Raw genomic sequence first — 72,089 nt, forward strand, 5'->3', positions numbered from 1 at the left:
CTTCAAGAGAGTTTTAGTCAGTGCTCATGAGAAATATTTGAGATAAGTACTTAAGCTTCTATTCAGAAGTCATTTGACAATCTATTTTTAGTTTATACTAAGAAAACATTAAAGAAATTATCTTATGTAACAGTATTAAAATGTAACCTGATTTTATCTCTTATAGGATTTAGTAAATAAACAATCAAATTCAGTTCAGTTCAGTTGCTCAGTTGTGTCTGACTCTGTGGCCCTATGGACTGCAGCACACCAGGCTTCCCTGTCCATCACCAACTCCCGGAGTTTACTCAAACTCATGTCCATCATGTCGGTGATGCCATCCAACCATCTCATCCTCTGTCGTCCTTTCTCCTCATGCCTTCACTCTTTCCCAGCATGAGGGTCTTTTCAAACGAGTCAGCTCTCTGCATCAGGTGGCCAAAGTATTGGAGTTTCAGCTTCAACATCAGTCCTTCCAATGAATATTCAGGACTGATCTCCTTTAGGATGGACTTGTTGGATCGCCTTGCAGTCCGAGGGCCCCTCAAGAGTCTTCTCCAACACCACTGTTCAAAAGCACCAATTCTTCAGCACTCAACTTCCTTTATAATTCGACTCTCACATCCATACATGACTACTGGAAAAACCATAGCCTTGACTAGACAGACCTTTGTTGGCAAAGCAATGTCTCTGCTTTTTAATATGTTGTCTAGGTTGGTCATAACTTGCCTTCCAAGAAGTAAGCATCTTTTAATTTCATGGCTGCAGTCACCATCTGCAGTGAAAACAATCAAACCCAACAACTTAAAGTTTGGTCTCCAGCAAAAAATATCTGTATAATTACACTATAACATGATGTCTTTAGCTTATCAAATTTTGCTTCTAAGTTTTTATGATTAAAGAAAATAATAATTGCTCATGTTACTGAATGTGATATCCAAGCAGATGATTTGATTTATAAATGGTGTTTATTCCAAGGTCAACATAGAGGGATAGGGTGAGTTCATCTTTATCACAACTCTGTGAAACAAAAGTACTCTCTCCACATACACAATTCTAGCCTGTTTGCTGCTAAGTCGGTTCAGTCGTGTCTGACTCTGTGCGACCCCATAGACAGCAGCGCACAAGGCTCCCCCGTCCCTGGGATTCTCCAGGCAAGAACACTGGAGTGGGTTGCCACTGCCTTCTCCAATGCATGAAAGTGAAAAGTGAAAGTGAAGTCACTCAGTCGTGTCCGACTCTTAGCGACCCCATGGACTGCAGCCCACCAGGCTCCTCCGTCCATGGGATCTTCCAGGCAAGAATACTGGAGTGGGGTGCCATTGCCTTCTCTTCTGCCTAGCCTATATAGACATCAAAATTATGGAATAGTTTCCAAAGTCTCTTATAGTATACTTTATATAATATAAAGCATAAAATGATAAGACAATAAACTAGAGAACCTCAGCATTTCTGTCAGGCAAAACCCTTTTCTTAAATAAAACACTTCACCCACTCTTCTCAGAAGACTATGCTGACCTTGATCCTAATGACCAACACTTCTTGAATCAGAATTGAATATTTGACCCAAATAAGGCAAATCAAATTTTCTCTATGAAGGATATTAAAATGTGGTATTGTACATGTAATCTTCAAATAGTGCTGGGCATTGGGACTTGATGAAATACAGATAATGGGCCTCGGTCAGCACCTGGCAACACAGATTGGCAAAGAGACTTACAGAGAAAACTGATGGACAGCAAGCAGAATGAGGCAGCAGTGGAGGTCTATCTGCCAACCCCCAACCCATCGATAGGATTGCATATGTGTGTGCCCTTCCTGTGGTCTCTTATGGATGGAATATATTCTTAGGAAACACGTGGCCATGCAGGTATGTCCTTCCATTGCCACAAGCAGGCATTCTCCTCACCTTGGCAAAAGGTTCTCATTCACCAGTCTAGCTGATTATCAGTTTTCATTTTTCTTCCTTCAGTATTTGTATTTCCAGATGACTCCCAAGTATCCAGAGTACTGATTAGAGGGATTTTTCATCTTCTTATTGACTTTTTTTTTTTTTTTTCACAAGCAATCCCCAGGTTTTACTGGTAAGGCTTGAGGGTAAGTAGCCAGTTCTTTATTAGTTCTCATTTAGGTTGTAGACTATGCTAATATATAACCTTGGCCGGGCTCGACTCCTCTCTGCCTACAGAGTAGAAAGGATTCCCAGCTGTAAGAATGAGTAAGACATTGAGAAGGGCATGAAGAAAAAGAAGGAAAAAAAAGACCTGGGATAAAGACTGAATCTAGAAGTTAGGATCTAGAAATCTAGTTGTAATCTAGAAATCTGGAATAAAGTTGAAACCTAGAATTCCAAACTCCAGCTTCCACTAGAACAAGGCCTGTGGTTCAAAAGCACCTGGAAGCCACAGACTGGTAGCCTTCGTTGAAAGAACAATGTGGATGGCCTTCATTTGTTGTTGTTCAGTTGCTCAGTCACGTCTGACCCTTTGTGACCCTGTGGACCACAGCCTGCCAGGCTTCCCTGTCCTTCACCATCTCTCAGAGCTTGCTCAGACTCGCGTTTATTGAGTTGATGATGCTATCCAACCATCTCATCCTCTGTCATCCCCTTCTCCTCCTGCCCTCAGTCTTTCCCAGAAACGGGGTCTTTTCCAATGAGTTAGCTGTTCACATCAGGTGGCCAAAGTATTGGAGCTTCAACTTCAGCATCAGTCCTTCCAATGAATATTCAAGTTTATTTCCTTTAGGATGGACTGGTTTGATCTCCGTGCTGAAGATCTTTATTGGTGTGTTCTTAATTATTCCTACTTTGGTCTTCATTGGTGTGTTCTTAATTATTCCTACGACCTAGTCTGTTCTCACCATAGCAACCCCTGCAATCCTTTCAGTTCATATCATTTTCCTTTCTAAACCATGCTGCAGCTTCCCATCACACACACTCTCCCTCATTGAGCTACACTTGTTGGCTCCTTGCTCTAGGCACACTGTCATCAGGTCTTTGCTTAAGTTGCCCCTTTGCCTGAAAGACTTTCCTACTATATATTAATATGGTTCATTTCTTCAATATCCTTAGGTCATTATTCAAATGTCACATTTTCATTGAGGACTTCTGGTCATCCCATCTAAACTTTCAGACTCCATCCCGCATCCTCATACACGCACATATTTTCTTCTTCCATTCCACGTCTTACTTTCCTCCTTAAGATATATCTCTTAGCTGCTTATTTCATGATTTGGTTGTTATTTTTTGTTTCCTCCCATTATAATGTATGTTTCATCAGAGCAAGAATTTTTGTCTACTTTATTTGCTATGTATACCCAGCTCTTAGAAGCAGGACCAGGTACATGATTTATGGGGCCCAGTATAAAAGGAAAATGTAGGGTCCCATGAAAGAAACATTAATATTAAGACTCTCACGACACTTATAGTAGAGCATGAAAATGAGTGCAGGGCTTTGAGTGTGCCTGCAGAAGTTGCAAAATCATGAAACTGGTGCTGATAGAACTTTCCTTACAAAGCAGCCAATTTGTTGCACATTAATCTAGCAGGCAAGATTTGGCCCATCTCCTTTTAACATAGCCTGTGAGGACAGTCCTCAAGTGTCAGCATCTCAAGACACTTCTAAATCCCCACGAGAGAAGCTGGACCACTGAACATCTGGAAACATGGCGGTAAAACAGAGACCTTCCTCCAAAATCTCCTCCCATCTTTAGAATTAAGAAGAATCACTTTGTAATATCTTCCACATGTAAAATTGTAATAGGTGCAGAAAAATAAGTCTCCCTTACCTTATGCAAGGCAACAAAGATGGCCTCAGATAAAACATTTGCTGCAAGAAATCTAAACTGATATGTGTGTGTGTGCTCAGACGCTCAGTCGTGTCCGACTCTTTGTGACCCGTGTACTATAGGTAGTCCGCCAGGCTCATCTGCCCAGGAGATTTCACAGGCTGGAGTGGGTTGCCCTTTCTTACTCCAGGGGATCTTCCTGACCCAGAAATTAAATCTGTATCTCTCGCATCTCCTGCAATGGCAGACGGATTCTTTACCACTGTGCCACCTGGGAAGTCTTCTTTTTAAAGTTATATAACTGAACAAAAGCAACTTTCCAGAAATTAAATTAGTTTTTTCAAATTAAGAACAAAAAGAATTAAAATATCTATATAAGATAAATAATTTATTGTACATTTTTGTAATATGTTGACATAAAAACACCTTTCCTTTGTATGAGAACAGTGTTTTGTGTTTTTTTTTCTTTTCATGTAGCTATTAAATAGCAGGAATAATATTTCTGAGTCAAGTCTTCATGTTAGGCACAGCATCAAATATTCCAATATTTTTCTTTAATTCCAAGATAATATAAAGTTGTAGCAAAGAGAATAATACAGATTTGCTGTTGAACTCATATATGGAAATTCCCAAAATACTTGCTTCTTAATCTTGAACAGTTTACCTTATAGTTGTGCCTGTAAATTTACATTTTTCATTAATCACATTCACTTTGAATCATTCCAATTTTCTTTGTTGTTTAATTTGAGAACTATGAAAGTCTGTTTTTTCTTAAAAATTTCCCTCATCAGCTACAAAACCATGTGTAGTATGAACCTCTACTGCCAACAAAAATGGAATAACATCGCCCCAAGGAGTTAGAAGCACAAACTCTAATTCCCAAACAAAAACTATAGATCAACATATTGTGTAGATTGACAATGTCACTTGGGCACAGTTGCCTAATTTTTAAACATCCTTTATGCTGTGGGTGATCTCTCATCAGATTCCTTGAACCATTTCTATAAGACATGTAAAAGAAGATCAACACATAATTATGTTTAGTATTTTTCTTACATATTGAGTTTCTTATACTTAGAGTTTATTCTTTATATAACATTTATTACTATTTCACTGAACACTAGTGTTCCCTGAAACCATAGTATAGGAAATGCCAGCCTAGAGTAAACCTCAAACTGATAACACAATGAGATGTAAAATGAATAGGATTTAAATTCAGACAGACCTTTGTGCTGAGATGGATACTCTCATTTAGTTTCCTGGAATATTGTGAACTTTATTTAAAAACAAGGAAACAGCAGTGCCTAGCTGCTTCTTCTTCTTCTTTTTTTTTTTTTTTTTTGGTGGGGACAAAATAGTTGCTTAATAAATATAAGCTTGTTCTCTTTCATCTTTCATCTATCTCCATCCCAAAGCTTCTTCTTCTTTGGGACAAGGATCACTTAGGAGTCTTAGTGGCAAGTGAAAAAAAATATTAGCAGCTCATTTAGGCAAAAAGGGAATTTACTGGCTCACATAAAACGACAAGACTGGATTCAGGACCCAGAAAATGTAATTTGGAGTTGGTTTCTCCCCATCTCTTTAGTTTGCCTCTGTCATATTGGCTTTGGCTTCAACATCATATGATAGCAAGAGGTTGCCTAGAGCTCCATGGAGCCCCAACATTCCCTCAGGTTTCAGGCCGAACAGAAAAGAGTCAATAACTCTTCCTTGGAATCGCCAAGCAAGTTTTACATTAGTTATGATTGGGTCACATGATTGAGTCGTGATCAATTAGTGTGGCTAAAGAAATGGATATGTGTGGTGGGTCCAAGATCCAGTGTTCCACCTGAAGATTGCTCTGTGGGTGTGTGTACATGGGGTTATGTCAGGGGAATAACTAATACCCAAATGGAATTCAGTTTATTATTTCCAGAAAAAAAAAAGTTGAATGTATGCTGGACAACAGAAATAGCAGATATCCACTGTAGATTGCCTCTTATTAATCCAGAGTCAGTCATGCTTCAGGTAGAAATCTTATCCTACTCATTAAAAACAATGATATCCCTAAAATATTCTTTTTTTTTTCTTGCCCCAGAATCTTTGAGAGATATCACTGTGTCGATTGATTAGTTATTTGAAATCGCTTGGCTTTTTCTACTTAACAGTTCCCATCCTTTAGATTCAGTTCAAGTTTGCTTTTTTGATACACCCCAACAGTCTCCTCTACCCAGTCTTCACCCCAGTCTCAAATGTGTGTCTTTCAGAGCTCACAAAGCATCTGGGACATCCTAGCATAGATCACATCATAATTACCTGGTTATTTGGGCTTTCCAGGTGGTGCAAGTGGTAAAGAACTTGCCTGCCAATTCAGGAGACCTAAGAGTTAGGGGTTCGATGCCTGGGTCTGGAAGATCCCTTGAAGGGGGGCACAACAACCTGCTCCGGTATTGCCTGGAGAATCCCATGGACAGAGGAGCCTGACCGGCTACATAGAAGCCATAGGGTGGCAAAGAGTCGAACGTGCCTGAAGCAACTTAGCACACATGCACACCTGCTTAGTTATGTGTCTCTTCCCTACACTGTGTTTGACGCATTCTTTGTCTTTATTATCTAGCATGAGAGCTGCCACAGAAGAATCTCCATTTACTAGAGATTTGTTAAAGAAAGAAATGAATGAATCGAATAGTGAGTGAGTGAAAACATATAAGTATCACAGAAGAGAACTCCAAAGTATAACCCTCTTGGATTATATTACAGCTAATTTCAGTTAGAGTGTTAGAAGAGTATTAACAGATTCAAATTTCAGTTTTATGGTCCATATCATCTCTTGGAGTATAAATATCTATTTTGGCCTTACAAAGTTGAAGTAAGTCCCTCTCTCTCTCTTTCTCTTTGTCTCACTGTCTCTGTTTTTCTATCTTTATCACTAATACACACACACACACACACACACACACACACATGCACCCACACATTGCTACGCATATGTAAAACTACATTTCCATAAGAGCATGGTTAATTCAAAAGTGATATAATACAGCTTTTATTTTTGATGGATTTTTAAAATATAATCCCAAATGATGAGCTACTCTGAGGAGGCTGTGGCCACATTTTTACTACAGCAAAATCTCTAGATACAGCAAATTTTCTGACAATTTATTTGACTACAAAGTATCTGGCTGGCTTCAGAGAGAGAAAAAAATCATCCAGAGTTTTCAACAGAAGGAACTTCTAAAGGTAGATGAAGCCAACGCATTTCAAGGAAAAAAAAAAAAAAGTAGATTAGCCAACGGTGAAATCTTTGCAGTCCCAGGGAGATTTCTCCTCCCTTGAATTTTGCTGAGGCAGAGTTTTCATCAATTATTCCCATGAAAGTTTAAAAGTGCTGTGAGTATATAATTCTCACTCTTAAAGGCGAAAGTTCTTTTTTAACTGTAATTTTAAAAAAATACTTAAGCCATGCATGAATGCAATTTCATCGTTAAAATATTGCAAAACTGTAAAAAAGATACAGAATTTTCAAAACGCTGTTTAGTCTGTTTCTTTCCTTCCACTTTGGTAATTGCTTCTAATTGTATCATTCCAGACATTTAAGAATTCTCATGTATTATTCTTCATAAAGTCTCCCCAGTTTCTGTGACTTCCCTTTCCTCCGCTAGGGATCATTTTGGCCAGAGACCACTCCCTAGGGTCTGTGTCCGCCATGGAATCCAAACCTTCCTACAAGCCTCTCCTAACAGCTGCGGATAGAGACACAAGCTCGGTCAGCCTGATGTGTGTTCCTTCCTGGGACTCTGAACAGCGAGTGAAACGAGGAATTAAGGAATTTTGAGGGTCAGAATGCTCAGAGTCGCAGCAGCAGCGACACCCTAGCCAGGCTCTTCCTGCAGCAGTGCCTTGCGGTTTCCTGCTTCCCGGTTTCCTTCGGAGCTTCCTTGTTTCCTGGAATCTCCGGCGTCTTCCTCCTGCTCCCGTTGGTTCTGATATCCTTCCAATAGCATGTGGACTACAATTCTGTAAATTCTCCTGTTCCTATTTTTAAAATTGTAGACCAACTCTTTTGGTTATTTTCCTAATACATATTTTTCCATCTTTTTAACTTATAGTATTAATTATTTCCAGATGTGTCCTTTATAATTGTAACTATTCAGAGTTATATGCTACTGAATTTTTAAAAATCAGAGCTGTTTAATAGAACAATAGAATCAAATCAGTTTAATAGAAATGCTTTTATTCTTGTTTTTAAAATACCCAAATTATCTCTTATTTTTATTGAATTTTAATTTCTATCAGTGATATAATTTATATATAATTATAATATACATAAAATATTATATTAGTTTCAAGTATAGAACATAGTGATTTAGTATTTTTATACATTATGAAAAAATCACCACAATAACTCTACTTCCCATCTGTCACCATACAAATTTATTGCAATACTATTAACTATATTCTCTGTGCTACACATTACTTACCTATGAGTTATTTATTTTATAACTGGAAGTTTGTACTTCTTAATTCTTAATTACTTCTTAATTCCTTTTCCCTGTTCACCTGTACCTTTAACCCCCTTCTCTTCTGATAACTACCAGTTTGTTCTCTGTATCTACAGTCCTGTTTGTTTTATCATGTTTATGCATATTTTTTTAGATTCTATGTATAGCTGAAATCAGATTATATTTGTCTTTCTCTGACATTTCACTTAGCTTAATGCCCTTTAGATCCATCCATGTTCCATGTTTTTGCAAATGGTGAGATTTCATTCTTTTTTTAATGACTGGGTAATATTCCATTTTGTGTGTGTGTGTACATATATATATACAAATATGTATTCAAAATATAAAGTCAAATTGGTGTTTCTGTTTTCTTTTATTGAATACCCAGAAGTAGAATTGCTGGATCATACGGTAGTTTTATTTTTAATTTGCTGTGGGAACTTCATGCTGTTTTTCACAGTGGCGGCTGCACCAATCTACAGTCCTAGTAGTGCACAAGGTCGGTTTCCCTTTTCTCCATATCCTTGCCAACACTTGTTATTTCTTGTCTTTTCAATAATAGCCATTCTGACAGACAGGAGGCAGTATCTCATTGTGGTTTTGATTTGCATTTCCTCCTAATGATAGAGATGTTGAACATCTTTTCATTGCTTGTTAGCCATCTGTTTGTCTTCTTTGGAAAAAATATCTATTCAGGTCCTCTGTCCAATTTTTAATTGTGTTGTTTGTTTCTTTTTTCTTTGATACTAAGTTGTATGAATTCCTTATATATTTTGGGTATCCATATTTCTTTGATACTAAATTGTATGAATTCCTTATATATTTTGGGTATCCATACCTTATTGGATATACTGTTTGCAAATACCTTCTCTCATTCAGTAGGTTGACTTTTTGTTTTATTGGTGGCTTCCACCTCTGTACAAAAGGTTTCTAGTTTGATGTAGTCCCATTTGTTTATTTTTGTTTTTGTTGCCCTTGCCTAAGAAGATATATTCCCCCAAATACTGCTGAGAACAAGGTCAAAGAGCATACAGCTTATGTTTTCTTCTGAGAATTTTATGGTTCCAAGTATTACATAGAAGTCTTTAATCTATTTGGAATTTGATTTTATATATAGTGGAAAAAAGTGATACAGTTGCATTGCTTTTATATAGCTGTCTTGTTTTCCTGGCACCATTTATTGAAGAGAATGTCATTTGCCATTGTATATTCTTTCCTCTTTTGTAGTAGATTAATTGATTGTGTAAACATGGTTTATTTCTGGGCTAGTAGTTTCTTACTTTTAAAAGTCAATGCATCAACGTGACAAAGGGCATTTACAAAAAACCTGTAGCTAACATTATACTCAATGGTGAAAAACTGAAAATTTTCCCCGTAAGATCAAGACCAAGACAAAGATGGCTGCTTTCACCATTGTTGTTCAACATTGCACTGGAAGTTTTAGCTAAAGCATTTAGACACGAAAAAGAAACAAAAGACATTCAAGCTGTTATAAAGTAAAGCCATAGCTACAGATATACAGATGACATGATCATATATGTAGAAAATCCAAAGTATTCACATGTAGCTGTTGATTTGAACTCTGCTGTTGGTGTAATTATTTTTTTCTTATAAGCTAGGTAATTTCTCTCTTTTTTTCCATGACTTTGATGTTCTGTAGGTTGATCATTGATGTAGATTTCTTAAAAGGATAATCCCTTATCAGAGCCTTTAGCTCACTGAAGAAATTTGGAAAAGTCATTAAAGCTCAGAAGCATTTTTTAAAAAGACTAATGAGTTAAGAATTAAGAATTCTCTCTTAATGATTCTCAGAATGTGATAAATCCAACTAGGTAGTGATTATGTGATACATCAGTGTACTATTTGGAGCTGTTTTGTTGTCATGAGTGCACATGTACTGGTTTCCTTCAAGGTTGGGAAAGACAGGAAAAGGGTACAGCCATCAGAATAAGATCACTGGATTACCTGAGAGACACAACTGTCCTCGGCTACATGGAGTGTCTGCCTTGGGTACTATACCTCATCTGCCCTGAGAGAAATAGAGACTCAAGGAAAGAAATTTGTTGTTTTTAAATTATCCACCAACACTGTTTTGGACTATAAAAGATAGAAGGTAATAAAAAGCATTCATATTTGAAAAAATAAAGTTAAATCCATCAAGTTCTTTTGAAGAGTGCCTGAAATGTATTAAAAGTTCTCAATATATTGAGAACCAATTCAGTGGAATTTCATTGCAAGGACTGCACTCCTTTCGGAATCTTTCACATCCTTACTTATATTCTTACAGTATTAGGTTTTTCAGTAAGCATTTTACTTAAAAAGAGAGAGAGAGAATGATGTACTAGACATTTTCTGTTTTATGTTTAACAAAAATATTTCTTCCTTTTCTATTCTCACGATCAAGGAATCTTGATTAGATACATGTTGTATATTTTTCCATCTTTTCCACCATTTCACTTAACTGCTTTTTTGTGTGGTCAGACTCTTTCTTTCTCTGGGTTGCATTTTTGAGTTTTTTTCCCCCCTGAGACCTGTCTCCTCATTCTCTCATTCTCACTTCAGGTGTGTCTAGCTTTTATTTCAGCAGTCTATTGAGTTTTCTATTTCAATAATATATTTTTATTTCCAATGTTCTACTTCATTCTTTTCTAAATCTGTCCAGTTTCTTTTGTAAAGTCCTATTCTTTTATTGAGTTTTTTATTCCTTCGCTCTCTTTAATTATTAAAAACTTAGCAATCTTTTTGACATTGTTTAGTTTTTTCTCTTCTTGATGTGATAAATCAAATTTTTGCTATATGTGCTTATTATTCTCATCATGATGGTTTCCATAATTGATTAAGGCAAGGGTTCCTGGAACTAAGACTGCCAGTGTTGTTAACCTGGCCATAGACTTCGATAAAATTATTATAGTTCAGTGGAAATTTTGTCCCTCAATTTTATTTTCCTTTTCCTCCAAAAAGAAAAGAGATACAGTTGGTTATATGGTTAACTGGGCTTCCCAGGTGGCCCTAGTGGTGAAGAACATGACTGCCAATGCAGAAGATTTAAGAGGCACAGGTTCGATCCTTAGACTGGGAAGATCCCCTGAAGGAGGGCATGGCCACCTAGTGCGGTATTCTTGCCTGGAGAATCCCATGGACGGAGGAGCCTGGCGGGCTACTGTTCATAGCATTGCAAAGAGTCAGACACGACTGAAGTGACTGAGCACGCAAGCACAAACCTGAAAATATTTTCAGGTTTTCAGATCTTGCCTTTCGCACTTAATATAGATGACTAACAGATTTGATCTCCAAGATCTTGCCGTAGACTTCAAAAATTTGTTTCTGTCCGCACCTGGACAGGCAGAAAGCTCAGTGGAAGGACAATGAATAGAGTTTTTGTGATCCTTTTTTTCACAAAGCTCTTTTTCATCAGAAAATTGTATATCAGATTCTTGATCTCAGCTCTTCATCTCACTTAGACACAGATTGTCCGTCTGTATCAGAGAGCATGAAGACATGAGTGTTTGGGGTCAAAATACGCATGCGTTATTACTATTACTTTTCATGCTGGATTTTTCGGTTCCCTAGTTCTGGAAACTAAGGATTTTCTTACTTCACATGTGTGTATGTCTTTATTTTTCAACTTGACTATTATGTATTCGTTGTTTGGTATCAGCATGTTTTTTATTTCATGCTTTTTTGAGGAGGGTAGAGGAGTTAAGGGGGACAGCTGCACCTGTTCACCATTTGGCTAAGAATCATCCTAGGTTAGATTTCTAAAAGTGAAATTTTAGGGTCAAAAATCACACATTTGAGTTCTTGAGCTGCTGTTAAATTTTCTTCTCCCAAGAGACGTGTCATTACCCCCTCCCTCTGCTGTGCCTGAGAGTACTATTGCCCTACACTTCTGACTGTACCATCAATTACAATTTCAGAAAAAAGCCCCCTGTGCTGTGCTATCCAATTTTACTTTTTCTTGCTACTAATGATTTTTGAGAGTGTCGTCACCTTTATTTGCATTTATGTTTAGTCTGTAACTGCCTGTTTATTTTTTTTTTTTCTGAAAGACAAATATCTTTTGAACTCTTTTACTTCCTTTACCTCAGTGGATAAACAATAAATAAATCATGCTGTTACCTCTTTCAACAACTAGGGAGAGGTAAGCAACACGGTTTCCATTTCAGAAGGATGACTTTATACCCTAAAAATAGAAGTTAAGTGATTTGACAATTCTGTCCAAGGTCACATAAGCTATTAAATGCAGAAATCAAACCCAAGAATGTGGTGCTAATGTTGATGTTCAGAAAACATAGCCTTGTATGATGAAGCCAGCCTTAAAGCTTATATCAAACTATATTTTGAAAAACACACACACACAATATGACTTTTAAAAAATAAATGGAAATTCTGTTAGGGCTAAATGGTAATGGAATTTCAAGATCCTCCCTCTCCAGTAGAGAATTTTATTGGCTTAGAAGGTGAAAACAATGGACTTCAGACTTTTTTCTAGCTGCAACAGAACACAGTAAAGAAGTTTGATGATTTAACGAAAGATTTAGATTGAAAGGGCTTCCCTTGTGGCTCAGCTGGTAAAGAATCTTCCTGCAATGCAGGAGACCTGGGTTCGATCCCTGGGTTGGGAAGATCCCTTGGAGAAGGGAAAGGCTACCCTTTCCAGTATTCTGGTCTAGAGAATTCCATGAACTGTACAGTCTGTTAGATTGAAAGATTCAGTGTTATTTAATGAAAGATTTAGATTGATTGGCTACTACAAAAGACTAGTCCCAAATGAAAAGTTTATTGCTTGCCCATAGATTTCCCGGCAATAGTGATTACCAACCATACTTTATGTATTTTGTGGCTCTGAAGTCTCTGGTTTGACTATAAAAGGACTTTGGCAGAATAAGATACTAAGCTATCTTAACAGCCAACAAAAAAAAATGATGGTTTATACTGGCAGCTAAGAAGAGCCTGTTTGCTCACCATCTCCTTGTCCAAAATATAATTCATTATTTTTTTTCAGTAAATTTTTACTGAAGCTAGAGTGGATATGTAAGAAGAACATGCCAGGTGGCAGGTTACAGTAGTTTAAAAGGACAGATGAAAGGGGGTCCTTTGGTCCGGAAACAGCATCCGTTGTCATAATTAACAAAATATGAGTTTGAGAGCTGAAAATTTAAATAGAACATGCTCATTCTTAGAATGACCCCTGCCCCGTCCTTTGAAGGTACTCTTTGAGGCTGTCCACTGCTGGGCAATAGTTAGATCAGCTGTCTCAACCTTTTCAACCAAATAATCTCTTCACTGCAAAGGATTTACAGTATACCTTTCATGTGTGAAAAGAAAATTTGTGCTCAACCTGTAAAAAACTAGCAGATGGTACTGTAATTTGTGTATACATACATGCATACAGGATACATTCTTGGAGAATGAATCAGCTTCATGTTATACCTATTTAAACATTTCATAATATTTAATTTTAATTCATTTATTCATGGTTTTAAACTCTGTAAGAACATCCATTATTTAAATTATTAGACAGGTAAACTGCATCAACAAAACTGCAGCATTTAATGTTGAAGATAACTGACATGCATGAAGTCATTGTATTAAAATATTGGTTTTCCTATTGTTTTGCACAGATGGTGCTAGTAATTAATATTATGCTATTTTTTCATCAAGGGATTCCCTGTTGACTAAATTCACATAGTATGCAATAAATTGCTGCATTATACCATCTGAATAGATGCTGTGTGGTTTGTAGATTTATTAATGGTAACATATTGTCTCAGATGACAATTATATAATGCTCCTAATGGTAAATGTATTATTCAATTTAATAAATTGGGCATTGTGATCTCTTCAAGAAAAATCTTAACTGTATATTTGATCATAGATGTGTAACAATTGTGTTCCTGGCCATCTGGTCTGAAAGCTTCAAGATACCAAGGGATTTAAATGAGGTAAAATGAGGCACCTTATTTACCTTAAAGGCAATAACAAAGAACTGCTACCACTTTAAAAAGGACTTTCTGAAAAAAAATTTAAAAATAAAATGTCTTTAGGAAGGAAGGTATCTTTTCTGAGTGGCTATTAGATGTATTTTTTGCCATACCTTCAGAAAAAAGTTTAAAAACCATTCTCTTTAAAAGCAAGACTATTTAGCAAAAATCCTCAATAAGCTTGTTTATCACATGATGAGGAAGAACAGTCCTATTGCTTCCATCTGGATAAGTCTTTCAGCAAGACCCACAGATCGAGGCTTGAAAACATATCTGAATTTTGCTAGCACCTCCTACAGAGGGCATCAAAAGTGGAAAATGGATGTTAATAAATCTCTCCTTATGCCTCTTTTAGAGGGATCAAAATACAACAAGATTGTTTCATTTCTGAAGGATTTTTAAATTATCATTCCTTATTTCTAAAGTGTCATGAGAATGCTGTTTAAATTACACTCAACTCTGAAAACAGTAAACTGCTGGGCAGAGAACTGTCCATTAGGAAATATGATTTTTAAAGTGAGAAAATACAAAAGTAAATAAAAAGGCCCCACTTATTCCTGGACTTTATTCTCTAAAGTTTGGACTGGGTTAGAGTACCAAAGATTGCCAGGAGAAATATCAATAAGCTCAGATATGCAGATGACACCACCCTTATGGCAGAAAGTAAAGAACTAAAGAGCCTCTTGATGAAAGTGAAAGAGGAGAGTGAAAAAGTTGGCTTAAAACTCAACATTCAGAAAACTAAGATCAGGCATCTGGTCCCATCACTTCATGGCAAATGGTGGGGAAACAATGGAAACAGTGAGAGAATTTAATTTTTTGGGCTCCAAAATCACTGCAGATGGTAACTGCAGCCATGAAGTTAAAAGACACTTGCTCCTTGGAAGAAAAGCTATGACCAACCTAGACAGCATATTAAAAAGCAGAGACATTACTTTGCCAACAAAAGTCTGTCTAGTCAAGCCTATGGTTTTTCCAGTGGTCATTATGGATGTGAGAGTTGGACTATAAAGAAAGCTGAGCACTGAAGAATTGATGCTTTTGAACTTTGGTATTAGAGAAGACTTTTGAGAGTCCTTTGAGCAGCAAGGAGATCCAACCAGTCTGTCCTAAAGGAAATCAGTCCTGTGTGTTCATTGGAAGGACTGATGTTGAAGCTGAAACTCCAATACTTTGGCCACCTGATGCGAATAATTAACTCATTTGAAAAGACCCTGATGCTGGGAAAGATTGTAGGTGGGAGGAGAAGGGGATGACAGAGAATGAGATGGTTGGATGGCATCACTGATTCAATGGACATGAGTTTGAGTAAGCTCTGAGAGTTGGTGATGGGCAGGGAAGCCTGGAGTACTGCAATCCATGGGGTCTCAAAGAGTCGGACACAACTGAGCAACTGAACTGAACTGAACTGAGAGTCCCTGAGTGAAACCCTTCCATCTTGCAATGAGTTGTTTCTCTGGTTCTTCTCTGCCAACCGTCCTGGTTCTTAATACAGTAACATCTTAACTTGACATACTAGAATGCAAGGACAGCCTCTAAATCATCTTTTTGTAGGGGAGCTTGAAGGTTAATAATTTTTCACTTTATTGAGTGTCAACTTTCTAGGTTCATTGTTACCCCCCTTTTGTTTTATGAGAGAGCAGAACATGTAACATATGATTATCTCTCTTGTCTGAGAATCAACCCCACCAATTATCATAGACTGGAAGGGGTCTGGATACAGAAGCATAGGTCTCCGCGCCAGCAAAGACACAGAGTAGGTAACGCAAAATGAGTTGGGCAAAGCAGAATAACATTCTTTTCTTTCAAATCAAAGGGCCCAACCGTACTTGTTCCCAGGCTCTTGAGTACTTTGAAGGTTGGTATTTAATTCTATAACTTGTTGGCAAAAAGGCAGCTCAATTATTACCTCAGACAGAAAAGTGACTCTTCTTAGATAGATCCAGAACCTAGCTGGGCCTTCAACCTTGCAGGGGCTCTCTTTTCTCCTTTAAAGTGTTCTTTCTATACTCACTGTGAAAAGAATCTAAAATTCACTTTCACTTTAAAACAAAATACATGTTATACCATATAACATGATTTTTTAAAAAGTTGTTAGACTTACGATTATAAATATTCATGTCCTTGGCATTGTTTGCTTTGGCAAAAAAAAGCAAATGCAACTGATCCCTTAAAGTCCCCTGATTTTGAGACTCAGCTAACTATGTATGAAGTTACAGGTGAGGACATTAAAATTCAATTTGTGTATAAACCCTAGAACACTTTGTGGAGATATAATCTATATCAAAATTAATAGTGATACCACATGCAATATGAATGTTTACTTGAACAGTAAAAAATATCTTTTAAAAAGATTATTTATCATGAAATAATTAAAACATCTTCTTAACTTTTTAATATTATGTGTATATAGAATACCAGACTTTTCTTTTAATACAGTTGATGAAGTTCTCACAGCAAGTATACTGGGGTTGTTTGCCATTCCCTCCCCCAGTTGCATCAATGATGCAATCGACATGAACTTGGGCAGACTTCAGGAAGTGGTGAGGGGTAGGGAGACCTGGCGTGATGCAGTCCTTGGGGTCGCAAAGAGTCGGACATGATTGGGTGACTGAATAACAACAGAATACCAGTCCCCCTTATAAATGAATACGTAGACTACCCCTGCCACTTATGATAAAGCTTGCATTTGTCCATCAGATTTGGTAGTACAAAGACAAATGTCCGTGTTTTAGGTAATATACTTCATGAAAATAAAGTAGCAATAAATTCTAGAGTCAATGTAAATCTTGAACTATTTTTCTAAATTAATTTCTATTTAGAAAAATATTTCCAATAGTAGTTTAGGGTAATTCAAGGATATTTGGAAAAATGGCTAGAGAGATATATCATTATGAATAATGTATAAATATCTGTCACTTTTTATGTTAGAATGATATGATAAAAGAACAAACTAAGAATAGGGCTGACTTACATGTGAAACCAGACTTGTCAAAAATCGGAACAGGGTTTCTAATAGTCCAGTAATGCAGCTCAAAAAATATTTCAGGCAAATCTCCATTCTTCATATGTCTACCTTTACAGATTCACCACAGTTCTTCACTCAGACTTCCTGATAGCACCTATTGTCCTTGGCTTAATCATTTGCATTGATAAGAAAAGTATTTTATTAAGAATTTTATTAATCATGCAGTACACTTAAATTTAACATTGCAGATGTTTCTTGTTGTCTATTCTGACTTAGACTATGAAGATAGAAATCATTTACAAGTTGTTTTTGTTTTCAGAATTTAAAGTGACTATGGAAACCATTAAACTCCCTCAGTTTCCATAAGGGAAACATAAATAAATTATAGCTGGGAAGACTTTGAGGTCCAAATGCCTACACTCCTCTAGTTGCTAGACTATATATTCATTAAAGGCCCAGAACATAGCTCATATACCTTAGCCTTATATGTGTTTATAAAGTACATGTAAATTCAGTGGTGAAGAAGGAAGGAAAAAAGAGAGGGAAGGTGGGAGGGGACAGGAGAAGGAAGAAAGAGAAGAATTGAGATGATATAGTTCATAAAAGATAATACCAAAGGATACCTGATAAATTATAGATAGTGAGGTCAGGATGGGGTAAGTTTACCATGTTTCACCTCAGTCCATATTAAATATTTCACCAAGCCTTAATTAGTTCCTTGTATTACATACATATGTTTAATCATATGTGTATGTACAGATATATTATTTATGAAAGAGTAGATGAAGGACCTTGAAATATTTGGCAAAAATGGAAAAGAATAAGGATATATTTTATTAAAAATTAATACTCTGACAAATCTTTATAAACTATATACAAGGATGTAGCCAATTATAAAAACAAGAGTACAAAGCAAAGTATTTTGAATTATGTAACATCTTGGATTTAATATACATACTTAAGGAAATGACTTATTTTTATCTGTATACCTTGTCCAGTTATTCTCCAATTGACCCTCTAAGTTCTTGTTGTTGTCAACTATTTTCTTGAATTTTTAATTTGTATATTTCACAAAAATTAACACCCAAACTTATGGATGTTAAAAGCCTATATTCAGATATTCTTCATACTTACACTATGGCTTGAAACCGGAATGTCTGAGATCAAATATTGACTCTTCAACTCACCAGTATCTGACTTAGGGAAAGTTATTGAACTACTCTGGCCTTAGTTTCTTCATCTGTAGATGAGGAATGACAATTGTACCTATCTTCTATGAATGTTGTAAAGATCAAATAAATTAGACAATTATAGCACTTATAATATTAGCTAGCATATGACCTGCTATCAGTAGCTGTTATAAATTACTATTACTGTGATATAATTATACTACAATAGTTGCTTGAATGAAGTAATTTGGAATGATCAAAATTATGTTTATTTAACATGAATTCAAACTGAAATAAGACACTTGCTTAGATGGCTTATATAAATGTGAGTATCTTAAGGTTGATCATATCAACTTGTTCTTAGTCTGGTAAGAATACGCAACAATAATGTCTCAGTTGTGTGTTCATAATGTGTTTTAAAGCTAAGCATAATAAAGTATCATTCACACACACCATGTAAGTTCTCCCTATTGGACCAAAATTGCCTTTTTATTAAAGGCATTGCCTTGAGTCACATGCCAACTTGCCTTAGCTTCGTATTTCTCTTTGCCTAAGTTAGGAGAGAAAGGCATAATAGTGTGTGTTTTCCTTCAGCAAATATATTCATTATAATCTACTTGATTTGCGTTTCCAAAAGCCTTTCTAGGAAATAACAGAATTTAATGATCAGTTTATCTATACTAGCAGGTACAGCTAAAGTAGATGTCTTTATCTACTTTATATAGAAATATAACAGTATTTCTATTTCTCTTGACTTCTTATATTTTATTCTAAGACCTTTAGCCTGGTCTCATGTTAGTTGTCTCCTGTATCTCCATTAACTACTAACGTGGTTCAAGGTGATGTGGTACTATTATAGGTGACCAACTTTCTGCCCTGGTAAAATCTGGTTCAGAGGGCCATTCTTGCATTCCTGTAGGTGTCACCGCTGCAAGGTTTGCTGAAGTCTTCTCAGGGGGACTACGCTTGGGCAGTTAGAGCCCCCTTACCATGAAGTACTGAAGTTCTCTCCCTGTAGTGCAACCCATAAGCAATGACTGAGTGGTGGAGGATATGAAAACCCAGATTCTTGCATCAAGGAGGAGCAAAGTCTATGCTGCTGCTTACATGCTTATGCTCACCTTTGGGGCCAGGCTGAGGCTAGACTTCTCCTGAAACCATTTCCTCATTTAGTTTCTTCCCCTTGATTATTTTGCTTCCTTCACTCCAGTACACATTTCTCCTGAGAGTAAAAATGAATAAACCCACTTGCACATGACTCCAAGTCTCACGTTCTGCTCCTAGGAAACCCTCCTAGGTACATAGAGATGGAGCCAGGATTCCAGTGCTTCACCTGAAGAGCAAGACTTGAGAAAAAAAATCACATACCACTCTAAGCCTCAGTGTTCAACTTAGAAAATGATGATGATGAAACCTTATTTCCATCTCAGCACCGTTGTGATTCACAGATGTACATAAAGATGCTTAAAAGGGCATGTTCAAATGTAAGCACTTTGAGCTAGCCCTCCTCAGTGATTTTTAAATTTTCTTTAAAATAGAAAATATTTATTAAGGAAAGTAGTAGTGCCCAGTTAAGACAGTAACCATTTTAAATTACAGTTTCTATATGTTAATACAATATTGAATATGATTTTTTTTTTCTATTCTGAAGGAATTGTAGTTAAAGCCCCAAAGCCAAATAAAAGAATTTGACTCACACGTATTTTTTTAAATTGCCATTAAGTTACTGAGAAATGGAGCCAGAAGCTTCCTCTATAGCTCACAGAAGATGCAGAATAACCAGCCTACTAGTGCAATCATACTTCACATCCCACCCTAACATCCTCCCTCCAGTGCTCAGGCAGGAGACAGTCTCAGGATAGAGAGCCAGAGGAGTGAGTTCAGCTGATAACCCTTCCTGTCCCCTCCCTCCCCTCTGCAAATGAGCCTCTACCTCCCATAGAGGCTAACTGAGGTAGAGGGTTCTAGAAGGTGATACTGTGGCTTAGTCTTTGTCTGGATGTTTTCATTTCTGGGTATTCATTCCACTGAAGTGTGCCCAGCGTGTAGAGAGATTCCAGGGAAAGTGGCATCTGCCTTGATCTGAATGGTTCTAAAACTGAGAGATTTGATAATGCAGCCTTGCCACAAGGGGAGAGGGACTGTAATACAGTGTAGAATGGTAGAAGAAGTCTTTGATCCAGGAGGAGAGAAAGGGTGTGGAAGTTCAACAGGAGCTATTGATTCCCTTAGACATGGATAGGGTTGGATGGAACTGTTGGCAGGGACCAACAGAAGAAAATGCTGCCTTTTTCTAAAGAAGTTTTCACTGAAGACGGGCTGGACAGAAGCTAAACAGGATCTTGAAAAATTATACATCACATCAGCTGTAAGCTGAATCTGAAGGAAGCAGAGCAAGTAAGACAAAGGAAACTTACATAAAAGTGATTTAGGGTCAGTGACACAAGAGAATCCCAGATCGTTCCCCTTTCCTTCTTTCTAGCCCCCAGCTCTGTAGGAGCTAGACCCAGAAAAAGAGTGATAGATTTGCAAGGAGAAAGAAGGAGTAAAACAGAACCGTCCTCCCTTGAAAATCCTATCCTCTAATGACAAATTGAATCAGCACAGAGGAGAGGGACATTCTGATTGGATAGGAAATATACAAAATTTGCCCAAGGTTTCATTGATGACAGGACAATTCTACAGGATATGATAATGATTAAAAAATAAATAATGAAATCAAAATAGAAAGTTCTTGGAGGTCAGTGGTTAGGACTCAGTGCTTTTACTGCCAAGGGTGAGGGTTCAATCCCTGGTTGGGAAAGCAAAATCCCACAAGCCATAAGCACAGCCAAATAAATAAGATCACTTTATACTCTACTGAGTTCAAACTCTTCAAAATATAGCTTCATGTCAGTAGATAATTAGACCTGCAAACTATCCAAACTAAGACTGCAAAATATTATAGCCAAGGTATCTAGATTAGTATTAAAGGATTATAGAGTAAGGGAGTTTATTTAGGGACAAGAGAATGGGCTTTATTGCCAGACCAAACTTAATTGTCATCCTTATTCTTCACTTCCTAGCTCAGTGACTAAGGGCAAGTCTTTTAGACTCCCTAAGTCTAGGTTTACTCATCTAAAATGTTCTCCAAATGGGCAGATTGACCATCCAAACTTCACTAAGTTCTGACACTCAGAGACTGCAATCTGGTTCCCTCCTTTCTGTTGCTATCAGGTCTTTTTCCCCCCATAATAAACTATTAGTTCAAAAATCTCTTCAGCTGATAATTTTGCAGATTGTGCTGACTCAGGGTTTAAAAAGAAAGAAATGAGTTCTCAAAATGCATTCTTCAGGACAGAAGCTGCAGTCATCATTGCCTACAGGCTGAATCTGGCACATTTCACAGCTTTTAATTGCTCCTGGGATTGTACAAAAGTAGGACTGTCCAGAATAGACAAGGCTATTGCCTTTGACTGGGTGGCCAGGGCTAGCAGAGGCCAAAGAGGTAGTCTGCCTGAATTTCTCTAAATGTTTACCCCTTGCAAGGCTCTGTCTGTCCAGAGGAGTAGCTTTAAAGTGCTGAACGGACTGGTGGTAACCCTTATTATCATCCTAAATTATGTGTAAAATTATAGACTGCTGAGGAAGAAGCTGGATTCAGCAACCTTCCTATGAATTTTGTGCCCCTCCAAGGGAGAAGTGGGAGCAGAGAAGTCAGCAGGATTTTGAGGGTGCAGTGTAACAGGTGGGAGAAAAACCTGGCAAAGAGGCTTTAAAAAAAGCTGCATATGGTTCACTCTATGCCATCAAATGAACCAAATAGTTAAAAAGTGCTCTGTCACAGTGTCTATTAAAAATCTGCTGTTTCTGCTATTATCAGGGTGTTATATTCCCCTTAGGTAAACCACAGCATCCGCCATAGAGTGATAATCATTATTTCTGAGTCAAGATCATTGGTCACTCAGTCCTCTGCTGTCTCAATATGGAGTGAACAGAGAGATCTGAATTCTTCATCAATAATACTTTCTGGTTAGTTACAATATGAATAAGGTATGTGGAAAAACACAGATGTGTTGTTTCCTGTGGGAGATATATTTATAGAAGAGATGAATTTTTAGAGCAAAAATATAAATATTTATAGATGGAGAAACTAAGAAAAAGTTAATGACTTATTATTTAGAATATGTTCAACTAAAAGAGTTGAATAAAAGTTAAATAAAAATATAAATTCTTATGCCTAAGATAACAAGTGTGATAGAGAAAAAAGATAGAAAAGAAATATTTCTCTAAATAAAATATTAGAAAAAATTCAGAACAAGTCATTTGTATTTAAGAATTTGCACTTCAATGCACAGAGAAGAGTTAATAAGTACATAAAACTGCTATATTTTTAATCAGGCAAAAATATGATCTTCACTCTAATGATGATATCATATTTGAAAGAATTATTTATTCAAAAGCTCTTCTTCTGGTGTAAGAGGTCAAGCATAAGTAAACTGTCTGAAGTGAGTTATTCAGTCTTTCTCTCCTTTGTATCTCTGCTTGTATCTTACAGTAGTAAATATATATTTCATATTTATTGGAGAAAATTAGATCCATGATGCAAAGGGTAGTTGCAGAGATCAATAGACAGCCTTTATAAGATGTTAACAAAGGACAAAGAAGCAAGAAAGTTGTGTCAGCATTCCTAGGTGTTCATTATAGCAGACAGTGTTTTCTGAAACAGACGTCCAGTCTTACACGATCTTTCTCACATACTCTTCTATTTCAAAGAATAGTCACACAATACTATGTGACTTCTAAGACTAAGTCATAAAAGATAACAAGGCCTTCAGCTGGCTCATCACTCAGGCTGTTCGCTAGAGCCCAGCCACTGTGTTATGAGGAAGCCCAAGCCACACAGAGAGGCTACTTGTTAATGTTCCAGGCAATAGGCCCAGGTAAGGTCCCAGCAACAGTCAGCGTCAAGACGTGAGTGAGGAATAAACCTTTAGATGATTCCAGTACCAGCTCCAGCTGATGACAAGTAAAGCAGAGATGAGGTTGCCCTCACAGACCTTTACAGAAATTGGGACTAGTGAACAAAATAAGTATCATTGTTTAAAGCCACTATGTTTCAAGATGGTTTGTTACACAGCAAAAAATAACTAAGATAATCATAAAAACTATTTGGCCAGACAAGAGTATAATATTTTTTTTTTTTACACAGATCAAAATACCAGAACAGTTTAGAAGTAACGTGAAGGGGACTTGCCTTTTTAGCACCATGCTTTTTTAAACACACTTGCATTATTTTAGCACAGTGCTTACCACATAATAGATACATAATAAAAATTAATTTAATTTACTTGAAAATCACATTCTTATAAAGCAACCTAAACTTGTCACACTATACTCTTGGCCAGAATAATAAAGTGTTAGTAAGAAAGAAGAAAGGAGATATCTGTTAGCATGTACAACCGTCTTTCTCCTGTTTCTGATGGTAGCCCTCTACTTATCTTATTGTACAATCGACAAATTTCTATATCATGTACATGGGTGAAGTGATGATTCAGTCTGGCTAGTAAGAATATTGCACCCCCTACAGTACAATGATTGATTAACTAATAGGCAAGTTGTCAAAGAAGAGCCAATTAGTATCGTCCCTGTCTGGGAGAAAGAGGGTCTCTCTCTCTCCCATTTTAAGTTGTAAGGATGTGAGCAACCATCCTCCTGCTCCTGGAGAAAACCTAATTCAGAATGAAGCTTGAGTAGGAAAAGATGGAGCCAAAGCATGCAAACAGAGAATAAGCTCTTGATGACATCATGTCAGACTCCAGAACCAGTAATGCCTGATGCTAATCTCACTCTTCTTTTCAGTTATGGAACTCAAAACTCTCTTTCTTTGCTAAGATTTTGGTTCAGTTCATTTCAGTTCAGTCTCTCTGTTGTGTCCGACTCTTTGCGACCCCATGGACTGCAGCACGCTAGCCTCCCTGTCCATCACCAACTCCCAAAGCTTGCTCAAGCTCATGTCCATTGAGTCGGTGATGCCATCCAACCACTCATCCTCTGTCGTCTCCTTCTCCTCCCACTTTCAATCTTTCCCAGCATCAGGGTCTTTTCAAATGAGTCAGTTCTTCACATCAGGTGGACAAAGTACTGGAGTTTCAGCTTCAGCATCAATCTTTCCAATGAACACCCAGGACTCATCTCCTTTAGGATGGACTGGTTGGATCTCCTTGCAGTCCAAGGGACTCTCAAGAGTCTTCTCAACACCACAGTTCAAAAGCATCAATTCTTTGGCACTCAGCTTTCTTAACAGTCCAACTCTCACATCCATACATGATTACTGGAAAAACCATAGCTTTTAATAGATAGATCTTTGTCATCAAAGTAATGTCTCTGCTTTTTAAAATGCTGTCTAGGTTGGTCATAGCTTTACTTCCAAGGAGCAAGTGTCTTTTAATTTCATGGCTGCAGTCACCATCTGCAGGTTTTGAAGTCCCAGAAAATTTTTTTAAAAAAGTGATTTTGGAGGCCCCCAAAATCAAATAACCAAATTGTAAAAAAAAAAAAAAAATTATAAAGTAACCAAAAACTTAAGATTTTGGTACTTATCAAAACTTGGTATCAAGTTGGTATCCTAATTGGTATTCGTGGAAGCTGTTCAACCAGTATGAGTCATTTGGAAAAGCAGAAGTGATAGAAACATTGGGAGATTAACATGATGTTCTCTTAAAGGTCATAATACTCAGAAGAATACTGGAGAAAGTCAGTCCAGATGAAAATATAGCTACTGTTTCATAGCCAGCATCTAAAAAGGAAGATAACTCAATAATACTAGAACATTCTAAATTAAAGAAAATTTATGTAATAACAAACCATCTCAATATCAGAAAAATGCAGATGTTTCAAAAAAAAAGAAACTGACTCAGTTTCCTGATACTAAATTAATTACCATATGTCTTGCTGTAATAGAATGGCTTAGTTTTCCCTGAAACCTTAGATACTAAAAGTTGTTTTGCAAAAAGCAAATTGTTTTAGAGGAAATAAAAGAGGGTAGAGCCTAGACATTGACAACCTCATCAAAACAAACTTTTTTTTAAAATAAATTTCAATGATATATGGATTCTTTAGGTAGAAGTGTATTCTTCAGTAAAACCAAAAATAATAAACTGGATGACAAACAAACCCAAACGCCACTGAGACAATTCTGAAGAACCTTGACCAACATGAAAACATTTTTAGGTCATGAAGATACATCTCAAAAAAATTCTCAGCTATCAATAATATAATGAAGCATCATCTGAGAAGTCAGCCATTCGAAATAGCTAGGTGTTTACAGGAGCAAACAATGGGTTTTTCTCTTATGTGAATACTGTATCCTCTACAAAGGCTGGCATAACACAAATAATTTTTCCTAATTAATCAGTGTATGATGTACTTGGGAGCTGTAAAGCAAAGGAGTAAAAGAGAGACATCTGTTTGCAGTTTCAGCCTTATTTGTTAAGGTTATCTTTGAACAAACTTGAACTGTAAATGGTAACTATAAAAGATGGAAAAATCCATTCCCAAAAGCTGTATAAACAGTTAAATTGTCTCAGGAAATTATAGTCGAAAAGAAAGTGAGACTTTTAAAAATGCTATTACTGCTGCTGCTACTAATAGTAATACTAATAACACAGTAGTAATAATACTGGGAGGAATGGCCTTTTTAAATTATGTGGGACAAGGGGAACGAAAAAGGATCGGGCCACCTCACAGAACGGACAATTCAAGGTTACCAAATGATGAGAGATGAATGTGCCTCAATTTCACTCCCATCTTCTATGGAAGAAAGTTGCTTTTAAACTGAGAAAGGGGAATAAACATGGTTGAGGAAATTGAAACCTAAGATGGATGAGGAGACAGCGTAGTGCTAAGATGCTGTAAGACAAATTCAAGTCTCTTAGCTCACAAAAATGCAACTCCTAGCACAAAAGAAACTTCCAGCTGTGAGCCTGGAACCACCCTGGCAATCTCTGTACAATCCTCAAATGAACTATGCCAGAAAACTTAAATTAATGTGACAATTAAATGTTTAAGCATTCAAAAAGGAATGCAGTCGGACACCAGGAAGCTTTACTTTAAAATTTTAAAATGTCTAGTGTTATTATAAAATTAGTGGGGAAAAAAATTAGAAAGAAAGCAGTAATCACGAGGAGCTAGCAGAGGTTCACCAAGGATAAACTGTGTACCACGAGTACAATTTTTATTTGCACAGAAATATTGTAGAAAGGGTGAATAACTTGAAAATAGTTCCTTCACTAAGTGTAATTGTATTCATAAACACAACTGGACAAATAGCACATGCCACAGAAGGTAAAACCTTTTATACAAACATATAAAACACTTAGGTCTACAGATGATTAAGGTAATAGAACCTGGCAATTAAAAGCATAGATTCTTGAGCTAGACTGCCAGGTTTTGCCACATAATCTATGACTTTGGACAAGTCATGTGATTTTTCTGCATCTTTTCATCTTAACACATGAGTAGTGATAATACCTACTTTGTAGCTTTGTTGGGAAGGTTAATGAATAAATACTGGTAAGGCAGTGAGAACAGTGTCTGACACAAGTTTAGGACTAAATAATGTTAATCTTTGTTGTCACTGTAATATTGGCTCAAATTAGGATGAAGTGGAGAAACACAAACTACAATATGTATGTTAGTTCTGATGGACTGAACAAAATTAAACGATACCTAGTATATGCAAGGTACCTGGGAAGGTGATGGGAGCACAGAGATAGAAGAAAATCATAGAGGAAGGACTCTAGGGTCATGACAGACTCTCCTCTCCTCTGTTCAAGGTCTGCAGCATTGATTCACATTTTTTTGGTTATTTGCTAGAGACACTAGTATATATACCAATATACGATGGGTATACCACTATTTCTCATTTGCTACTAATAGATAAGTTTTTAAACTTCTTCAACTTTAAATTGACAAAATACTATCTAGTTGTTATTTTAGTTTTAATTCCTTTGATTATGAGAGAGGATGACATAGTGTGATTAGGATGTCGTGGATGGTGAACAATTTCAACAGGATAAAAGACTGAAGGGATTTAGCTGATTAATAGTAGAACGTAAATCAAAAATTTGATCAACATACAAGTGGCATGGGGGATTGATTGATGCTTATAAAAAGGGAGGAAATAGTGTCATGAAATTGTCCAGCACTCAGAACAAACCTGCACTTCAGAAATGGGCACACTCTTTAGAGGGGACACTCGTGAATCAGGAAGATCCCCTGGAGAAGGAAATAGCAATCCACTCCAACATTCTTGCCTGGAGAATCCCATGGGCAGAATGTAGCCTGGTGGGCTACAGTCCATGGAGGTCACAAAGAGTTAAACATGACTTAGTGACTAAACCACCACCAACACATACAAGCACCAACACAAACACACACACACATCACACCTTCTATTAGCGTGTTTATTAAGCTCTTAGTTTGTGCCAGACCCCATTCCAAGTGCTTTCTCTGTATGAACTGATTTACAAAAATTCACAGCAGTTCTCTGAGATAAATTCTATTATTATCTCTCTAGAATAGGTGAGAAAACTGAAGCCTAGAGAGAGAAACCATGCTTGCTGTCACACAGCTTGTAAGAGGGATAGCTGGGATTTTAACCATGTAGTTTGACACTAGGGCAAGTATAGCTAAGGCATAACTTTAAGGGTAAAATAATTAAAACCACAAAAGCAAACTAACCACTGTGGTGATACATTTGATGGGGATAATTGGAAAAAATTTTTGAAGAAATCCCCAAATTTTTTGAAGTGGATTTTCATAATAAGGCATTTCAGTATGTTCATTGACTTATTTGTAGGAATAAAAATTTTTAAATAAAATCTTGTCATAAAAATACGTCCTCATATTTATTCTTAATGAAAGCAATACACTGTAATTCTAGCACCTGGGATACTAGTGATAAAAAACCTGCCTGTCAGTGCAGAAGACACAAGAGATGCAGGTTTGATCCCTGGATTGGGAAGATCCCCTGGAGGAGGTCATAGCAATTTGCTCCAGTATTCTTGTCTAGATAATCTCATGGATGGAGGAGCCTGGCAGGGTACAGTCCATAGGGTCACAAAGAACCAGACACGACTGGAGCAACTTAGCACAAACAACATGCACAATATGCTGTAATTGTAGCACCGGAATATTTTCCTAATACCTGGGCTTATTCTTTCAACTTTACAACATGCAAATTAACAATAACAAGACTACCTCTTTCCATCTGTAAAATGGGGTTATGTGTACTCACTTTCCTCTAATAATGTTATAAAATTATATACTTAAAATGATATTTTTAGCTTTCAAATTGAATCCACTGAAGTCTGCCATTTAAGTAAAATACAATTCTGTGTCCACATGTTCCTGATATGACATGACATCTTTCATCAAATTATCTACCTCAGAAGCATCTTCTTGTGGTTGCAGTAAAGAATTACCTTGAATCTCAACCCTTGTACACAGTCTGACATTAGTTCTGCCCTCAATCTTTTGTCTATAATTCATTCTGTATCCAAATGTGAAAACAATTTCCTTCAATATCCTTTTCTGTTTCTTTGTTCTCTAAACATTAATTGGTATACATATTCTATTTTCTCTTTACCCTAGTTTCCAACATGGCTTTCAAATTCTAGCTAAAATCTGAATTCTTACACTCTTTCTCCCTCTGTGCACTTTTCCTTAGTCTCCTAGGTATCTGTGATATGGCTTTTCTTTTCTTTATAATAATTAAAATCACAACTTACCTTTCTGAAAACCCTTACATGTATCTTCATTAGCTATGATTCTGTCTTTACTCTGAATACCTCAGCATAGATTAGATATGTCCATTTCTCTGTGCTGATCAAGTTTCATTATTATAATATATTTGTGATGATGGTCTTGGATGGGCCAAATCTTCCAAAAGTTGATGAATGATCCATTTGTTTCAGATAGAATTTGATAAAACTCAGAAGCATACAAAGAGTGAAACGATAGAGGAATGCAAATTCCACAACAGTTCATAGCAATAGACCTTATCCAAGTTGTACTTAATTTTTGTTTCCATGGGACTTGGACTTTATCACATTCCTCTTTGTGCTATAAATAGATTATAAATAACTTTTTCTGCACAGAGCTCTACACATAGTAGGTGATCATTTAATTAGTTTGTTAATATATTGCAATTGTGTTATTATAATAAATATTTAAAATTAGGAATCTATCACATGTTATATATTTTTAAGAAAAAGCAGTACTTTTAGATATAGATCATTATACCAGGATGTATCTATGAAAGTAATCTATGTTTATAATAATCTAGACCAGTTAAGAACCTTATAATATAAGGTTCTTATAATATATATATATATACGTATATATTATATATATAATATAAGGTTATAATATAAGAACCTTATAATAATCTAGACCAGTTAAGAACCTTATAATAATATTAAATATAACCTGTTATAAAAATAATAATACAATCCAAGAACTAAGAAATCTTACTGATCATTTCTTTAGTAAGACCCTCATTGCATGTGAATTTACATTTACAAATAAAAACATACATTTAAAAGTATGTTTTTGTTTCTAATTCAATAGGGAAAATAGTTATTAAATATATGCTTTTCTGAAGTATATATAAATTAATATTTTAGGAAATAAAAATGATTTAATTTATAGTTAAAATTTTTAATTTCTCAAAGTGAGACATCACTTAGAAAAACTTACTATATTGATTTTTCTTTAATAATTCCTTCTCCTATTTCTCAAAATTATATTCATAAAATAGGTATGGTTCCAATGAACTATTTACACATGTTCCAAAATCACAGTTTTCATATCTGATTCCAGCCTGCTGCTATGCAGCTTACAAATTGAAGCCCCCATAGAAAAGATAACCAGAAAGCTAAGACTTATGAAGACTGTCTTATATGAAAGCAGCAATATCAACAAATTCTTATTTCTTCTCTAATCTTTTTCATCTCATAAGATTTACATAAAATATAGAAATTATTTTAAAAGCTTGCAATGACTATTTTTAAAATTTTCAGAAAAAATGTAAATTTTCATTTCTACCCAATGTTTAAATAAAAATACCTGATACAAGCTGACACCTGTTATAAATAGAATATACACATTCATAAACACACATTAATCTTTTCTTTATGTATGCTTGCCTCTTCTAGTATTTGACTCATAGAATAATGACTAAATAACTGGAAAAAAAGAGGATACTTTACTGTGTGACACTGCCTCTGTTTCAGGAAAAGTGCTGAGTGTTTTCATATTTTTATTGTCATAACAAATTTTTGATGTAGGTATTATTTTTCTAATTATTACAAATGAGGAAATTAAGGTCTTATTATTGATGTCATAAAGATAAGTGATCAATCAGAATTAGAAACAACAGCTGTCTTTTCTTCTGTTTTTTTAATAGTTTTAAAGAAAAGACCTAAAGTTCTTTTGTTTAGTGAAGACTGTTGTTAGTATGTAGAACACCATGGAAAATATTCTGGGGAGATTTAAGTAGGAAGTCATATCTGATTAGGGGATCATTTCCCACTCAGGTAGCTAGAAGGGGCTTTTCAGTTCCATTTGCCTCTTTAAGACACAACTACTTGTTCCCTGAGAGACTGCCATTCAACTATTTAAAAATAGACATTTCTATAATATGTTTGTAAAATTATGAGTATGTGATATTAATAAAAGATAGACATAAACTATCTACACTTGAAAATCACCAATTTGAAAAATGTCTTTAGGTATCTTTAAAGAAAGGAGCTCTAGGCTAAATATGAAAGAATGATTGGAGTGTTTTGTTAGAATTAAAAAAAGAAGTATGGTGATTTTACCATAAACTGTTGCTGAGGAAAGGCCACTTAACAGATTTAGGTGAAGTCACAGAATTTCAGTCCCTCTCCAGGGCACAGAGCGGTGCAGGAATACACGGGAGGTTCTCAATGGCTGCCTCTTAATTGACCCACGGTGACATCATTGATGAATGCCAATATTCAGTGACCCACAGTGGTTCCTATGAGAAACTGGGAAGACGAACAATTATATTGGAGAGTTTGGGTACAAAACATGAGAGATTAAAGACTCTTTGAACCTTGTTCCTTATCACAAGAACCACCTGACCTGAGAGGATTGAACAGAACAGGAAAAGTGTTTAGGTATATTAAGTTTCTTTCCAGGACTGAGTGATTTTTAAAACCTTTAGATGTAGGGCAAGAAAAGGCAAAAGATCAAGAAAGGAATCATTAAATATTTTATTTTGGAAGATGTGCATCCATGAAGAAGATATAGTTGATATGTTTGGGTCTTTGGAATAAGCATAAGAGAGGTTTAAGTTTTAGAAGATGATGGTATCTGATGAGCAAAAAGCCAGTGTAGAGGTGGTAAATAGTTCAATTCCATCCACTTACAAAGGAAAGAGGAGGGGGAAGGGAGGCGATGAAGGGATCCATCCATCACGCACAGTACAAATAAAGGGCTGTCACTCATTTTCCTAATGTCAAAAAAAGAAACTATTTAGCAAATTTTTGACACCAAGGAAATCATTTGTAATAGCCTTCTTCACTTTTCAATTCATCCTTAAATTTAAAAGAAAGAAAAAAATCCGTTCAATTGTTTCTATTATAAGTCAGTTCATCATTTATGAATCCATGTCAGTGTCTTAGTTTTTCAGTGAAATAGCTAATTCATATCATATTCGCAGTCATCACTTCATAGTGAATCACCGCTGTTTGATTTAGCCTGTCATCTGACACTGAGCATCTCGAAACCGTTTGCATCACTCTTCTTGTTCTGATCTGCACATATGGTAATAACTAGAAATGTGATACCTTAAATTCATTTAAAATACCTGGTGATTTTAGGGTATAATAATAAAACCAACAGAACTCATATTTCACAGTGAAGATATGTTAAACTCTATGAACTAAATTAAAATTATTATAGATAGAAAGTCATAATGATTTCAAAGTATAAAATATAATTTTTACAAAAACATAAATTCCCATCAGTATGTTTCTAACTCTCTTATACAGAGTGCTGAAAATATGAATAAATGCATACTATAGAAAATATTTGAGTTTTAAGTCATGATTTTTATTCCAAAATAGAAAGTCTAGAAGTTTCCTCTCCCCAAATACACCTGCAATTTTCAAGTCCTTTAATTCATGCCTTTAAATGAAAGGGTTGTGTATACAAGGTCACTGAAATTGTTATTTATGGTTGAAATGTTTTTGCTACATCTATTTTAAGGAGTGTCATTTTTCATTTCATTTTAAAAATTGCTTTAAAGTGTTTAGCTGACTATACAAAATTACTCAATGTGTACCTAACAGTTCTTCTATTTCCAGGCTCTAGGTAGCCTAAAGATTATAGAAGATTTTATAATTAAGATGATTTTATTAAAACTGTATCATTTACCTGTTCTTATGTTTATGGCAATCATCACCATATTCTTTTACTATGACTATAAAACCATTTTCATTCCTAATGTGTCCCTCATCCTTGTATTCATTTTGGTTTACTTCTGAGGAAGAAAATACCAACTCAATATTTAAATCGTTCAAATTAATAATACAAACTTTTCTACCCTAATGCCAGTATTTCATGTTAAGATGGCTTGAATTATAAAGGTCCTTGTTTCATAACTGAAACAAATATCACTGCTCACTGTCTCATTTTCCTTAGGAAATGTACCTTTCAACTCACTTGTTGTTTTAAAAAATTATGTTACAATTGTTTTTCCCTTTTGAATTTTGATACATTCAAAATTCATAAGACCCACTTACTGGTGAATATTTTTAAATAGTTAAATTCCCTTTTTTTTTTTTTTCTTGGCTGATTGATATTAGCAACCCCTCTCTCTAAGCTAAAAGAGTACATCAGCCTTGCCACACACACCAGCAGAAGCTGTAGCTATGTGCATCTCCAAACGCAGGAAGAAAGCCCTGCTGGGCGACACTAGAGGATTAAGGAGAACTTCAGCCCTGGCAGTGCTCGATTCCAGGAGTCCGGGAATTAACATCCTGCAGATTTAAAGATCAGAAAAACAAAACATCAACAACTAAGCAAGGTTTAGTCATTTCATTTGGAAATTGCAAGAATCCTGAAACTAGAAGTTTATGTATTGTGCTTCTTAGGCTGTACATTTTGTGGTATGACTTAGCTACCAACCCTTTCAAAACCCAAGCAGATTTTGAAGTATAAGTTAAAATGACAAGGAGTCAAGTCTCTCCAAAAATGAGTTTCCTGTAAGAATGAGGACAATTGTCAAAACAATAACTACTGAGAAATTATTATGATTATTTTTATATTCTTATTATTACCACCTAAGATCTTTAGGTATCTGAAGAAGAAAAATTGAACAAAAACAAACATTTCATTTGTAGGTAGACAAAAAGTAAATGACTAACCTTGACTTCCATCAGCATACAAGATCCCACAGAACCAATGACAGACTTCATTGTTTAAAGACTACTTGAAGATGATTTAGAAAAAGATGATGTAATCTATATGTGATAAAGAGAGATATAATATTCTCTACTGGAAGGCATTCCTATCGTGTCATATCAAAGTCTAGCAAAACGTTGAAAGTTAGAAATGTTATCAAGCATTAGCAGGCATTTAAAGAACGTCTTTTGAATATTTCTAGCATAAAAAAGTATTTCATGTGATGTAAATGAATGGTAATTTTCTGACTTTAAAAGAGAGCTGTGCCAGTACATTTCAGCGGTCTGGACCCAATTCTACAAACATGGAGACGCTTTCAATTTGCTCTGCCTGCCTTCCCGCCTTAGATGGCTGCGATTGCAGCGAAATTAATCCATTTAAAAATCTGCGGCTTAAACTTAAGGATTTTCAGTTTTTTCCCCCCCTTCTCTCTCCCCCCCACCTTTTTTTTTTCTTAGAATATCAATAAGTTCCAATTGAAGAGCGGATTCTTTTGCAATTCAGGCATGTGCCGGCGATAACGGGCGAGTTGGCATGAAGAGAGGCAGAGATGGATTAATTATGCAGAGAACATGGAAATTCTGCTTATCATCGGCTAGCAAAGGAGCCCGGCTCACATAATCAGCAAACGAAGGGAGAGGAAAAAATAACAATGCAATGGCACCTTCCAGCCCATCATCAGGATTTTTTCTACCCCCCCTTGTAATTAAAAAATAACATACACTTATAGCCCTATCTCCTGTGCAGGCAAGGAGTGGTTGTCCACAAAATAATTGCACTGGGATATTAGAGCTGGCAACATGGGCTGTCCATTCCTGCTTGCTTTCCCTCTCACCCTCTCTTTCTCTTTTGGCCTCTCAAGGCACTTTGCTTCTGAACTCAGTCCAAATCAGACTGATGTCTCAGGTGACATTCTAGCTCACTTTCCAAAAATCCCAAATAGGTACCTTATCATGATCCAAGCAAACATATATACATATATGATAAATATTTGAAAGTCTGACTCTGGAGGGAAGGCTTGGAAATGATCACCTGTGGACTATCTGGTCAATTTTATTTTTATTTTTTATGAAATCCGTCCAAATAGCCTTCATTTTGCAAAGTGACTGGATTAAAACGGTAGGCTGTGCAATGGCTATGTTAATCTTCTCAAACGATTTTACTTACAACTTTTTGTTTCTTTTTTTTTTCCTCTTTGCCAGTTTATTTTATAAATTCAAGTATATATAGTTAATAACTGCAATGTTTGTGCCTTCAAATCAGAATTCACAATTCTGTATCTTTAAATCTGACAGCTTAATGCTTTGTATTTCTCTAAATGCCAAGAGATGACAATGACCCTAGTTTATTGCCTTAAAGAAAATAAAATTTAACCTCACAGTGGTATCCATGTGTTTTCCAATTCTGAAAATTAGCATGCAAGCACGAACATTGAATAATGATACTCCTGACTGAACGCCATCGAAGTAGGTTTTTCTGCTTTGATCGTCACCCAAATAATTTGACCTAATTACAGATAAGTCCCAAGAATCTCTGGCCATGAGAGAAGCCATCTTTCCCTGCAAAAGTCATTGGTGGGCTAGAGAAACAGAAAGGTCAAAATAAAACCGGAAGGACAAAAATTATGGAACATATGAAGGAAAGATGTTGTTCCAAACTGCAGTAAGCTGGAGTTAGAAAGCTGGCAGACTCTGGAAATATAATTTATTCATAGAGTTCCACCAAAGCAGGGGACCAGTGTGGGGCGCAGTTTACACGCTCGTGGGAATGCTTTAAGTGACAATGAGGGTAATAGACTGATTTTTTAAGCTAATTATCTCCATGTCTATGCATATAGATGCACACACACTCTAGGATGTATGAGTATTATGGAAAACCAAGATTGAGTAAAGGGATCAAGTTAATGTTTGGAGACATTTATGATTATTGATTTTGTTAGTTCCTGAGAGAGCAAAAAGAAAGTAAAATAAGAATAAAAACCATGTTCAAGTGGAGGAGCAGGGTTTAGGATGAAGAAAAGTAGAGAAGAGAAAGAATCCTAATAAAGAGAGAATATAGACTATGGTATAAAGAAAATGAATTGTAATAGTAGAAATTATGAATATTTTATGTCTAGATATTTTGTAAATGTAGGAATACAAGACACAATTCCTATGAATTGAATATATAAATAGAAGTTCATTCTAGTGTGTAGCCTTAAACCAAGAAATGTCCAAATGCATAAATTAGAGACCACAGATTATGTGGAGCAGGATACAAGTTACCACAGATTTTGGAGCACAGCTACGTGGAATGGGGGAGTACAGCTGGGATAATTCGTCTGTCCATTACCACTGAATGCCTACCTTCCTACAGCTCAGTCCCCTCAAACTCATTTAGTATCTCTCTGACTCAGCTTCTTAAACTTTTCCTGGTGTAACCAAACCTACCTCTTAGAAATTCCTGGATAAAAGACTGAGTAAATAAATGAGCAGCAGTGAGCAAATCTTGCCGGGACCAATCATCAGACCAAATCTGATTATTCTGGATATTAGAAGGGGAGACGAAGTCATAGCTAGCAAAGGTGATTAATAACGTATTATGGATATGAACTTACACATCTCTGCAAAATATACTAGACTTTGGGGCTAGTTTAACTCAGTCAGAGTTTAAAAAACGATTTTCTCGAAGCTTACCAGATGGGCACAGAGTCATCTCAAATAATATCCAGAGTGGTGGTCTTTCAGATGTTGTTTTTGGTGGTTAGTGTTTCCTAGACCGACTTGATGGACATAGTTTGAGCAAGCCCTGAGAGTTGGTGATGGACAGGGAAACCTGGCGTGCTGCAGTCCATGGGTCGCAAAGAGTCAGACACGACTGAGTGACTGAACTGAACTGAATGTTTCCTAACCCTTGCTGCTAGTTAGAATCCCTTGGGGAGCTTTGAAAAAATACTGATGCCTGAGCCCCACCTCATACCCAAATGCTGGAGATGGGACCTGAATATAGATATCTATCCGTGTATTATATTGTATTATTATATACACATGTAAATACACATGTTTTTTAACTTCCCAGGTGATGCTAATGCACAGGCAGAGCTGAGGACCAGTTGTTGCCTTGCCTCATTCACTGCCCTCCATTAAAATCCATTTAAAATCCAAAACACCACCAAGGCCATGTGCTGTATGCTTAATTGCCCAGTCGTGTCCGACTCTTTGCAACCGCATGGACTGTAGCCCACCAGGCTCCCCTGTCCAAGGGGATTCTCCAGGCAAGAATACTGGAGTGGGTTCCATGGCCAAGGCTGCCATTAAAGCGAACTAGGCTGTGAACTCCATGAGGTGAGTGACTACACCGCTTATTATCTGATTCACCCCCAGCACCCAGCCCAATGCCTGTTACAGAGTAGATTCTCAAAAATAATTTCGACAGAAGAATAAAGCAAACAGGAGCAAAAAAGACAGAGGGCTCTCTGTCTCCCTTTAATCCCAGCCACTCCCCTGCTCCTCATTCCACCCCACAAATCTTGACAGTTTGGAAGCTTTCTTGAGGTTTTCTGAAAGCCTGCGCTTGGAACTTCATAGAAGCAGCATATTTCTATAATCTTTTCTACTTCCTGAAAACATGTCTTAACATCTTTTACAAGAGAAGGTAGATAATAGAATTCTCAGTAACCGTAACTGTAAATGGATTTGCAATCTACCCATGATTAAAATTATTTTCATCATGAAGTAGAATTCTCATTATTGTTGCAATTTTAATATTATCAACTCCAAAGTGTCTTGGTGATTGATAATATAGACAGCGAAACCCTATATTATAGTAATTAAATTTAAAATGAATCAGCCATCCTTATATGTCTCAGTACAGTACCTGATTATTTGAAAACAATTATCTTCGCATGTCACCTAATGCCACACAGTACTTGGAGCTGCTTCGAGAAATTGTTCGCAGTCAAAAACTTGCTGCAGAGTAGAAAACCACAGAGACTGTGTCATAAGTGCTCCGAAGAGTATTTTTTTCATTAAAATACATGACTATTGCAAAAGTGGGCTATAACCCAGGAGGAATGCAGGCCTGAATTAGGAAACCTTTGAACAAAACCTTCAGGCTGAAATATGCATTCATCACGGGTTAAGTCTCACTGACTTTAAAGGAAATCCTTTCTCCAGGAAACCCCAGAAATCATGGGCCCAAGAGCAGCAGTCTGATTTTGAGGATGAGGTTTTTCTTTTCTGATCAGAGCCAGGCTGTAATGCATAATGCTTTCTTCACTGTATAGACTGTCCTTCAAACGAAATGTCTCTCTTTATGAATTAAATTAAATATTACTACATCTCCCAGTGTTTTCTCTTATTTCGAGTTGAGATTTGTACAGGACCATACATTGCTCCACTGCAGGATGAGGCACACTACTCTGCCTCTCTTAATCTTACACTTTTTGAAATTCTTTTCAATAACAAGCCTCCCCTTGCCAGATGCTCTGTCTCGACACCCTCCTCATACACATTTTGGGGGAAGAAAACTAAATACAGAAAAATTCTTCCATACTTGGTTCATTTGCAGATTTCACCAGGCTTGCAAAAAGCACACCTGTTGTGCTGTCTGGATTTCCTTTTCTGATCATAGGCTTCTGACAAAGAGGAGGGGGGGAAAGAAAGATTTTTATCAAACGCTCTTCACCGGACAATGAATTTTCTTCACCATTTGAATGTATCTGTGGAATGCCTGAGTGATTCATTACAGCAGATTCTGAAGTATGACAATGGGCCGCAGAAATGACTGATGGTATCTTTTTCCTGATTTCATTTCCCTGATCCTCTTCATCCCTTGGCCTGTGTACCTCGATTAATTAGAAACCAGGGATTTTCACTCATCAGCTGATGGGTTTCATGCTCCACTCTGTCACAAATCTGCTGCCTGCACTATCTCTCTCACAGCCGGTGGATGCTTTAAAAACTTTCCCTTCTTCTTCTTTTTTTTTTTTCCCTTTTTTGAAGCAGTGCTTTGTGACTACAGGGTTAGTTCTTTTAAAGATTCAGACATATTTTTTAAAAAGAGATTAAAAATTAAAGTAAAGAAGATTCAAAATCTCTGATGAAGTTAATCCCTATCCAAATGATACTTGTCCAAAAATGAACTTTTTGAAGAGATAATAATATAAATGTTTCATAGTGTTCAGCCTTCTAAATTCTTTTTTCAAGATACAATAATTGAAGTATTATGTAAAGACTGAAAATAGTTATAAATATGATTTTTGTGTGTGAGCACAAAAGCACATGTGTTCATTTCTCATGCATTTTATACTATATTTTTAAACTCTAATGCATTCAAATTCCAGTTGAATAAGCCATTTTATAATAGCATCCTGAAATAAATCATTGAACCATTATTGTTTCTGGAGGAAATATTTTATAATTGAAATATGCTCCCCCTTAGGGTATATACCAAATTAAATCACATGATGATATAATCCCCAAGGAAGTAAATCATAATTAAATAGTGTTTAAAATGCAGGATAGTTGAGAGTAAAATTCTCCCTTGGAAATCTAAAATAATTCTTGATTCAAAGGTAAAAATCACACAAATTATTTTCACCAAAGTAAAGTAACAGCTACCTACTACTGAAAGATTAGTTGCAAGAGTGTTCTTCTCCATATTAATTTATCTAACATCAACTTTGAACCGGTCCTAGAATTAAAAGCACAACCATCCATTTTTAAATGCCAGAACTATCAGACTTGGAGAGACAAAGTGATGAGGAGGAGTAGTGTCTATTTTCATAGTTTTGCTTATAGTAGAAGATGGAGAGACTTTAAAGAGTTCATCCTATAAGTCATGTTTTTCCAATTTTGAAAGTCATAAGAAAAGGAAAACATAAGGAGTTTGGGGAGGGCTAGTCACTTCCTGCCATCTGAGGGTTCTTGTTCTTGTTTCCATTGTTGTTCAGTCACTAAGTTGTCTTTGACTCTGTGACCCCATGAACTGCAGCACGCCAGGCTTCCCTGTCCTTCACTATCTCCCTCAGCTTGCTCAAACTTATGTCCTTTGAGCCAGAGATACCACCCAGCCATCTCATCCTCTGTTGCCCCCTTTTCCTCTTGCCCTCAACCTTCTTTCCATACTTGTCAAGAAAGAGTTGTATACCTGAAAAAACTCCTCAGAATGACCAACCAAAGTCCTGATCAGAACTGAGGCTCATATCTTCTCTCTCATGACTGTTTTAAAGAAAACCAATATATACTCTATGTAGCAATTTTTTAAAATGTTCAACTGAGCAAAAAGCAAATAGGGCAGCAGGAAAAGCTACTGTGCTTCTGTTCCAGAAATATAAGAAGGGATACACCCAACTATGCTATTGAATCTCTGTGGCACATTTACTTTTATGTACTGAAACCCAAATTACAAAAGATATTGGTTACATATTCTGTAACCACAGTATTGAATTTTGTTCCAGATGTAAAGCTAAACTTTTCTTGTTATTGAACTGGTCTACCTCAGACTTAAGATTTGAAGCAAAGTGGATTTCATAGGATTCGTATCAATTTCTCTTGCTGTTGTATTTTTTAAAGCTTTAGTAACGTTGAAAATGGACACAAGAGATAGGTCAGGAAAATACACCTTGAGCTTACACAGACGTGAAGGGAAATCCATTACTTTTTGAAGTTATTGAAACTTCTTGTTAAATCATACTTGGCTTTGAGGGGAAAAAAAGAACCATAACAAATTTCAATTACCTGCCCCCCCCAACAAATTAGGAAATGGGTCAAGAAAAAATATTGTTTTATGTTACATAGTTTCTGTTTTTGAAAATTCATATTTTCCATATAGAGTTTTACCTGTTACTTTTACCTCTCCTTTGAAATGGGCCAAATCATTATCATTACACTAGCTGGGCTTAAAATGCTGCCTACGTAGTAACTTTTCTTTAGCAGTAATGCAAAAGAGCCATGAACAGTTGGAGAGTATTTTATTTTAACAACAACACAAGTGTGCTGATAATCTGGAGTATCAGGCCCATCTGTAAATTTCCCTAATTTGCTATGTCTTTCCCTGCAACTACCAATATTGTGATAATGCCACATGCTCGCGAGTACCTGCGAGTGCCAGGCACAGGGAATAACACTCAAGAACAGACACAGTTTCAAACATAGGCCTGTAAGTCTGTGGACTGGGGCACTGCCTCCGAGTGACCCTGGGCTTTAGCTACGTTATAGAAGTTACTTGGGACTGGCCAGGAAGGTCATCCATTTAGATCGAGGGTATCTAATCAGATTAATTGTAATCTATTTATTTCTTTTCCTGAAATATTGTTTCTAAATATAGTTTTTCAAAAGAACTTAATAGACTAAAATTTGCTATCTGATTGGCTAACTCCAAGATTCCAAGCCTAGAAGATTTTCTTTTCTTTTAACATAGCAATTTGTGTGTGTGTTAGTTGCTCAGTCTTGTCTAACTCTTTGTGACCACATGAACCATAGCCCACCAGGCTCCTCTGTCCTCTTGCCTCTAGGCAAGAATACTGGAGTGGATAGCCATTTTAGAGATAAAGAAATGGAAGCATTGTTTAAATAACTGTAGTAAATGATTTTACCAAAATTTGTTGACTAATGTGCAACATGCGTGCATGCTCAGTGATATCCAACCCTTCGTGACCCTGTGGATTGTAGCTCACCAGACTTCTCTGTCCATGAAGTTTTTCAGTTAAGAATACTAGAGTGTGTTGCCGTTTCCTCCTCCAGGGGATCTTCCCGTCTCAGTGACCGAACCCCCATCTTTCACATTGCCTGCCTTGGCAGGTGGGTTTTTTACCACTGAGCCACCAGGAAAGCCCAGTTGACTAATAAGCAAGTGTAAATTAAAACCAGAGCTTGCATCTAATGATAATTTCTGATCAAAAATATGAAGGCTTTGCAATCGAGTATTCCAGTGCACCATCAACCTGAAGCATTTTAATAACTATTTGCGTTATTCTTTCAAGACCTCTTAAGGTGACTGAATGGCAATGTAGGGTGTAGATACAGTGTTAAAAACACTCAGATATTAGCACATATGGAGCAGTGGGCCAGTGGAAGAGAGTCTACATCTTTGTTACTTTCCTGGACTGTGCAGTTCACACAGGAAGCAAGTCCTAAATGCAAAAATGAACAAATACAGTGAGTGCATTCAGTATTGCAGTTTTGTGATAAGAACCATCAAAATTTGTGTTAAAATTTAGGTACACTATACAAGAAGTCTTAGCTATATATCTAAGGTAGGGATGGCAATAGTAATTCTCTACCTACGTTATCATTCTAATATTTTAGAAATTATTTTCATTATCATTCACATTGTCTTCATCACAGTGAAAAATGCTTCTACGACTAAATAAATCAGATTATATGAAACATAAGTTCTTGGTCCAGATTCTGAAGTTTCTCTCATTTAGATTTACGATGTCTTTGCACTCTTAGTCTCAAAGGTCCCCACTAGGTATCACTGGACCAAGGTATCTTGAAAATCTAAGCTAAGCTTTCATTGGTTATTCCTATATTATTAGCCCCTAATGCAATGTCTGATCTATAGTATTATGTTTTACTTGATCAAAATAAATTTTCTTCGAATATGGCTGGCCTTTCTGCCATCTGTGAATGCATGTCTGTTCATTTTCAATCATTTACTGGGAATGTGTTTCTGTCTTCATCTTGCTAACTTATTCATTCTTTTTATAAAGATTCACTTTCAATAACAATTCCCCATTATTTTTCTACTTTTTAATCATTCACCCACCCAAACACATATTTGTCAACTATTTATCCTCTGCCAGTCCAAGTTCAATATTAGATATTAGTTCCACACTTGAGCTTATGTTTATTTGACCCAATTTAATACTTTGATCATAGTTTATCGTCTTGACCACTATTATTCAGTATATATTGGTTTTCATCCAATGAATAGATTATAAAGAACCTCAGGTTAGGGAACAGGGCTCTGGTTTTATTTGCCCAGCAACTCTGCCAACTTAACTCACTACTGAAAAAAGGAAGTGTTCAATAAGCTTGTTTATTGATTGAATTATCTTTTACATTCTAGGGACATAGTTAGAAGTTTATCGCATTTCAAAAGCAACTTCAAAATTGGACACTTATTTGACCCTGCTGTTAATTTCCATATTTACTTTCATGTTTCTCTGCTAGTTTCACTAACTTGGTGATTCGAAATCCCGCCAGCATCTGGATTTCCTACCTTTGGTAACCCTCATTAATCTTTGTGATCATGGTCCCCGTTTACTAAAAACACCCAAATTACACCACAATTATTAGGAACATTAATTGGAAACTGGAGTTTCTAACTTTGTCTCCCTTCATTTGCAAGTCCTTAGCAGCTTAAACATGCAATTACTTTCAGGTAGCAGCAGCAAAAGATCAAATAATAAAAGAAGGAAAATGTGCAGGTGATCAGGGAGGAATATATGTATTTCTAGACTCAGATTCAGACCTTAGATAAAGGTCTATGGGAAAGATGCTGCTACCATCCCAGAATGTGCTGCCCATTCTCCCCAAAGTTGACGCCTCTTTGGAGACCACCTTTGTCCTGACATTGACAGTCAAGGATACCAGAGAGATGTAAGAAGGTGGCCACCGTAGGAGAGCGCCCAGCTGTGATGGAAGGACTGGTGCACACTTGCGTTCCTTTTCCTTCATTCTAGCCGGTGGCTAGTGACTGCTGCAGCTCTTCTTTCGTAATGTTTTCAAAGGTGACAATGGGTTAGGGGCAGACTTTCAGAAAGAGGACCCTAGTATTTAAGTCTGGTGCTCCTAATTCCAGTCAGGATTCGTTCTGGGATTAGACAGAAGCTAAAATCTAGCCTAAGTTTGCACTGAATTTTTTTTTTCTGCCAAGTTAGGACATTATTTTTTTCTTAAGTTTGTTCAGCAATTTCTTTTATCTTAAGAAAGGTTCAATTGTGGAAAAATTACAGCCAAGTAAGGGAGAAGGTGACTTTTAGAGGTAAGAGAAATGTTTGGGGGAGTTATAAGAGGCACTCAATATTGAAGAATTTGAGCACAACAGACGTAATGTCTGTTAGGTAATATCTCCACATTCACATTTATTTTAAGTGAATTAAATTAGCTTGCTTGACAAAATGTATGATCTTCCAGTGTTTACCAGAGTGCCATGAAATGTGAAGATTTCTCTTCCAATGTAAGAACTATAGTATGTTGTTTATTGAAGATAGTGTTAGGATTATTATGCTTTTATTCAATCAATTTTTATTATGAGATTTTATGACTCATGATAAATTATTTAAATGGTAGAAATAAAAATAAACATGGTCTTCCCCATTTGGTCAGTACCATTTACAAGAATGTAAAATGGTCAACCACTTGTAAAAGAATGAAACTAGAACACTTTCTAACACCATACACAAAAATAAACTCAAAATGGATTAAAGATCTAAATGTAAGACCAGAAACTATAAAACTCCTAGAGGAGAACATAGGCAAAACACTCTCCGACATAAATCACAGCAAGATCCTCTATGACCCACCTCCCAGAATATTGGAAATAAAAGCAAAACTAAACAAATGGGACCTAATGAAACTTAAAAGCTTTTGCACTACAAAGGAAACTATAAGCAAGGTGAAAAGACAGCCCTCAGATTGGGAGAAAATAATAGCAAATGAAGAAACAGACAAAGGATTAATCTCAAAAATATACAAGCAACTCCTGCAGCTCAATTCCAGAAAAATAAATGACCCAATCAAAAAATGGGCCAAAGAACTAAACAGACATTTCTCCAAAGAAGACATACAGATGGCTAACAAACACATGAAAAGATGCTCAACATCACTCATTATCAGAGAAATGCAAATCAAAACCACAATGAGGTACCATTACACGCCAGTCAGGATGGCTGCTATCCAAAAGTCTACAAGCAATAAATGCTGGAGAGGGTGTGGAGAAAAGGGAACCCTCTTACACTGTTGGTGGGAATGCAAACTAGTACAGCCGCTATGGAAAACAGTGTGGAGATTTCTTAAAAAACTGGAAATAGAACTGCCATATGACCCAGCAATCCCACTTCTGGGCATACACACTGAGGAAACCAGATCTGAAAGAGACACGTGCACCCCAATGTTCATCGCAGCACTGTTTATAATAGCCAGGACATGGAAGCAACCTAGATGCCCATCAGCAGATGAATGGATAAGGAAGCTGTGGTACATATACCCCATGGAATATTACTCAGCCATTAAAAAGAATTCATTTGAACCAGTCCTAATGAGATGGATGAAGCTGGAGCCCATTATACAGAGTGAAGTAAGCCAGAAAGATAAAGAACATTACAGCATACTAACACATATATATGGAATTTAGAAAGGTGATAACGATAACCCTATATGCAAAACAGAAAAAGAGACACAGAAATACAGAACAGACTTTTGAACTTTGTGGGAGAATGTGAGGGTGGGATATTTCAAAAGAACAGCATGTATACTATCTATGGTGAAACAGATCACCAGCCCAGGTGGGATGCATGAGACAAGTGCTCGGGCCTGGTGCACTGGGAAGACCCAGAGGAATCGGGGTGGAGAGGGAGGTGGGAGGGGGGATCGGGATTGGGAATACATGTAAATCCATGGCTGATTCATATCAATGTATGACAAAACCCACTGAAAAAAAAATAAAATAAAAATTTAAAAAAAAAAAAAAAAGAAAAAAAAAAAACAAGAATGTAAAAAAGCATCTTTTTATATGTAGTTTTAGAAATATCCTTTGCATATGCAAGTGTATATATGTTGCTATTTTTCTTATGCAAATGAAATCATGACATCCTCAAAGTTTTGCAATTTGGCTTCTGAGAAAATATGTCTTAAATTTCTTCCTTTGTAAATAGATATAGGTCTATAGATCTACATTAAATTACCTATTAGGCTGCATAATATTCCATTTTTAAGTATACTACATAACAAAGAACATGCTTTAACATATTATCTATCCAGTTATGTGAGTATGCCTGTAGGATAAATTTCTAAAAGTGAAATTTCTAGGCCAAAAGGACACAGACTGTTATTCAAGGGTGCTTAACAATAAATGACATATGGGGGGGGTTGTATCTATTTCTTTTTATATAATAATATGACAAAATATATTATTTTGTAATACATATAAATATGTTAATTCTTTTAAAGGTATCCATTTTATCTATATTATTAAACCAGGAAGTACCATAGTAAAGTAACCACTATAATATCCCACCTAAGGTAGCATTCAAAATATATGTTTTGAATTCCATCTCATAACTGTAGAGAACAATGAAGGGGAAAAATAGAACCACTAGTAAAATAACCATCTCCTCTTGAGAACACAAACTATTTGCAGTGAAAAGTGATATTCAGCTTTGAAGGTTAATGCTCTTTGTCTGTCAGAGGAAGACAACTGTCTTTGCTATTTTAAAGTCTATAAAAGCTTCTCTTTCTAGCTCTCTCTCTTAAGGGATGGATATGAGGTCAAATCCAAGATATAACAAGGAAGACGTCTTACTCCAGAAAAACAAAGTTAGAAGCTAGTCCTGAGTAGAGAAAGGCAGTGGGAGTCAAGTTACCTTGGGTGACTAAGCTGAATCCCTTGTCAAGAGTGGGGCTTACAAGTTCCTAGATTTGGCTTCAGTCAACAGGAGGAAGTAGTCCCAGCTCTGTTGCAAGGAAAAGGTTCTGTCCTTGATTGAGTCATAGAAGCAGTGTGAATAAAGGTAGTCACTCAGTTGTGTCTGACTCTTTGTGATCCCATGGACTATAGTCTGTCAGGCTTCTCTATCCGTGGGATTTTGCAGGCAAGAATACTGGACTGGGTAGCCATTCCCTTTTTCAGAGGACCTTCCTGACCCAGGGATCGAACCTCGATCTCCTGCATTGCAGGCAGATTCTTTACCATCTGAGCCACCAGGGAAGCCCTTATGAATGTGGCCCTGGTTAAAGAAGGCTTCCCTTTTTCCCCTTAGCATGGAAAAGATGGTGCTATCATCCTGGGAGGGCAGGGAGACGGGTATAAGAAAACTTGCCTTGATATTGTACACTAGAAGGGACCTTGGCAGTGGTGACAATGACCTGAATTAGAAGCAACGGAAACCAGGAAGAAGGGACTCTTCATATGAACTTGCACGCCTGTGGTCCTCAGCTGGGCTAGGGGCTGCACACTGCAGGACAGGAAGGTGAGTGCTCGGGCTTCAGTGACTTTCTTGACTTCCTAGGATGCTGGGAGCCAGCCTTGTGTATAGAGGGAATCAAGTAGTCATCTTGCTTGAAGTTTACCTTAGAAGGTATGCTACTGTGAGGCTTCCCCAGGTAGCTCAGTGGTAAACAGCCCGCCTGCCAGTGCAAGAGACTCGAGTTCGATCCCTGAGTTGGGAAGACCCCCTGGAGAAGGAAATGCAGCCTACTCCAGTATTCTTGCCTGCAAAAATCCATGGACAGAGGAGCCTGTTGGGCTACGGTCCATGGGGTCACAGAAGAGTCGGACATGACTTAGCAACTAAACAACAAATTGCTACTATGAGTGCCTCATCTAGCATTTGCACTGCTGGGGTGACGCTATTGGTTTCATTGTCATTGGTGAAAAGTTACATATAGATTTCTCTGTCTAGACTGGTGGGTTGGAAATATTTTATATGTACTACGTACATATATTTATTACACTACCCTGAAGCATCTTTGTCAACCGTGGTTTTAAAAAGTTCACATATGAAAAATCCAAACTCTTTATATGCAGTGGTTCAAGTGTTTGTTCTTAACAAGAGAACACAAACAATACTGTCAGCCTTTTCTCTTCTCAGTACACTATATGGTTAAAGAGAATTCTTTTTAGGTAAAAGAAGACCTGTTGCTATGGCCAGAAGCCTAGGTCCAGGAAAATTTGTCTTTCTGTGTACATTCATTTATAAAGGATGGATTGAGGCTTGTGAAAATAAAAGAAGAGCAAATAAGTTGTCAAAAAAGTGTTTAATATTATGTAAAATTAAGTCCATCATTAAGGGACAAAACTTGCCACTAGCAAAAATGGGCAGTCTGGTTCAGAATGATTGATTACTACTAATAAAACTATATCTCTACAATGAATTTTCACAATTTTTCCCCTCTCTCAGCAGAATTCGTTTTGTTTGTTTTTTTTTTCATTTTGGGTGTTTTACTATTCTACTTCTTGGGATTTACTTTTTATGATCATAGACTTTTAGAAACTAGCACCTTAGTGAGTTTGGGGTCTTTGACTTTTTGCTTCACCTTGCTTCTTTTTTCTGTTTTAAATTTCTTAATCTAAGTAGGTTCACACAGCCCTCCAATCAACCAGCAACAGGTTCAAATATAATTATGACAAATGCAGGGGCTGGAAGCCCTGCCTAGCAATTGACTTTGAAAGAGACATAAAGCTTCTTACAGAATCAAGCCCACTGTAATGGAGCATGTACTGTAATACCAACTCCATAATTGTCCACTTCAATGCAGAATTGCGAGAACTTGCTTTTATTAAAAATGTGTTTTTTTTTCATTATACCAAAACTTCCTTGATAATCCGTCCTCCACCTTACCCAGTATTGTGGAGAAATTCCAGTCATTACTCTGTAGAGTTTTCATCTCACCCAGGTAAATCATAGCTTTCTGCATTTCAGCATTTAACTCTCCATAAAGGCAAAGACTACTGGATCTCCAGTGGGATAGCTATACAAACATTTCCCTGCCAGAAGGAGGCCTCATCATCATCAGCTGTGAATAGACAAGGCTCCCTCCCACTCCCACTTTTGAAAGCATGTAAACTCTGTCTTCATTTAAACATGTTGTCATTTGAATGGCATGCCAAATCTAAAGTGATAGAAAAAAATTCCAAATTATTCCAGTGGTTCTTTGTTTTGTTACCTCCTTCGTGTTCAGAGGCTGCAAAGCACCTTTCTTATACAAACAGATTTTTCTTTTTGTCTATTTAATAGTCCATAGTTTACTCTTTTTTTTCCTTCCAAATTAGTCATTAATGGAACACTTCCAGAATCTCCAAAATTTTAGAATCTCTATCTATACATTGTCTTTTTCCCTTTGAGTATAGAGATGTTAAAGGAGGCTTTCATAATGGGATGGGACAAGGTTTGGGGGGAGGTCCCTCGGGGGTCTTGTTTTGTATCTTTCTATGTATAGTGGAAATGAATGAGAAAGGAGATTTGTACTCACAAGATGACAAATTTTACCTTTTATTTTTTTTAAACCTGTTCTCTAGGTGCTTGCTCACAGGAAGTGAAACACCTAGAATTCGTGTAATAAAGTATCTGTCTTTCTCAAAGGCCATCTTAGAAGGTAAGCCACTACAAGTGCCTCAAGGACCTTGTTATAATACAATTGCAGAGATAGCACACCCCTGTGCTCACATGTCTCTGCTTGGTTGACTGTCTGGGCCCCATACTGGGATCTGTCAACAACATCCCTGAGGATCTGAGCCAACTATAATTTCGTATAGTAAGGCTGCAGAGAAACAGAACATTTTCTTTGCTTGCACTGTGTAGAAAATATCAGCTTGTTTTCTTTAACTGTTCTATTTATTTCACAGTCAGTCTCAGAAAGTGGGCTGGCTTCTTGCTACTCCCACATAATATAAGAGCTTGTTTCCCATGAGCAGAGAAAATTGACTAAGATCCATGGTTAGTTGACAGATGGATTCTGTCTCATTGCCAGAGACATGAAATTACAGGTGACACCTGATATATGATAATAAAGAGTCCCCATCCAGTAATCCCCCCTTGGCCTTTATTTTTGTGATGTCATCAGCATGCAGGTGGCTTACCTGAGTTTCTGAATAAAATACTGAGCATTGTCAGGATCTCCATGGACAACTGTTATCTTCTCATCTGTGTGATCTCCTTTTTGATGAATTTGGACTACAGCCATTTTCAGCTCTGTCTTGGTTTACAAAAAGTCATCAGAAGGTTGTCTGTGGTCCTGTTTATCGTGTTCTGTCTTTTGTCTTCAAAAAATCTGAAGCCAGTGAGACAGTTCAATTATATCATTAATGGTAATAGCAATACCCATAGAACTAAATGTATGTGTTTTATAAAAATAAATCAGTAAGAAATATGAGGTGTAAAGAATACTCACATAATATCAATCTGGATTTATATTATTCATTGTGATCAGATGACAAACTCCTGGTTTATTTTATAGGGTTGTTTCCTACAATTTGGTGGCATATTAGAAATATGCCTGGGGAAGGGGTGCTTTTCCTGCAGCATCTGGGAAATAGGGCTGTTAAGATGTTGTTTTTTTCCACTCAGTTCAGCTACCTCTCTTTAAAAAATACAAGAAGTTCATTTAACTTGAGATCTCATAATAAAACAATAGGCACACATATACACACACACACGAAGATTAATTAAGAAATAAACTCTACCTCCTGTAATAGTTATGACATGAATCGTAAACAGTTTGCTGAACAACTGTACTCTCTTAATGTGAAATAACTGGCATTGCTCGGAGCACCCACAGCACCACAGGACCACAGGACCATTAGCTGGGTTAAAGCTCATGAATGCTAGCAAGTGGGTTTATTACTACCAGTTCATCAATAAGGAAAAAGAGGTGCAGAAGTAATGTAAGGTACTCAAGTCTGCACAACTGTAAATAGACGATCAAAATCAAGATCAAGCTTCACTGATTTCAAAGCAATGTTCCTAACATCAATATATTATACGGCTCATAAATGCTATGAAGGTAGAACAAGAGTGGATTGAACATGTTATGTTATAATCTCTCCTCACTAAGATATGAGTGAATCCCTCGTCAGAGGCATTAAAGAAATGTGGTCACAGTCCCTTTCTTCCATTATCATCCTATAATATTATTATCCACTTTTTGTCTTCTGTGCCACATGCCTGTCCATATGCTACACTGATTGGGTCAATTCCTTCCATCAGTTCTGATTTATAGATAGCCAAAAAGTTAGTTCTCCCTGATAATTTCTCAAAATTTATATATATTTAGAAATTTATCATTAAATCATTTATGTTGTGATAATTACATTGTTTGTTGTTTTAGAGTTTTGTTTTATTTTGTTTTCAGGGGATATTACTTAATATGTTAGTATGAATTTTGGAACTTAAAGCATTGCATTACTCCTAAGTATGACATTTGTAAAACTGCTTACTTGGTATAAGTGTGCTTGTGTATATGTGTGTGGGTGGATGTTTCTGTGTATGGGGGGATTTTTTTTAATTTGCAGGATGTACTATAAACTACTTTGGCAAAAAAAATAACAAACAATTTCTGGACTGAGCACTGCAGCAGAAAATGTTTACTAACCTAAAAATAATTCTTCTTGCTTCATATGATTAAACATCTTACTTGGTTAAAACAATTTATTTTAAATATTACTAATTTCATACATACAGAGACATGTCTCATCTAAACATATACATAAAATGAAAATTTGTTGAACATTTTTTTCTATGTTAAATTTAATGTCTTCCTAGCTTTCCTATATTTCACATGCTAATAGTTAACACATAAGATAACTTGAACAATTTTTATTTTAAGGTTACAAAATGATACATTATTTGCAGTAATATTGAGAACTTGAAAGGTCTTTTTGTCAATTTGTCATGCCAGCACTTGGTACAATCATGACATGGGGACCAGCACTCTGACACATTTTTTTGTTTGGTTATGTATTTGTATAAACAAATTTATATTCATTTGTATAGCAGTGAATTTGGAAAATTCAGTATGAGAAAAATTCAGAAGATTTTTTTCAGATTTTTCTAGAACAGAGTAAACAGAAATGTTTAATAAAATGATAAAGACAATGAAAATAATCCACCAATCATATGAAGCAGTGTCTTAATTATAGCATTTTTTACTTCACTAGGAGCAATATGCTACTGCATTTTATTTGTAGTCTCAATGAGACCATTCATGCTTAATAAATCTGGCATAAATTAGAGATATTGAATGTAATGTGAGAATTGTAGTTTCCTATAATTGTCCCATAGTGGATTTAAGGATATATACAAATAGAAATAGAAAATTCCCAAATGAGTTTTTAGTATATCCACATACCAAATAGCTTCATTATCCTCCATCTTCAAAATCAAGCTTTTTGCTTATTGTAATGTCCTTTTAGTCTCAACTCTAACTTGAACCCATAAGAGAAGCTCTTGGAGATATGGGAAATGAGGCATGAAATGTATGAATCCAGTGGTACAGCAGTAAATAATCTGCAAGTGAACCATACCGTCTATTGTGAGGAAATCCAAATTTCTGAGAAAACCAAATAAATACTAGCATTGAACTTAGATATCTCCAAATATGTAGGGGAGGAGTTATGTCATTGAGAGAAAAAGTTATGGTGATGTGTGGTTGTGAAAAAAGAGATGAAAAGTGTTCACATAGATGAATGAAGTTAAAAATGGAATATCTAAATAAAACTTGCCACAGGGATGTGGTAAATATCTTTACAACTATAACCAGTGGGTTCTCATCAGAAATAGAAACTCTTCTACAGTGCCTGCTGAAATGAAGCATGATGTGTGTTGGCTAAGCATGAGATCTGATTTCCTTTCTAAGTGGAATACATTATATCACTTCCTAATGATTTTTCTTATCAGTTTGGTAAGTCACGCAATAATCCCTGAAATAAAAAATTATTACATTTTACACTGACTACCTTGATTCTGGTTCAACACAACAGTAAGAAACAATTAAGCTCATAGATGAGGCTTAACCACAGACACGTCCTTTAGATCTATCATATATATCTGTTGATAAACTCTAGCATTATCCCCCAGTGTGAGATTTGCAAAACTGAAAATTTATCAGAATCTCTACTGTGTGGCTAGTGATTCATGCCCAAATTATTTCAAACATTTTAAAGATTAAATTTCAAATCATTAAAATGAGTGAAAGGAATAGAAATAGATAAAAGTGAATTTTACTTAATTTAGAACTTCAGCTGTTATCAATAGAGCCCCAACTTAAAAATTTAATATGTGAGTTAAAAAGTAAAACACAGATGGGATGAACTACTTTAGAAAACTCCTTAAAAACAAATATGCATACTTTTTATTAGAGAATTGAAGTCTGATTTAACACACTTTATTTTAAATTTATATTTGGTAGTAATATCTGCTGGAGTACTGGAACTAGAAAATGAACAGTGAAATATTCCTAGAAAAAGATAAAAAATATATTATGTGATCTTATTTTACCTTATTCATTTTACATTTGTATGGAATATGAAAATTATGCAAAAATCTTATTTTTACATTAAAACTATATGACTCCTCCTGCCTTTTATTAATACCACCAAATATCTTTGTTCTGCAGATGACTACTAAAAAGCTGTATTCTCCATAAATCCATCTTAGATTATCAGAAAGTGAAAAGGTGTTAATTGCTCAGTCATGTTCAACTCTTTGCGACCTCATGGACTGTCAGAAAAAGAATAATAATTTATATTGGATCCTTGAAGTCCAAGTTCTACTCCCCTTTTTCTTCAGCCTTCAACAACAATAACAGCAAACATTTGTATTTGATTCCTTTCCAACTTGCAAATAATCAGAACATAGGGTGAATAATTTTACTGTTTTTATATGTGTCTACATAACCTTAATATTCCCTTTATAAATCTTTTTTCTTTGTTTTTTTGTATCACTGGAACTTCATTCAGATTCTAAATCTCTAGAACATAAGAATCATCAGACAGTACAGCTTTAGCATCATGTAACAAAACTCCATTCGTCCAAAACATTGAACAGCTTTTGTTGTTCAGTCACTAAGTTGTGTCTGACTCTTTGTATCAGAAATTGATGGAGAAATTGGAAACACAAAAATTAAGGAGATATAGTGCCTGTCCTTAAGATATTTACTTAATGGAACTATGTAAAAAACTATATATTAGCTTTCACTAAATGATACTGCATTCACAAAAATCTGAGAATCTCAGTAACTTACTGCATTTTTCACATTAACTATTGACTCTTGTAGCTATAGGTTAGCTATAGCTTTGCCTCGTCTCTTTTTCATCCTGGTATTGAGATTGAAGGGGAAGCCCCTATTTAGCACATGCCATTTTTCTAACATATGAAAAGAAAAGAATGACTTTTTTTTGTGACATATGGAGCCTCCACCTAAATTAAAGCAAGTCACATGGTCAAGCTTTATGTCAACAAAACCAGAGAATATATATTTCTCCTGAGTTTCAGGGAAATGGGTAGGGATGAGGATCCTCTTTTAGAGAGGAGAAGAAAAAACAAAAACATAATTTATACTGAATTAATTACAAAGCAATGTGGTGAATATGAAATGTTTGGATCACATAAATAGGTTCATTTAAATATAGCATTTGGTAGTAATAAGGGCAGGAGAAGCGATCCTTGAGCTTAGACTTTTAGGTTGAGCAGGAGCTTGTCAAAGTGATAAAATGGGGAAGGTATCCTAGACAGAGGGTGAGGATGTCTGTTTGCAAAGACATAAAGGACAGAAAGTCTATATTGTTTAGGAAACAGTGAGCTGCTTAGCACAGTTGTGGGATTAAATTCTCTGTGGTAATAGTGATCTCAGACTAAATGTGATCTAAGGAGCTTTGTCCTCAAATCTTAAGAAATAGAGTGCCACTAGAGTTTGATTTTTAGCAGAGGAATATCCCTACAAAGACAATTTGGGGCAAGTCAATTAATTTATACTCTAGGCTCTAAGATTCTCAGTGTGCAAAGTGGGATTTGGGGACCAAATTATACATCATATTCTTTACAGGCCTTGAGTTTTATAATTCTAAACTCTTTAAATTATGACTCAATATGATTTTAAAAATCAAGAAAAATGTTTTTAAGATTTTACTTTCAAGATTTGCATTTTTCAAATCTCAAACTTGAGGCAAAATTTTCTCTTTTCTCACATAAGTGATCCATAATAATTATTAGAAAATGACTTACAAATCCTGAGGCATAGTTAGAAATCTAGAAGACAGAAAACAGATTTCAGAATTATATATTTTGAATAGTACTGAGTCTCTTTTTTAAACAAAAGAAGTCAGAGAAAAATCCATTAACATAAATCTGCTCTTATTATAGACCCATGTTTTTCAATTTTTACTGCATACATAGTGAAATTTTTTATTTTTTTCTTCTAAATAGTGAGTATCTATACCATGAAGTATGTGAAATACAAGTGAAAAGACTGAATTAAATAAATTAAGTCAAAATTGACTAGATTATACTGAAGTAACAAACAATCCTCAAATATAAATTTAAGTAGTTTACAGTACCCAAAACTCATTTTTAGCTCATGTAAAGACCACTTCAATTCCAAGTAGCTCTCAGTAGTAGCCACATGCATGAGTTTATTCAGCATTCCAAGCAGATTTAAATTTCTGAAACCTCTTATCAACCCATTTTCTTTCACTATCACCTTAGCAGAGTGAAACATTACCAGGAGAGTGGAATATCAGCAATTAAACGCTTCTTCCCACAAGTGATATACGTAATTTCTATCAACCATCATATCTATCCAAATTTCATTGTGCAAAGGAAGTCATATGGCCTATCCTAAATTCAAGGAGATGGGGACATAACTTTGTTCCTAGTGTGATCAAAGATAGAGATGAATAAGTTTGATGTTGGAGAATTATAGTAATACCTACCATCTAATATAAACTAAGCAAAAAACTTACATTTGTTTACAATCTACCATGGGCCAGAACTGTGCTAGTACCTTTCTCATCTGTTAACTTAGTAGATGTTCACACACAAAAAAACTTATTGGTATATTGTCTCTGTTTTGCAAAAGCTGACAAATTGCACGTAACAATTACCAAACCTGTACCCAAACCTGGCCCCAAAAGATAGAAGGAATTTAACTCATGAATTTTTATTCCAAGTCCTGTGTTCTTTGTACACAGTTATGTTGCCTTTGAATGTTTCCACAAACTTTTAAATAAAAGATTAATAAATATTATTCTATGCCTCTCTTAAAAAGCCAAGAAGAAATTGTGTCTTGAGGTTATAATTTTCTTTTCTTTTCTTGCAAACAAGAATTATAAAAACATTATATTAATGTAGTCATCTGTCACAACTGATTTATATCTATCTGATTTACATGGAATTGAGGAAATCTCCCTATTTTGCTCAAACTTTTTGAGTGTTCTGAATTTTCTCTTTCAGAAGTTATAAACATCTGACTCCCTGGTTAAAAATTCATCATTTTTTTGTGTTTCATCCCTCAATGGCCATAGGAATTAAAAATGGAGCCCAGTTCAGCATAAAATGTGAATCTAGTTACATGAGCCTTTTTTTAAGCTCAATGATAAGTAAAGAGCATTCATACCCATTGAATATCTTATCTCAGTGTTTCAATGCAGTTAGGATGATGGTCTTGCAAGAGAGATTATTCAACATGGTCTATAGATTTTATTTTTAAGTTGAAAAAGTAACCTGCAATATGGCAAGGATAATGGTTTCTATATACTCTCGAAAGCAGTCAGTAGCTCTATAAAAAGGCCAGGAATTCATTGCCCCTTTCTCGCCAAAATGACTATTATAGTTTTTTGAAACTTGAATTGACAATGGATTTAGTTTGCATATATTAATATTCACCCAAATTATCTATTTTGGATATTAAATAAATAAGTATAAGATTTGTGCATATGAACAAGCTCTTTCTGAGTTGTTGAAATTCTTGAATAAGTTCCATCAATTGTACCTCCCGTTTTCTACATGAGAATATGTCTAGGAGAGAAGAATAAGGAAAGATCATGCAAAAACCTTCTCATGCAGTAAAAATATTATTTCTTTACTTTAAAATTGTGGAAGATAATTTATCTCAAATAAAAAGTTAATAAATTATTTCTAATTGTTTCATAAATATTGGTCTTCTAGATATGCTATCACTAAAGATGCTAAGAAACAAAAAACATTCTTGTCAAGCATTATTATTAATATTAATCATGAGATAGGTCAAAAGAGATAAAGAATTTTTAGGGTGGTAAATATAAGATTTTAGCAGATTTTCAAATGGATCAGGTTTGGAGACTGTTGGCAATTCACTACTGATACATGGAATTCAAGCTTAATATTTGATGCCATGTATAGAATGTGTTATAGTCTATATCCTCAATGAAATTGGAGGATGAAGCTTCTTTGCAGACTGCTAACCACTGAATTAATCAATTAAAACAACACACACAAAAATACATTGATTCATGACATTTTCATATAAAACACTATTTAAGGGACATTTATGTACACTAAGAAATTCATTAATCATTCTCCTTGAATTGTTGGGATGTATGTATTGCTTTCACTTATTGTGTTTTAAGTAGTTACCAGGTATGATTTCTAATCTGCCCAACAACTTTGGAAGTTAACTGTTACTATCGTCAGTTACAGATACTATTTAACTAAGGCTCAGAAATGTAAATTGCCATGCATATGGTTTGGGTAGAGCAGAGATTCAAACCTACTTCTAAGTGATTCTGATGACCAAGTATTTTCCAAAACATCAGTCTGTCAAATAGCTAAGTTGTGTGGGCCAGCGACTTTGGCTATACTTTAGAGCCTCCTATTTTTAGTTCCATTTTTCTCTCTACAAGTCTCTTGCACCTCTCTCCATTTATCTATTGTTATCGACTCTGACCTAATTTAGGCCTTCTTTATATTTTGCTTCAACTTTTTAATTTATTCAGTTATCAACATACATTAAATGTTTTAACAATTTACCCTATGTCATGTACTGAGAGTGAAAAGATAATAAAGTTTTTCCATAAATGGTCCAAAATTCTTTGATACTCTTCTCATTAAGAAGTAGGGTCTATGTCACTTCTTAAATTTAGGCTCTGTAACTGCTTCATCCATAGAGTATAAAAGTGACTCTGTGCCTGTCCTAGGCTGGAGCTTAAGAAACTGGGAGCATCCACTTCTTGTCTGATGTGAGAAAGCCGCAGCCCCATAGGGAATCCATGACATTCCTAGCTAAAGTCCTATATCAGTAGCAGCAGTCCCACAGACACGTAACTGAGAAAGCCTTTGAAATGACTCCCATCGCTGGCTCTAGTCAAGAACCATCCTGCTGGACATAGTCTACCTCCAGAACCATTAAAGATAGTAATAGAATAATAGCTGCTATTTTAAGTCACTAAAATTTAGGGTGATCTGTTATGCAGCCATAAATAACTGAAACTGATGACTAAAAACCAATGTCTGCATTTCAGTTCAGTCACTTAGTGGTGTCTGACCCTTTGTGACCCCATGGACTGCAGCATGCCAGGCTTCCCTGTCTATCACCAATTTCTCTAATAGAAAATGAAGACATGGCAATAAAGAAGTGAAATGGGATATTTTCATACATCAAAATGACCCCAGGAGAAAACCTATCATTTGTCCACAATAAATGCATGGATTAGCTGATGGGTGGACATTTGAGGTAGGCATGTTTTGACCAAAATTTTGCTATTTTACTGGTCCTTGTGCATTTTAGGACTGTTCCCTGGTGGCTCAGATGGTAAAGCGTCTGCCTACAATGCGGGAGACCTGGCTTGGATCCCTGGGTCAGGAAAATCTCCTGGAGAAAGAAATAGCAACCCACTCCAGTATTCTTGCCTGGAGAATCCCATGGATGGAGGAGTCTAGTGGGCTACAGTCCATGGGGTCGCAAAGAGTTGGACACGACTGAGCGACTTCACTTTCACTTTCGCATTTTAGTTGGGAGGGGTCCTTCTAAGGTCGCATCCACTGCTACTAACACTGTTTTTAATACCACTTACACTCTCCTAAGTTATTTCTGTCTTATCTATTTGGTTTTCAAAGAAATTCTTACTTAGAAGAGACCTTAAAGTATCTGTTTTCTCTAGGCATTTTAATTCTCTTAGACTAGCAATGTGATGGACAGAAGGAGGAGTTGGGGAATTCTAGGAATGAGACAGGTGCCACTGCAGAGAGGCCTGTGCCAGTGGAATTTCTCCAGCTGGAGTTTTATCTGACAGTGGGGATATGCCACATTCTTTCAGATTGTTTTCAAAGTATCCCAATGTCGATATCAAATAAATTTGAGGAAGTATTTATCATATAAAACTGTCTTATATGATATTGCAATTTTCAGAAAAAGATTTGTGCTAAGGAAAAACATAGAAGACACTATTATATGTTCGTATGTAACTTCATAAAACTCTGAAATCAGAAGTTCAACATTTCTTTTGTTCTCATTTCTCTGTCCCATCCAGATTGCTTTGCTGATTCAAAAATAAAAAATTGCAGCATATACCAAATTAGCAACTAATTTTCCTGGCATGTCAAACAGCAGAAGTTTTGCTCTTCTAGGAGCTCTGGGTTTTGTTTATTTTTTTCACGATTGATTATTATTGTTACAAAGTATGAAATACTGCACAAAATAGGTTAAATAATAAATATTTAATTACATTTCAAGTTAAATGTAGGTCTTGAAAACATAAACAAATTGGTAATTGTAGGTTATCTCACATTCTAGCTGAAAGCATCTAGACACATATTGTATTCACGTATTCATAAAAAAGTCACATAATCTGAAAAGATGAAACCATCTAAAAATTCAAAGTAATAGTTTGTGTAATCATGTTGAATCAGAGAGGTCCTGTTACTTTGTTCATGGCTGAGGAAGAGACCTTATGTAATACTGAAATGAAACATTATTACCATCTCACTTACCCATTCTTGGAATTGGTTTAGTGATTACTTCAACATCGACATCAGTGAAAAACATTTGACATCTGGCCTAGAAAATCAGACAGTAGACCACAGAGACTTTGATTAAAAAACTTCATGTAATTTTCTCCAATCAGTAACTTGGCCTGTTCTTTTATCAGAGTGACGGTTGCTCTCATCACCTGCAAATTTATCCTAAACCTTTAAACAAACAAGCATGAAACTTTTACATGAAAATCCCCTCCTGAAGGAATACTTACAGAGGAACTCGATGATTAGCTGTACTGATGATTTGATTTCTTCAACGTGAAACAAGCCTGGAATTCTTTGTATATATATATTTTATTCCAGTCGTGTGTATGCACATATTAACATATGCGTGTAGTTAACCTTCATCTCATAAAGAATTTTGAGGAAAACTTTACACAAAGTCCTATTGCTTGCTGGGGAAAAAAAAATGACAGCTGCTTTCCCATCATCTGTGTGCCAGGAACTATTCTGGTCAGAAATCATACAAGCCGCTAGAGTTCTGTATGTTTAACCTCCTATAGAGCAGAGCCATTCCCATTACTGAGAAGAATGAACTCTTAGCAACACAACAATGAGAGATCCTGAAATGAACTGCATTGCAGTATCACCATGAATTAAAGTCTCCATCAGAGGCTGTGGCTCTTGGCATCAGAGAGCAAGGGCTTCGACGAAGTCGAGCAAGGAACTCTGCAGTAATGAGCCATCCTGCTGCCTTTTCTCTTTGAAGACAATTTATATGATGAAAGTTGATAATTAACTTATGTCCAGCAAACTAAATCCAATATATCTGTTTTCAGGTCAGAGGCAGTAGCTATAGTCTCCCGGGATGTGCTACCCCATCTACCAGTCCCTTGACAAGGAGACAGTCCTTGCTAATACACTGTCACAGTAAATTTGCTTATCTCTTAAGAACAAGGAGGTGAGCTGTAAAATATGTATGTGCTATCAAAACATTCATAATAAAATCCTAATAAAATTAGAAAGTTGGAGTAAAAAGAAATCATGGTCTTCAATTGTATGTCCTGAAATTATCTTCAATAATGGCTGATATGTTATAGATGTGGTGGCTATTGTGTATGTATATATGTGTGTGTGTGTGTGTATATATATATGTATATATATATACTTTAGCCCATGAGCACATGATTGGTTTCCCAGGTTTAGTTTAGAATGAAAGAAGACAGTATGATGAAGTAAAAACTAACTTCTCCCAATTCTACAACTTTATCTTTCATGGTTTACAAATTGTCATTACACTGCTGTACCCTGGAGAATATAAAACCTACTCAGTGATTAGAGACACAGCCCTCCAAAAGCATTTTCTTCTTGATACTACCTGAAATAGCAATGTGAAAAAAAAACATAGAACGTGAAAAAAGGAAACACTTGGATCATTTTTCAAAATGTCAATGTTTTATTTAAACCTGCCTGGGGCTGATCTTTGCACTCAATCCATGTACATGGCATGGTATTGGAATTACAACTCTCAGATGGAAAGAAATAAGAAGTACAAGGCAGATTTTGCATCACAAGTTGTGACTATTTCTTGATACATGCTTACAACAGTCATTTATTGGTCCATTGGCCTATATCCTCATGAAATCAGATTGCATTTTTGGAAATCAGGCAGAGAAATAAAATCTGCTCTCAGAGATGAATATCTATTGGGAAACACTTTCATTATGTGACTACTATAAGAGGTATTCTGCTGGAAAAAAGTGATTTGTTCCATGGAAAAAATGCATCTAGAGGAAATTGATATTTAGTTACTCATATTAGACATGCTTATAAAAAAAGAAAGATTCTAGGTTTTTATCTTTTAAAAACATTATAGTGTTAATCTTTCTAGATGCATTTATTTGTAAAATGATAGGCTATAGGAAGTGTAAAACTATGTCTCACAATTTCTGCTTTTTAAATATAAGATTCATAGCAGATAAATTATTTAACCCCTTTTTAAAAAATTTCACCTTAACTCATTTATACCTTCCTGCATGCTCACTCAGTTGTGTTTGATTCTTTGCGACCCCATGGACTGTAGCCTGCCAGGCTCCTCTATCCACAGGATGTTGAAGGCAAGAATACTGAAGTGGGTTGCCATTTGCTCCTCCAGGGGATCTTCCTGACCCAGGGAATGAATACACGTCTCTTGCATCTCCTGCATTGGCAAGAGGATTCTTCACCACTGCGCCACCTGGGAAGCCCATGCCTTAGCAGTGGACATATTTCTACCTAAGACAGCATAATGTTATGTAATTTTCATAAAATTATTTTCTTATTAAAGCTATATAATAATAAAATGAATAAGGGTTGGACTTGTATAGAATGTTGGAAGAGGACCTAAACCATTTTCTCAAGGGAGATTTAATATTAGGACAAGCTGAAAGTTATCCAGTGTCTTCATTCTAAACCCCTTTCATGAGATTTTTGTAAATTAAAAATTGAAATACAATTGTTTTAGATGATAGGTTCCAAAGTGAGAGATAATCTTACTATATTTGCTAGTCTCTTATTGTTTTTGTTCAATCACTAAGCTGTGTTCGACTCTTTGCAACCCCATGGACTGCAGCACCCCAGGCTCTTCTACTATTTCTGTCCTCTACTATCTCCTGGAATTTGCTCAAATTCATGTCCATTGAGTCGGTGACGCTATCTGACCATCTCATCCTCTGCTGCCCGGTTGTCTTTTTGCCTTCAATCTTTCCCAGCATCAGGGTCTTTTCTAATAAGTCGGCTCTTCATACCAAAGTATTGGAGCTTCAGCATCAGTCCTTCCGATGAATATTCAGGATTGATTTCCTTTAAGATTGACTTTGCCAGTCTCTTATCTATCTTTAAATGATGTGCTTTATTAAAATCATATATTTAATAGTTATGAGTCCTCAGGCCTACACAAAGCTTTATATTTTACATTATGCTTTGACATTATCTACATGACCAAATGCATTGTTTATGAAATCTCCTGATGTACAAAGACAATAAATCATATTTTTTTATTATTTTTAATTTTTCAAATAAAAATATAGGTACTTTTATTAAAAGTAGCTGAATTTATAAAACAATTTCTGTCTAGGATATAAAGCTCCATGAGGGCAGAGATCTTTGTTTTGCTCTGAAATGGATTCTTAGCACCTAGAAGAGTGTCTGGCATATATTAGGTACTCAAAACAATATTCTCAATGAATGAATGAATGATGATAAAGACAACCAGCACTCCCTATAAGGCAGGTCCTTGAAATGATAATGACTTGCCAATTTAAGGTGACTGGCATCGTGATTGTGGAGGCCAGTCCTTAATTTGACCTATGATCCCTTGGGGGCAGGCTGGCTCATGAGTGTCAGTTGTCTGCTTTATTTATATATCCCGAGATATATATATATATATAAAGTAGCCAAAATTTTGGGGAAGGTTTGCAACATGGTAAATAGTCAAATATGCTAAATTTTGTGGTAAAGAAAATTGGAGGAAATGGGAATTCAGAGAAAGGTAAGTTCTTTGGAGCTTGGAGAACTCATCTAGTTAACAAGACTTCATCTTTGTTCAGTATCTTCCAGGGGCCAGTCTCTGTGCATGTGGTGAATTCATGGGTAGTAACTCACATGTGTGTGTGTTAGTCACTCAGTCGTGTCCAGCTCTTTGTAACCCCATGGACTGGAGCCCACCAGGCTCCTCTGTGCATGGAATTCTCCAGGCAAGATTACTAGAGTGGGTTGCCATTCCCTTCTCCAAGTGACTCACATGCAAAGCTACAACTACAATCCTGCCCCTACTGTGGTGAAATGATAACGGTTACAACAAACTCTTAGGGAATCAGAAGAGGCCTTGCAGAGAAGGTGACATCTGAGGGGGGAAGTCTAGTGGACTATAAAGAGGAAACAGGCCAAAATGGACAGTGAAAGTCACTCAGTCATGTCCAACTCTTTGCAACCCCATGGACTATACAGTTCATGGAATTCTCCAGGCCAGAATACTTCAGGAGTGGGTAGCCGTTTCCTTTTCCAGGGGATCTTCCCAACTCAGGGATGGAACCCAGGTCTCCTGCATTGCAGACGGATTCTTTATCAGCTGAGCCACCAGGGAAGCCCAAAATGGGCAGGGTATTTGGAATAACAACATTCCTTGAAACTGAAAAAACAGTAAGGTTTCAGAGAATTAGCATTGGGATCTTGAAAGACTGATGGCCCAGTAAAAGAAATTATGCATTAATTAGGATGTTTATTTCTGTTAAAAAGGAACCCCAAAATTCAATGGCTTGAACAAGATAAAAGTTTATTTCATGTAACAACCTGAGTTTAAACAGTTGAGAGCTTATACGGTCATCTCATTGTGCAGATCCAGGTCCTTTCTATCTGAGCAACACTCAGCCATACCAGACACATGGCTTTCATCTCATGCTTTAAAAGAGCTGCTTCAGTTCCTGCCATTACCTGTACATTCCATTTAATAGAAAGGAAAAAGAGAAAGCATAACTGCTCTATAGTATACATCAATTCTCTTTATTCATCCTCACTGTTATTAATGCCAAGTGAAAATACTTCTGCTTCCTTCACTTCAGTTTCAAGCTCATATCTTTCATATTTTCCCTTCAGGACCAGCAAAAAGGCCTGGGAAATTGGATGCTGTTGCTTCCCTGGTGGCTCAGATGGTAAAGAATCTGCCTGCCAGTGCAGGAGACGTGAGTTCAACCTCTGAATGGGGAAGATCCCTTGCAGAAGGAAATGGCAACCCACTTCAGTATTCTCGCCTGGAGAATCCCAAGGACAGAGGAGCCTGGTGGGCTACAGTCCATGGGGTCACAAAGAGTCAGACACGACTCACGACTAAGCGTGCCTGTGTGCATGGTCAGAAAACAGGGAACTGGAACTCTGGAATCACTTTCAGATTTTCATAGATGTCATTCTTCTCTTGCATCACATTCTCCAGAGGGGTGAGGTGAGAACTGTGCATAAGGTGAAAATCTATGGCTGAAAAGTGCTACCTCAATGAGGATAACTATTATTTATGGATCGAGGTCTTAAGTTGTAGCTCATTACTTCCAACCTGCTGCAGCTTCATGATGGCTAAGAAAGTGAGTCCAGATGGGCTCCCATCATCTCCCCCGCCCCTTTAAGCCACACTCAGGGAAGCATGACTACAGAACAGGCAGGCTGACATCCTCCTGAGGCACACACGATGCTCTCATGTTTTAGCTGACTGACAACATCGCGTTAACAATAGGCATCTTGATGCTGCCAATATAGCTCAGCTAAGATCTCTCTTCTTGCCTGTCTTGATGAGATCATCAAGAAAATCGCCAGCTAATTATGATTCCAGTATCTTTATTATCAGATGATGTGTGAAACAGGGAGAGACATGACTTATGTACAGTGGGTTGAGCTTTTCATTTGGGTGAGTTCAAACCAGAATTGATGTGTCTTCTATCTGGAATGTATGTGAGGTAGAAGATGGAAAAGACCTGGGAAATGTTCTAATGACATCGACACCTTTATTCTTCTGGGTATCACTTTCACCTGTTCTGAAGGAAGAAGGGAGTTTTGCCACAATGAGTCGAACTTAAGGGAACTGTTGCTAAGGCCAGGCACATTGGACAACAATCCCTTGTTATCTTAGGTGTTTTCTTTTTTCTTAATGACAAAGTCATCCCAAAGAAGAAATTAAATGGAAATTTCTCCAGCTTTCAAACTAAGCTGAAAATCACATCTTTTCTATAAAACAAAAGAAGGGCCATTTTGTCTCATATGTTTTTGCCTCCTCTCCCCAAGTCAGGCAGAAACATTAAAAGGTAGCTAAATTATACATCAGAAAGAAATAATCTCTTACCTTTAACTTTATTTAAGAAGTATTTACACTTAACTGTAGAGTGTTAACATCTCTAGTAGAAGTTAGCTTATGTTCTGGTTAAGAATAAAAGAATTGCATAAATTAGTGACAGGAAAATTATAAATTGATTTCAAATATTAATTTAGTAATTTTGATTGTCTTAGGGGCTTCCCTGGTGGCTCAGATGGTAAGAAATCTGCCTGCTATACAGGAAACCAGGGTCCAATTCCTGGGCCAGGAAGAACCCCTCGAGCCTGGAATGGCAACCCACTCCAATGTTCTAGACTGGCAAATTCCACGGACAGAGGAGCCTGGTGGGCTACGGTCCGTGGAGTCTCGAAGAATTGGACACAACTGAGCAACCAGCATACACACACAGTTTTAGGGAGCCCATCTCTGTAGTTCAATGCTTGTCATTTACATCATTTATTTGGTTTTCTCTTTTTTCCAGGCTCCCACTGTTTGTCCTAGAAGAATATTTGAGGAACCCCAAAAACAGGCAGTAATCACATAATTATGTGTCTTCAAATTTCAGCGGACCATGGATTTGAGAGAGTCATGGAGGGTCTACAAAATGGGAGCCAACGACAACTCCACATTTGAAAGCATGTGAGGGACCCGACTATAGTCCTGACTATGTTGCTGCTGCTGCTGGTGCTGCTGCTAAGGTTCCCTGGTGGCTCAGAGGTTAAAGCGTCTGCCTGCAATGAGGGAGACCTGGGTTCGATCCCTGGGTCAGGAAGATCCCCTGGAGAAGGAAATGGCAACCCACTCCAGTATTCTTGCCAGGATAATCCTGGACTGTAACCCACTGGGGGGTGGCAAAGAGTCGGACACGACTGAGCGACTTAACTTTCACTTTCATGCTGCTGCTGAGTGCTTCAGCCATATCCGACTGTGTGCGACCTCATAGACGGCAGCCCACCAGGCTCCTCTGTCCCTGGGATTCTCTAGGCAAGAATACTGGAGTGGGTTGCCATTTCCTTCCCCCATCCTGACTAGAGAAAGTATGTTATTCTCCTTGCTATCAAAGGACGCCCAAATCTTAAAAAGATCAGGTTCTTATGCAGAAACCAACTCGAGTATAGAACTAGACGAGGGAGAACTGGGAACATAAACTGAAGGTACTTTTAGAGCCAGCTGGGTGGATCTAGCTGTCCCAACTATGCATGGTTGCCAAGTTTTTGGCTTTTTCCTTCCTTTGAGCTTGAACAGGGTCAGAATCTGAGTCATGAAAATTAATCGGTCACAGCACAGGGGTCAGAACGGTGCTTTATTAGAGGAGGTGGCCACAAGCACACCTCTCATTTCCAGCTGCATCCTTGATGCTTTCTATTCCCAGGGCATGCCAGTCTTTGCTTCTGTAGTGGCCATCTGAAGTTGGAACTTGAAATTAATATCTCACAAGGAAGAGGAGCTACTTACCAAAGATTCTTAACAAGGTTAAGGAGTATGTCCTGAAACCTTGAATTGCCAAATTTGTAACACCACCGTGACCTAAGTGTTGTATAAGAATCACTTTCATAAAGCATCAGGTTTTATTTGTATGAGATTAACAGGTTGACAATGCTGAATAAACTACTGATTTGTGTGGACATAGGGACTTTGGGTAGTTTATGAAACTTGATGGTAAGCTATGTTAATTTATGTAATACACTTTGAAGTGGAAAACATATCAAGCCTTAAAATGTTGGAGAAATCTGTTTTCTCCTTGTCCTCCTTGAATTACTTTGACCAACCAAACACAAGCATTCGAGGGATGCAAAGAAACTGAACTGAGGGTGTCAGCCTCTTCTATTTCCAAAAGTTTCCCAGCCATCGCCTATTGTACATCCCACTTACAGAACTTCTGGCCATTATTTCCCCTGGGCTCTTTGACTCCTCTTTGGCTTTAAAACTTTGTTTCTAATTTTCAACTCAAGTCTCTAGTTCTGAGGATCATTTCATGGACAAGACTGGTACAACCTTGGCTGAAACTCCTGGCTTTCTTATGTCCACATGTTGTAACCTTGGGAAAGACACATTCCTAGTCTTCTTAGCCTTGGCTGTGTGATTGGGGAGGTTCCTTGGTCCACCCTCTACCTGTCATCATTGATGTGCAAAAATATTTCAATTAATAGTTTAATCATGGTAACAAGGTATGCCTTGCTAAAATAAGGGGTACAGAAATAATTAGGAAAAAGTTTCTAAAGGTAGGCAGTGGAAAAGGACAACAGAAAATAATCACAACTTTTTGCAGAAAATAAGGAACAGTGTATATTCTTATGGTATGATAATATGAAGAATACTATCCATATACTTTTAGTGTGATTTGATATAAATACATATGGTTGTATAGCTAGAAGTACAATTTGATAGTGTCAAATTTTGTTCTTTATGCTCATTTCTCCTACAATGCTGGTGGGAAAACAAATGGTGCAGCGCTTTAGAAAAATTTCTTATAAAATTAAACATATACTTACCATATGAGCCAATAGTGCCACTTATAGGTATTTACCCCTGAAAATGGAAACGCATGTCCACACAAAGACATCTATATTAATATTCACAAAAACTTTTTCACAAAATCCCAAACTTTCCAGACTAATCCAGAAGTCCATCAATGGATGAATCGATAAAAGTACTATGCTACACCCACACAATAGAATACTACTAAGCAATACAGTAGCACAGGCAGCAACATGGATGAATAGCAAAATTATTTTGCTAAGTAAAAGAAGTTAGACACAAAAGGTTTTATACCATATGATCATTTATATGACAGTCTCAGATGTTAGCTTTATCTATAGATTTTAGTGCCACAGAGCTTCTTTTATCAATTCCTTTGAAAAGAAGTCTAGAAAGTAAAGCTGGTTATAAACTTGAACATTTATTATTAAGCTTATTATAAACTTGAACAAAATATGGGGGAAACTAACGAAATACACATTTACATTCCAAATACTTCTTTAAAGTAATTTAGTTTATTTATTTTTGACTGCACTGGGTCATTGCTGCTGCAAGGGCTTTTTTCCAATCGAGAGCGAAGGTTCTTCTCTAGCAGCAGTGCGATAGTTTCTCATCGCGATGGCCTCTTGCTGCAGAGGACAGACTCTCGGGCATGTGGGCCTCAGTAGTTGTGGCTCCCACGCTCTAGAGCCCAGTTTCAATATTTGCAGCGCACAGGCTTATTTGCTCCCAGCATATGGGATCTTACAGGATCAGGGACTGAACCCATGTCTCCCACATTACAGGCAGATTCTTGACCACTGAGTCACCAGAGAAGCTCTCCAAATACTTTCGAATCCGGAAAACAGCATATTAGAAATGGACGTGATCTTAAAAACCAGCTTGTCCAGTGCTCACATTTTAAAATTCTAGAAATAACACTATGGAAACATCTACAGATTTACTTACAGCCCTGTATTTGCAAATATTCTTACTTAAGGTGTAGATGTCAATAGAATAGATGCTCGGTTTTTATTCAGGAAGGATCACAAGACAGCTTTTAAAGTAGGTTTTTCCACATGTTTTATTTTTGAAGATGATCCCAATTTCAGTTGTAGCTACAAATTTTGACTTGGAAATACAGATTGTGTGTGATGCAAATAATGAAAAACCTAAAAGATGGAAAAAATTTGCTGGAAAAAATTAACCCTTGACATCATACTGGTGGGCTGGTGGTTCTCTGTCTGGTGCCCATATCAGCATATAGTAAGGACTCAGTAAATTGTTGCTAAGAAACTGAATGAAACAAAAGGCTGCTGCTGCTGCTAAGTCGCTTCAGTCGTGTCCGACTCTGTGCGACCCCATAGATGGCAGCCCACCAGACTCCCGCGTCCCTGGGATTCTTCAGGCAAGAACACTGGAGTGGGTTGCCATTTCCTTCTCCAAAACAAAAGGCTGTTGCTTGACAATCTTATAGGATAGATGTTCACACAAGAAATAATTATGCTGGTGGTAAGTTGCTTCGATTCAGTAACATTTGTTTCACTTCTGACTTTAGCTCTAATTATCTGTATCACCTGAGACAGCATTTGCACTTATACCTCACTGGCTTCACCTGTAAAATGGTGATGATGCCTATACTCACTAAAATAGATTAGGTAATAAACAGATATGATTTAGTTAGAAGCATTTTGATGACATTTTTTATTTTTATAAAGCATGTGACCTATTCAAGGTTTATATTAGAAGATTCCTTCTAACCCCATAAATCTATTTTAGGGGTAGATATAAAATCTTGATTATCCATACTTATGAAGAGTTTTGATATTATTGAGAAAATACACAACTATTAATACAAATATAAGTATCGAAACTACTACACAAGTGTGTATACATGAGTACACATACATTATTTTTTATATTTTAGATTTGCAACTAACACACTTTACGAGGTGAATCTGAAGATGAGTTTGTATTTAATAAACATATTATTTTATGGCTGGAGATTCACCGAATTAAGCAGAGAAGGAAATCAACCTAACACTTGTCATTGAGTTATTTTTGGATGGGATTAATTCTTGGATGGGATTCTAGTGGTTAAGATAAAGAGCAGCTTGTTTCTGAGCTACACACTATCAAAGAAATAATTTACTTTGTGTTTAAACCACATTATACATAACTCTTGGGAAATCTCCACCTATTTTTATATATTCTCACATTACTTGTCTGTTTCCTCTCCCTCCTTCAGATCTTAGTATAGTGAAATATAGAAATACCGAAATGGCCCACATAGCATTCTTTCCCCTAAACAGATCAGGAGCATGAGAGTGACATTACCGAATAACTGTGTTTTTTTTTTTTTCCCCAGCCACTGGCCTAAGTATTCCACATGCATCCTCTTATTTAATCTCACTACAACTTCATGAAGTGGGTATTACCGTCATTTTACAGCTGAGCAAACTGAGGTTTCAAGAGGTTAATAACTTTTTCAAGGTCACACAACTGTTAAGGGGCAGAGCCAGGTCTAAAATATAGGCAAATCCAAATCCATTCTTGGAGCTCTACATAATACACCAGTGGTTCTCAAAGTGTGGTCCTAAGACCAGCAGCAGCAGCATCTTCTGGAAACCTGTTACAGATTATTGGGCTCCATGATGGAAATACTGAATCAGAAACTTGGGTGGGAGGGGGTAGGTAGGACCCAATGTTCTGTGTTTCCACAAACATTTTGGATTATTTTGATGCTAAAGTTTGAGAAACACTTAATTACACTGTATGTCCTCCATAAAAGCAACACGTTTGGCATTCATAAACAATTCATATACAAAAGGCTCCATGACAATTTAACTGGTGGACTCCTTCACTAAAGAAGCTCGATAAAAAAAAAGAAGCTTGATAAACAGCATCAACAGCACACATCCTTATGAGAATGGAAAGCGAGATGCTGTTTGGGAATCCAGCTAAGGTCAGCGTCTGTAGCACATCATTTTATTCGTTGATTCCATGGGACTCAAACCACTTTCCCAAGAGGAAACAAATTAGTCATTGTTTGTTTCCCAATATCCAGAACTTATGGGAAACTAAAGCATACATCATTACCTGATAGATCTGGCCCCAGCCAGCCAGTGTTTCAGAGATGAAAACAGTAACAGCCAGTGAAGATGGGGCAGAAAGTAGATTCACAATTGACTGGGTTGCTCAGATCCTCATGATTTTGATAATTTCACATGGTAAGGGATAGAGGTGGTGGGGAGCTGGAAGGCTTTAACTATTAGAAAAGGAGGCAAGATGAAGTAGGAGCTACTTCCTTCCAGGCACAATTAAAATCCCAGCTTCCTTGTTAGGCACGTGTGCTTCTGCACTGCCCAGCCCCCTGCTCCTGGATACCAGAGTCTAGTCGATATGCTGTAAATAACCTATATTAATCTAGGGAATTTCATGCTACTGAAGTGGGTTTGGCTCAGCCAGTGTAGTGTTACACATTTCAGAAAATGAGAGAGAGAGAGAAAAAAAAAATGAACACAGTTTTGGTGAAAACATGCTTCTTAATTCATATTAACTGTCTATTAGGATTGTGCTTACTGATGTGAAAGGTTTGGAAAAAGTATGTGAGATATCACATTAAAACAGGAAACAGATGGTGCTTAACTGGGTATGCAGGTGAGGAAGCAGGAGTTTCCTCATTTGGCTGTGGGATGCTCGACAAGAACAGCAGCGACCTGTTTGTTCTTTAGTCCGAGTCCGAGGAAAATATGAGTCTGTTTGTGAATTATGGTTCATCATGTTTAAGATGTACTAATTTACTTACGTAGAATCTAACATGATAACAAGAATATAATCTGACCATGAATTCAGTGAATTGTGGTTTATTCTTGCTATTACAATTATTTCTGAATATCAAAACAGTTTCTTCGATGTTAATATAGAGCATACTGGATTTTAGAGCATGAAAGATTCAGTGCAGATTTAACCATTTGCAAGTCAGGTTAATGCTGGAATAAACTAAAATAATTTATAGAATGTACTAAAGCTGAATTGCAAGGAAATATATGATAGGTAGTCACACAATAATAAAAAACCAAAGATTAATTAACATAAAAATTCTAGCTGTCATATTTCTCTAAGTAGAAATAATTGTAATGTAATTTTATTTCACTGATTGAACCTTCAACTAGGTTCTGGGTAAAGTCAATATGAAAATGAAAGACTATGAAAGGCACCTTTAGGCCAGAAGGAAAACAGGACATGATCTCACCAGCTTCAGAGCTAAAACCACTGAATTACATGCTAGATACACACAC

The sequence above is a fragment of the Cervus canadensis genome, chromosome 12, assembly GCF_019320065.1.
Source record: "Cervus canadensis isolate Bull #8, Minnesota chromosome 12, ASM1932006v1, whole genome shotgun sequence".
NCBI lineage: Eukaryota > Metazoa > Chordata > Mammalia > Artiodactyla > Cervidae > Cervus > Cervus canadensis.